At 30.9% G+C, this 66,873-nt stretch overlaps 3 protein-coding genes and 1 long non-coding RNA gene across 6 annotated transcripts; 3 read left to right on the top strand and 1 right to left on the bottom strand.

The window, feature by feature from the left end:
• The first annotated feature begins 18,590 nt into the window (after positions 1-18,590).
• Positions 18,591-22,125, top strand: LOC112293963 (membrane-anchored ubiquitin-fold protein 3). Of its 3 annotated transcripts, none has more exons than XM_024543995.3 (4): positions 18,591-18,708; positions 20,408-20,644; positions 20,749-20,919; positions 21,294-22,125. In XM_024543995.3, exons 2-4 carry the CDS (start codon positions 20,506-20,508, stop codon positions 21,344-21,346), a joined length of 363 nt encoding a protein of 120 aa, XP_024399763.1. In that variant the 5' UTR covers positions 18,591-18,708; positions 20,408-20,505; the 3' UTR covers positions 21,347-22,125. The 3 variants fall into 3 exon arrangements, with proteins under 3 accessions (XP_024399763.1, XP_024399760.1, XP_073395884.1); XM_024543992.3 differs by lacking the exon at positions 18,591-18,708 and adding an exon at positions 19,068-19,240; XM_073539783.2 differs by lacking the exon at positions 18,591-18,708 and adding an exon at positions 19,192-19,451.
• Positions 22,126-39,985: 17,860 nt separating this feature from the next.
• LOC112293096 (F-box protein At1g47056) lies at positions 39,986-42,028 on the top strand. The gene has a single exon (XM_024542174.2). It carries the CDS (start codon positions 40,170-40,172, stop codon positions 41,940-41,942), a length of 1,773 nt encoding a protein of 590 aa, XP_024397942.1. The 5' UTR covers positions 39,986-40,169; the 3' UTR covers positions 41,943-42,028.
• Positions 42,029-44,600: 2,572 nt separating this feature from the next.
• On the top strand, positions 44,601-46,077 carry LOC112293234 (uncharacterized). Its single transcript, XM_024542433.3, has 2 exons — positions 44,601-44,805; positions 44,951-46,077. Exon 2 carries the CDS (start codon positions 44,992-44,994, stop codon positions 45,322-45,324), a length of 333 nt encoding a protein of 110 aa, XP_024398201.1. The 5' UTR covers positions 44,601-44,805; positions 44,951-44,991; the 3' UTR covers positions 45,325-46,077.
• A 16,599-nt stretch (positions 46,078-62,676) lies between these two features.
• On the bottom strand, positions 62,677-64,438 carry LOC149987614 (uncharacterized). Its single transcript, XR_016506965.1, has 2 exons — positions 63,677-64,438; positions 62,677-63,553 (listed from the first exon to the last, which is right to left on the bottom strand). It is a non-coding gene; the product is annotated as an uncharacterized LOC149987614 (long non-coding RNA).
• Positions 64,439-66,873: the final 2,435 nt, after the last annotated feature.

Genomic DNA, 66,873 nt, shown 5'->3' with positions numbered 1-66,873 from the left:
CGTATTATTAGATTTATGAGTCTCAACATATTTTATAAACAAAGTCTTTGTCAAAAAAACAAGAAATACTTTTAGTCAAGAAAACTAAATCCATACATGTAGAGGTCATAGATGATTGTTTTTTATCTTCTAGAGATGTTATTCATGAGATTATTCCTTTAAATGTAGTAATTAAAGATTACAATAGCATAGTAATATTTAATATCATAAGATTTTTTTCTAATCTAATTATTTTAGGATCATCATGATTAAAAAAATATAACCTTCAAATAAATTTGATTTCTTGTAATCTTAATTTTTTTAGTAGTTTAATCAAAAATTCCATTAGTCAAGTAAAAATACATAAATCTAGTATATCTAAATCCTTACTAGTAGGTACAAGAGCTTTCATGCATGTCAGAAAAGAAAGGTCATCTTTTGTTATATATGTCATACCTATTTTTGATGGTGAAAAGACATCAAGTAATATTCCTAAACAATATTAAGATTTCTAAGATATTTTTGAAAAAAAAATAAAAATATTTTTTTAGAGCATTGTCCTTATGATTATTCTATTGACCTTCAAGAAGGAGCTCAACCACCATTTGGACCAATTTATAGCCTATCACAAAAAAAATTGATTATATTCAAGAAATAAATTGATGAAAATTTGATTAAAAATTTTATACACTATTTTAAATCTCCAATTAGAGCTCCTATCTTATTTCTGAAGAAAAAAGATGGATCTCTAAGCATGTATGTGAACTATTGAAGACTCAATAAGATCACCATCAAGAATATGTATTTTCTATCTTTGATTTCAAGTATTTTTTATCAATTCAATTAAATAAAGATCTATATAAAAATAGATCTATGAAGAGCATATAATTTGATACGCATTAAAAAAAATGAATAAAAAAATTATATTTTAAACCAAGTTTGAAAATTTTGAATATAATATCATGCCTTTTGGACTCACAAATGCACTAGCTGCTTTTTAATATTTAATAAATGATGTCTTTTGTGAATTTTTTGAAAATTTTATCATTTATTATTTGGACAACATCTTAATTTACTCCAAGAATACAAAAGAGCATGAAGTTCATGTTTGTTGTATGTTAGAAAAACTTAGAGATACAAGATTACATGCCAAGTTAAAAAAAAAAGTGTGTATTCCATACTATTCAAGCTAACTTCTTAAAATATATCATTTCTAAGAAAGATCTAATAATAGATCCAATAAAGGTCTAAAATATCATAGATTGGAAAATTTCAAAAACAGTAAGAGATGTACAATACTTTTTGGGCTTTGCCAATTACTACCAAATCTTCATCAAGAATTTTTCTTAAGTTTCAGCTTTATTTACATGTTTGATTTGTAAAGGCAAACTTAAGTGGAGTAAAGAAATTAAAGCATCATTTCATGCTTTAAAAAAAGAATTTACTTCTCTACCAATTTTATATCATGTTGACTTCTCTAAGATATTTTTTATAGAAATAAATGCATCAGATTTTGCCTTTAGTGCGATATTTTCACAAATGGGAGCATTTAATAAACTGCATCCAATAGATTTCTATTTAAAAAAAAATTTAGAAGTTGAAATTAATTATGAAATCTACAACAATGAACTCTTTGCAATCATGGATTCATTTCAAGAATGGCATCATTATCTAGAAGGCACTTTGAGTCGAGTCATCATGTATATAGATCACAATAACCTCAAGTATTTTATGTCAATATATATTTTGAATTGTTGCTAAATCCATTAGAATATGTCTTTATTAAGATTTGATTTCAAGATCACTTATTGAATCAAAAAAAAATAAGGTTTGTCAAATGCTCTTTTTTAATATTTTAATCTTAGACCAAAAAAAATATATCTTTTAATGAACAAAAAATAATTCTCTTGAAGTTAGAGCATTTTCATCTTCAAGCAATAAAATCAACATTAATTGTTGATTTAACCCTTATCAAGTAAATTCAATCAATTATATCTTTTAATTCTCTTCTTTATGATATCAAGAATAATTCATTTAAATCTTATTATACTTCCAAGTTCAAGTTCAAGAACAACCTATTTTATTTCAAAGAATAATTATATATTTTAGAATATGGGACATAATTATGTGTTCTTCAAGATCATCATGACTTTTAAGCAATTGGATATTTTAAATACAAGAAGACTTTAGAGCTAATATTGAGGGATTTTTAGTAGCTTCAAATATGGAAGGCAATCATAGACTTTGTACAATCATGTAATATTTATTTAAGATCCAAAACTCCTTGCCATTGACCTTATAGACTTCATGAGCCATTGTCACGGACATACATATAATTACCTATATGAATAGATAAAAGTATGTAAAAGTAGGTTAATTGTGTAATATCTTCTAGAGAAGCTTCTTAGAAGCTTCATAGACGCTGCTTTGACTTTATAGGAGTCTATAGTTGACTTTTAGGTTAGAAACTTGGTCAACAAGTTAGCCATGTGCCACGCATGTTGGAAGCTTAAAGAACAAGCTAACTACGTGGTCCATCCATAGAAAACTTGCCTTGCAAGCAAAGGCATGTGGCCTAGAAAGTCAACATATATTGGAGGTCTTATAGAACATCGCCACGTGGCTTCTAGTTAGATAGTATATATAGAGGCAAGAGTGAAGCCCTCTTCACTCTTGTCAACTCCTTTCTTGCTTCTAGTCCAGGTTCAAGAGTCTTTAGTTTCTTGTCTTGTGGCAATAGCCATTCCAGTTTCCTTTTAATATACCTACTTGTTTATATTTTGACTTATTATATCGAGATAGCCTTTTGGTGTATATTTTTCCTCATCGAGTCTTTGTCCTTGACAGATTGACAAGAGTACACTTACAATATCAGAGCTTTGTTTTTTCTTGAGTAAGAGTGGATTACCCCTTTCTCTTGACAAGACATAAGCGTATTAGAAGTTTGCGGATTACCCACTTCTAAACTGATATTGTTCTTAGTATCTTCTTTGTTATCAAGTCTTTCTTTTCTTTTGTCTTGAGCAATATCAAACAAATTTTTCTTCTTAGTGTCATTATGGCAGAACTTGTTGAAATGAAGAGTGCAATGGCACAAATACAAGAGCAAATGAGGGAGTTAATGCTTGCGATGCATCAACTCAATTCACCAACACATGAAAGAACAAGAATAGCAGAAAGTGGAGATATAGAGATGATCGGAGCTGCTTCAACATCTACAACAAATCACTTTTCTTCTCCAATTGTACAACACCCTATAAGCACTAGAGAACCAAGAATTGCCTTACCTAAGAAATTTGATGGTATGAGATCAAAGTTTCGAGGGTTCATCAATCAAGTACAATTGGCAATTGAACTTCAACCGCAAAGCTATCCAACTCCAGGATCACAAGTCAGGTTTATTGGCACTCTACTTTCTGGTTCTGCATTATCGTGGTTTTCGTCTTTTCTTGAACAACGAAATCCAATATTGGACAATTTGGAAGCTTTTTTGGCAGAGTTTCGATCTATGTATGGTGAACACGATGCAACTCGTGTTGCAACAAATAAGATCCGAATTCTACGACAAAGAAATCGCTCAGTAACAGTATATGCTTCACAATTTCGACAACTTGCAATTGACATCAAGTGGGATGATGCTGCACTCATCAGTCAATTTCTTTATGGATTGCAATACGAAGTAAAGAAATTGATGCTCAACTTACCTGATCCTCAAACTTTGAGTCAAGCAATCGATTTTGCGGTAAAATGTGATAATCGACTTTTTGAATTTCGATCTGAGAATCATTCACGGGAACCTCAACGTTATTACTCAATGGCAACATCAACATCTTTGCCAAACGTACATTCGGAAGTAGAAGACATGCAAATTGACGCGGTACGTTTTAAACCCCTAACTGAGCAAGAAAAGATTCGTCGTCGTCAAGAAGGATTATGTTTATATTGCGGAGAACCTAAGCACACTGCTCAACATTGTCCAAAGAAACGACGCAACTATAAAATGAGGGATACGACGGTCAAAGAAGACAACATGTCGGAAAACGGATTCGTCCAGCTACAATAGGGACCGTGCAGCTGGAACCTTGTACAATTCCTAATGAAGGTCCTATCCTCTCCTCAGAACCCTCTCCTTGTTTTATAATAGACTTATATTTAGGACCTAAGAATTACAAAGCCTCTGCTTTATTAGATTCGGGAGCCTCAGCATGTTTTTTAGATGAACAATTTGTTAAAAGTCGTAAAATACCCTTTGTACAAAAACCTAAACCAGTACATGTAGAAGTCATAGATGGTCGTCCCTTGTCTTCTGGAGATGTCACTCATGAAACTCATCCTATAAAAGTAACAATAGACGGTCATGATAGCTACATAGCTTTTAACATAATTAAATCCCCGTCTAATCCAGTTATTTTAGGTTTATCCTGGCTAAAAAAATATAACCCTCGAATAGATTGGAATTCGCGTAAACTTGACTTTTCCAAAAGTGTTATTAATAGTTCTACGAACCAAGTAAAAAATTATAAGTCTAGTACAGTAAAACCCGTACCGATAGGTGCAAAAGCATTTATACACGCAGCAAAAGAAGGATCAACTTTTGCTATTTATGCTGCACCTATTTCTGAAAACGTAAAGACTTCAAGTGGCATTCCAAGTCAATATCAGGAGTATCAAGACGTTTTTGAGAAAAAGAATGCAGATATTCTTCCTGAGCATCGCCCATATGATTGTTCAATCGACCTCAAGGAAGGAACTCAGCCACCATTTGGACCAATTTACAGTTTATCGCAAGATGAGATGGCTGAACTCAAGACATATATTGACGAGAATTTAACGAAGAATTTCATACGCCATTCAAAATCTCCAGCAGGAGCTCCAATTCTATTCGTAAAGAAAAAAGATGGATCTTTACGAATGTGTGTTGACTATCGAGGACTCAACAAGATCACAATCAAGAACAGGTATCCATTACCTTTGATATCAGGACTCCTTGACCAGTTGAATCAAGCTAAGATCTATACAAAAATAGATCTAAGAGGAGCATATAATCTAGTACGGATCAAAGAAGGAGATGAATGGAAGACTGCGTTTTGAACCAGGTATGGACATTTCGAATATAATGTCATGCCCTTTGGACTCACGAATGCACCAGCTGCTTTTCAACATCTCATGAATGATATATTTCGTGAATTCTTAGACAATTTTGTCGTCTGTTATCTAGACGATATCCTGATCTATTCCAAGAACGTCGAAGAACATGAAATACATGTTCGTCAAGTATTACAAAAACTTAGAGATGCAGGATTGTACGCCAAGATGGAAAAGTGTGTATTTCTTACTACTCAAGTTGACTTTTTAGGATACATCATTTCAAATGATGGTCTTATGATGGATTCTAAGAAAGTCCAAACAATCATGGATTGGAAGATTCCAAAGACTGTGAGAGATGTCCAATGTTTCTTGGGATTTGCCAATTACTATCGGATCTTCATCAAAGACTTCTCACGAGTTGCAGCTCCACTTACACGCTTGACTAGTAAAGATAAATTCCAATGGAATCAAGAAGCGGAAGTAGCATTTGAAGCCTTGAAGACATCGTTTGTCTCTGCACCAGTCTTATATCGTGTTGACTTTTCCAAGGCATTTTTTATGGAAACAGACGCATCGGATTTTGCCTTGGGTGCAGTTTTATCACAAATGGGAACAGATGACAAACTTCATCCGATAACTTTTCATTCAAGAAAATTCTCAGCAGCCGAGATCAATTATGAGATCCACGATAAAGAACTTCTTGCAATCGTGGATTCCTTTCAAGAATGGCGTCATTATCTAGAAGGTGCTTTTAGTCCAGTCACTGTGTATACAGATCACAAGAACCTCGAGTATTTCATGTCAGCACGCGTGTTGAATCGTCGTCAAGCTCGTTGGAGTATGTCTTTGTCAAGATTCGACTTCATTATCACTTATCGGCCAGGAAAACAACAAGGTTTGTCCGATGCCTTGTCTAGACGTTCTTATTTTGCACCAAAAGAAGGAGATGCAGCTTTTGAGCAACAAAGAACGGTCCTCTTGAAACCGGAGCAATTTCATCTCCGAGCAGTGAAATCAACATTGACTGTTGATTCAACTTTTCTCAAGCAAATCCAGTCCAGTATGTCCTCAGACCCTCTTGTTCATGATATCGAGAATAATTCTTCCAAGTCTCATGATTCTTCTAAGTTCGAGTTCAAGAATAATCTATTATATTTTGAAGGACGCCTATATGTTCCAGAAGGAAAAGCACGTTTGCGTGTTCTTCAAGCACGTCATGACTTTCCAGCAGCAGGGCACTTTGGATATAATAAGACTCTGGAACTCATATCAAGAGATTTTTGGTGGCCACAAATGTGGAAGTCAGTCAAAAACTTTGTACAATCATGTGATATTTGTTCAAGATCAAAAATTCCTCGACATCGACCTTACGGACTTCTTCAGCCATTACCTATACCAGAACAACCATGGTCTTCTGTTTCTATGGATTTCATCACAGATCTTCCAAACTCAAGATCTTATGATTCTATATTTGTGATAGTAGATCGTTTCACCAAGATGGCACATTTTATGCCATGTACAAAATCTATCACAGGTGAAGAAACAGCTAAGCTTTTCATTGATAATATCTATCGCTATCATGGATTACCTAAAGATATCATATCGGATAGGGGAACTCAATTTGTGTCGAGATTCTGGAGGACTCTTTTCAAGATTTTAAAAGTGGACATAAAGCTATCTTCAGCTTTCCATCCTCAAACTGATGGACAAACAGAGCGCGTAAACCAAGTCTTGGAACAGTATTTAAGGTGTACTATCAACTACCAACAAGATGATTGGACAAACCTTCTGCCATTGGCAGAGTTTGCTTATAATAATACGGTACATTCCTCCACGCAACAAACACCTTTCTTTGCCAATTATGGCTATCATCCACGACTTGATACTTTTGATTTTTCAAAAGTTGATAATCCTGCAGCAGAAGATATGGCAAATCGGTTGTCAGAGTTACATGCAATAATGAAGGCGCAGTTGAAGAAAGCTCAAGAACGACAAAAGATAAATGCAGATGTATATCGTAAAGAGCAACCACAACTCAACGTGGGTGATAAGGTATGGCTACTTCGTCGCAATATCAAGACCACTCGACCTTGTGACAAATTGGACTATCGTAGGCTTGGCCTCTTTTCTGTTTCTGAACAGATCAACCCAGTTGCATATCGGTTACATCTACCGGACTCAATGAAGATCCATCCTGTATTCCACGTGTCTCTTCTTGAACCATATAAGACAGTGGATATACAAGGAAGAAGACAAATGCCACCGCCTCCTATAGAAGTAGATAATAATGAAGAATTTGAGGTGGAAGAGATATTAGACTCAAGGCGGCGCCGAAATAAGCTGAAATATCTTGTTCATTGGTGCGGATATGATATTAGTGAGCGCACATGGGAGCCATCCAAGAATCTAGCAAATGCATCAGCTAAAGTCAAAGTTTTTCATCAACGACATCCATCAAAACCAAGATGAAAACCTCTCTTATAAAAGAGACAAGATTGAGGCAAGATAACATTCAATTTCCTATCCTTGTTTGTAACTTCTTTGCATTTTGTGACGCTAATTAGATGGAGAGCCAACAACCAGCGGATTCAACTCAAGAACCTTCGTTTGCTGACTTACCGGATGAGACATTGCGATTGTCACAACCTTCAAGACGACGCAACCGAGATGAAGACCCTCAAGAACGACATGTTCTTCCTCGAATAGATGGTGAGATACAACGCGTTTGGTATCACGACCTTGGAAGAGATTCTCGATGTTTGGTGATATTATTGGAGATAGGAACGACTCCTGATGGTCTTTCAAATGTATTATTTGAAGGAAGTTATGAAGGCCTCAACAGTGATCAAATAACAGGGTGGTCTTCTCGCCCTGGAATGGGACACTATCGATGGCTAAGAGGACCCATCAATTATCTTCGAAGAGAACAAAGATCAGAGTATGTAGCAAATACAATTCGCCGCATATTAGATTTTCTCAATATATAATCACCGCTCCTCGTGGAACTCGTCCCTAGAAGGGGGGGTAATGTCACGGACATACATATAATTACCTATATGAATAGATAAAAGTATGTAAAAGTAGGTTAATTGTGTAATATCTTCTAGAAAAGCTTCTTAGAAGCTTCATAGACGCTGCTTTGACTTTATAGGAGTCTATAGTTGACTTTTAGGTTAGAAACTTGGTCAACAAGTTAGCCATGTGCCACGCATGTTGGAAGCTTAAAGAACAAGCTAACTACGTGGTCCATCCATAGAAAACTTGCCTTGCAAGCAAAGGCATGTGGCCTAGAAAGTCAACATATATTGGAGGTCTTATAGAACATCGCCACGTGGCTTCTAGTTAGATAGTATATATAGAGGCAAGAGTGAAGCCCTCTTCACTCTTGTCAACTCCTTTCTTGCTTCTAGTCCAGGTTCAAGAGTCTTTAGTTTCTTGTCTTGTGGCAATAGCCATTCCAGTTTCCTTTTAATATACCTACTTGTTTATATTTTGACTTATTATATCGAGATAGCCTTTTGGTGTATATTTTTCCTCATCGAGTCTTTGTCCTTGACAGCCATTACCTATTTTAGAACAATTATGGTCTTCCGTTTCTATGAATTTTATTATAGATCTTGTAGTCTTAGTTTTGTATGATTCTATATTTGTAGTAATAGATCATTTTACCAAGGTGGCTCATTTTCTACCATGTACAAAATCTATCACATGTAAAGAAATAACTAAGTTTTTTCCTTAACAATATCTATCGCTATGACGGATTGTCCAAAGATATTATATTAAATAGATAAACACAATTTGTATCAAGATTTTAGAAAAATCTTTTTAAGATTTTAAAGGTGGATATAAATCTCTCTTTGGCTTTTCATCCTCAAATTGATAGACAATTGGAATGGATGATTGAAGTTTAGGAGCAATATTTGAGGTGTACCATCAACTATTGTTTAGATAATTGGATAATTCTTTTACCATAGATATAATTTATATACAATAATTTGGTACATTCTTCTACTCACTATATGCATTTCTTTTTTAATTATGATTGTTATCCATGACTTGATACTTTTGACTTTTCGAAAGTTGATAATTTTGTGGCAGAAGATTCATTAAATCATTTATCAGAGCTACATGCAACAATGAAGGCACAATTAAAAGAAGCTCAAGAACGACAAAAAATTAATATAGATGCCTATTATAAGAAACAACTACAATTCAATGTGGATGATAAGATATTGTTGCTTTGACATAATATCAAGACTACTTGTCTTTGTGACAAGTTGGACTACTGTAGGTTGGATCTTTTTCTATTAATAAATAAGTCAATTATGTTGCTTATTGACTATATTTATTAAAATCTATGAAGATCTATCACATATTCCATGTATTTCTTCTTAAATCATATAACATAGAGAATATCTCAAGAAGAAGACAAATACCACTTCTTCTTACAGAAGTGGATAATAATCAAAAATTTGAGGTGGAAGAAGATTTAGATTTAAGGCGGTGCCAAAATAGGTTGGAATATCTTATTCATAGGCATGGATATGATATTAATGAACATATATAGGAGCCAAAAAAGAATCTTGAAAATGCAAAAAAGAAGGTTGAGACTTTTTATTGACAATATCTATCAAAACCAACAAAATGAATAGCAAGATCCATGAAAGATGATGACTGCTTGTCTTGAAACTTATCCCTAGAAGGAGAGATAATGTCACAAATATATAAAATTACTCCAATAATTATCCATATGATTAGATAGAAGTAAACAAATATAAATTCATTTCATAATGTTTTTTTAGAGAAGCTTCCTAAAAGCTTCATAGATACATTTTTGACTTTATATGTCTTTATAATTGATTGACAAACTCCATATATATCTATATTATTCATCTTTCTTGAATATAATACAGAGTTACATATTTTTATTTTTGAAAATCCAATACATTTCATATTATTATATTGTTTAATGATATCTTTGTACATTGTGACTCTTCGTGTTTTGTAGTTCAATATTTAGCTAAAAAATTGATTTTTTTTCCATATTTTTATTTATATATTTATTTATTTTTTAAAATATAGTAAGATTTATTTTTTTATTATTTATAATTATAAATAAATAATATTACAAATTCTTGTTTAGGATTTTAGAAAAAAAATAGAAGGAATTAAAAATAAAAAATTTAATAAATAAGATGTAATTCTATCTTATACTATGTTTTTATTTTTATAATATCTAATTTTTTTTCTTTGATTTATATTTTTGAAAAATTTTCAAATTATTGCTATCATTTCAAGTAATATTTTTTAATTTATTTATTTTTTACTTTATACTAATATTCCAAATTTTTAATTAATATTATATCATAATTTAAACTAAAATTATTTATTATATTTTTCCTTCTAAATTATCAAAATAAAATAAAATAAAATACTAAAAATCAAAGGTCAAAAGATTTTTATATCACTAATATATATAATGTCTTCACTAAAAATAACTTCTTATAAGATAATGACGAGTAAAGGGCCTTGTAGAAATCAACAAAAGAAAAATTGATATAGAAGACTATTGCCTTATTTTTAAATTCTTTGGATATCTAAATTGAATGCAAAATTGTTATTGATATCAAGTTTTTTTAAAATAAATTTATAATAATAATAATTATGCTAAATAAGCAAAATCTTAATTTATTTTTTTAAATGTAGTTTTATTATAAAGAGATTTTTTCTTTTAAAAAAAACTAAATTAAATAATCTTTCAATCATTTGGTGATTTCAATAAGATTTTATAAAGAATTTTTCTAATTTATTTCTTACTATTTTTTCCATTTCATTCTTTAAAATTGCATAGATCTTACAAAAAATAAATCTTTAGAAGCATCTTTTACATTTTAGATTTGCCCAACGTATATAAAAATGGATAATATGGTAGTTTAAAGGTTGTTTGCAACTAAAGACAATATGCAAACTGAAGAGATAATTATTTAATACATTGTAGAAGTTACTAAGATTCTTTAAATGTGAATCTTTTATAAGCATGCATATATCTTTTTCTACTATGAAAATTCTTTAGAATCTCTTATTTGTAATTTTAAGCATCTTTATAGTTAGGATACATTATAATCTTGTCATAATTTTAAAATTAAAATTAAGTTAAAATAAACTACAATGTATCAATAAAGTAAAACAATTTTATCTCTTAAGTAATTCTAAATATATTTAGACTATTTTAGAGGAATGAATTCAAAAAAACTAAAATGTTTCAAATAATTAGTACCTAAATAATATTTAGTCCTTGATTTTATTTAAATTATAATTAATTAAGATTATAGACATTAAATATGTTTTATTTTTTGTATGTTATCTTTATCAAGAAAAAAAATCTTATATAAATAAAAGAGCTAACTTATTTAAATTCAAAATTAAATGAATGAGGATAGTTGAGCACTAAGAATTAGTTACATAGAGATTTATACCTCAACTCTTTTGTAACAATTTAAAAAGATTTAGAAAACATTCTTTATATTTTTTAGCTTCTAATAAAAATAGAAGTAGATTTTTTCATTTAGTATATATTTATGTTTTACTTTCTTTGTATTTTAACCAATTGGATTTAATTTACTCTAAATTTTAGTATAATAACTAAATTAGATTAGTTCAGCATAATTACTTTTAGCATTAATTAAATTGATAATGTAATGAATATTATTTGTAGATCTAAATAATTAAAACCACTTCAATATATATATATATATATGTATATATATATATATTGATTAGCAATGTATAAGATACTTTTATTTATATGATGAGTTTTCTTCTAGCTTTTAGAAAATTATTTGGATGGTGACATATGGTTTATATTGGTTATAAAAAATTATTCTAAAGCATAAAAAAATAGATAATAAATTTTAAAAAGTGTATTTAACAATAATAAAATTTCTTATCATTTCAGAAAATTACAAAAATATTATACTTTCTAAATATTTCAAAAATATAAATATTTATAATAAATATTTTAAAATTATACTCATTTAGAATATTTAGAATATTTAGAATATTTAGAGTAGTAAATTAAATTAGCTTTATGCTACATAATATAAAAATCTATTACTAAAAAGAAATTGGACAATTTTTTTTCTAATTTTGATAATTATTTCATTTCCTTTAAAAAATAATAGTCCATCATTTAAATATGATTATTAAAAAAATTATATATTTATTCATAAAAAATTTAAAATAAATAGTTTATTTCTTTAAACTAAATATTCAAAATTAAATTTTAAATTTTATCCCTTACAAATAAGAAGTAGAGATGAATTAGACATTCATATCTTTCTTTAGATTAACGATTTAGTAGATAGAATATTATTAATAGTAATTATAGCTTCGGTTCTTATAATATTATTAGAAATATTATTATAGGCCTTTATTAATTCTAATTTTAAAATGAACAAGTCTTATTTAGAGAATTTCTTATAACTTTTGTTAAAGCATTTAATTCTTTATTAAAAAAAACTATTATATTTTAGAATTTTTTTAAATATTTAACTTATCTAATAAGGTATTAACATAAGAGTCAAGTACATAAAGATTTTTTATTCAATTAATAGTTAAGGCGGTTTTCATTTTTTTTACATTTTTTCCTCCAAAATCTTGTCTTTTTCGTATCATAATTATCTTTTTAATTTCAGGTTGTAAAAATCAATATAAATTTAATGTAGATATTTTTGAATAATCTTATTCATTAGATAATATTTTGACAAGAAAAGTATAGATTTTGTACTTTACTGTTGGATAATTTGTAATCTTACAGATGATATTTCAAAGTATTTTTTTCTAATAGATATAAATACTTTTTTTTTGTAAAAACCTTTTTTTTCTTAATTTAATTGAACTTTAATTAAATATTCTAATTTATTTTTTTAGTATTGATTGTAATTTAAAATTATAGATTAGAAGTGTCAAATTTTTTGTCTTTTCCAAAAAAAAAACAAATAGTTGTTATAGTTATTAAGTAGTTACTTATCAATGCTTTTAATTTTATCAGGTAATTTTTTAATGTTAACCAAATAAATATTCTATCTTAGATTTATTTTCCTTATGGAACTAAATTAATCAAACTTTGAATTCTATTCCTAAAAGTTATAAACACTACATATAAATTTAAATAGATTAATGATGTGTAAGTATCTTGCAATATTAATATTTTGTAGCTTATTTTAAAAAAACAAAACAAAAAAAACAAAACAAAACAAAATAAATTGCTCTACTTATCTACTAAGAATAAGCCAGTAGCTGATCTTCTATCGTAATTTTCTAAACTGATTTTCAACAATCAAAGTAAAGAATCAAATTCCAAAAAACATTGTAATAACAATTATGCTAGAATATTTTTCTTCTTTAGTTAAAAATGTGAAAATTAACTTCAATTAAATAACTTAAGTTTTAAAGTAATAAATCTTTAATTTACCAATCTATTTTAAGAAGAAAAGATTTACCGTATAATTTTTTGTGTAAATCAATACTACAAAGTTATTTTTTGCTCTTATTCAAGCATGTAATTGTTTCAATTTTGATTTCTTAATTGGTTCTAATTATTTTGATTCCTTTATTTGGTTTCTTAAGTGACCAATTAATTATATATGCAAAACCTTCAAAAATTTATGTTTTTTGCAAGGCTATACACAAACAAGGCCCAAATATCCTTCTTACCAAGTTGACATGTATATAAAGCTCTATTAGAAGTATAAAGTTATTTTTGTTTATGTTTTACTATCATTTCTTTTGAAGTAAAACCATTTTAATCTCAATTTAAAAAATAAAAAAATTCATGTGATAATGTCTAAATATTAAGAATTTATAATGCCAAGATTAGAAATGAAGGATGGAAATTAAACAAAGAAGCATATAGAAGATGTGTCAAATCTTAAAGACTATAGATAGTATAACATTGCTTTCTTCTACTTTTATGTCAAAACTTTTTTCATTCTTTCTTTTAAACCATCAATGCTAGATTTCCAGTCAAATTTAAGTAAAAAATTATTAAATTTTTAATCTTCTTAAATCAAATTTTTTAACATATTTATTTTTGGTTTCTATGTACTTATAATAGTAAGATTGCTAAATTCTACTTACGAAGTTGATGCATTTGTATTTCCTTCTTTTAATTGTACAAATTTTTGATGCAAAGTTCATACTTTATTGATAACTTCTTTTACATTCAAAGTAAAAATACTTTCACAGACAAGATTGCTAATATGTCAAATTTTTATTCAAGTATCATTTAAAAGATCTTAAAGTTTTGTAATAGTTACAATTTTAAAACTTTATGATATAGTAATATCTTACAAGAAGTGGAATAATTTATTTATTTCTTTAAAATATTTTTAAATTTTATTTTATTAAATTAAAAAAGATACTAATTTAGGAAAAATCTTAAAAATACAACATATCCATCTATTGCTAAAATAAAAAATATATAATAATAATAATAATAGAAAAAGTACTACATTAGCTATTTTTAATACAAAGAATCAAAAGAATTTTGAACCAAGACTAGAATACAAGAAAGATATTGATGAGAGTAACAATGGTCTCATTCTTACTTCTATACATACTAATTGTTAAAAAGGCCATGTAAAAATTTCCTAAAACCACAAGGCTTGCAGTCTACTCATTGAGTTGTAAATTGCATCCAATGTTTTTCAAACGTAAAAATATATTAGACAAGTTTCAATAGCCACATGGTATATTTATAAGAATCTAAAGATCTAATCTTTATCCAAAAAACTTCTTCAAAACATAGAAAAATATCATCTATTTAAAATATATCAATTTACTTTTACTTGCTTTAATTTATTTTAGTAATATAAGCATCCATTAAAATATAGGTACTTGCATTAAATTGCAAATTTTAATTCTTTTTATTTTTAGTTCTTTCTTTCTTTCTTTCTTTTCTTGGAAACTTAACAAAATCTTTAAATACTTTCTAATTTTTTATTTTTTATTTATCTTCCTTTTTACTTTTAAAAACAATTCTTATTTATTTAATAATTTTTTTTATTAAGTTTCCAATAAAAAAAACTTAATTTTTTAAATTTCTCATGTTAAACTAATTATTTTTAATAATTTTTTATTGTCTCTTTAATTCTTTCTGTAATTTTGTATCTTATAAGATCTTTTAAAAATCACTCAACTTATTCTAAAAATATACTTTGTTAAAAAAAATTAAAATTTTAATATGTATTTTTGACACATACAAAAAGTAACTCCTATAGACTTCTAAATTTTTATATAATTGGTTGTACATGCCTTTTTTATCTTTGATATCATAGCTAATTCAAATAATTAAATCATCTCTTTTTTAGATACACAATTCAATTCTATCATACTCACATAAAATCTCAAATACTTTAATTCACATTTTCTATTAAATTGATCAATGCTAACCATTAAAATTTCTAAAGAAAATTGTAATAATTTTTTTTTTTTAAAACTACAAACCAGAAGTTCATCTGGTTTTAACAACATCTAAAAATAAAATAAAAAAATAAAAATCACAAATCACAAACAAATTGGTTGATTTTATGATTATATCTTTTACTATAATAAAATCATTGATTTGATGAAAGACATGAATAAATTTATTAATATTTTAAATTAACTATGACTTTTCAAAAACAATATTTTATTTTTTAAACATCAATAATGAATCTAATTTTTATTTAATAAGATAGATTGAATAAGATATTGAATATGAAACACATAATAAATAATTCAGAAATTTCAAAAATTTCTTAATTACCAAGACTCAATACTCAAAATATAATCTAAAATCACAATAATATGAAATTTGAAAATTTCAAAAGGCCTTTTTTTCTAAATCAAAAATTATGGTTCTTGCATATTAAGATTATTACTTTAAACCTTGATATGATACATGCTTGCATAACTTTTTACATTGAACATTTTTAGAAAATTAATTGTAAATATCCTTTTAATAAGTAAACATAATAACATTTTGTGATTAATATTAATAATTAAGATTCGGTATTTTACACAGAACAAAAAAATTGTTTCGACAACATAGTTTACTTTGTTTTAATCATAACTAGTGTTCCAGTTGTCAGTCATTCATATTTTCTTGAGCAACATAAATAATGTGGTTTTTTTAATGTAATTATTGAAATTAATACTCAAACCTAAATCATAACTATTTTATTTTCATATAATTAAAAATATGATGATAGGATTGTAGCAACAAACAAAATTTTACACATTGTGACTCCCTCACCAATGATATCATAAAATGGTTATTTTATCATTGTTGCTTTTCCTCCTAGTAACAGAAACATACTAATATACACCATAAATATATAAACTACTGTCCAAATTATTTATTGCATTTAATAAACATAAATTACAACTTGTCTTTACATTTGAGAAATAATAAACAACATGTAACCATCTTCACATTGCATGATACTGTGTGCATACAATGCCTTGATGCATGACAATTACAATCCTATTTGGTTGTTTTCAAAGATAATATATATTTAACACACATTATAAAAACATTTCAACAAATATGAAGTAAAAGACGAACTTGTAATTTTTTAAAGTCATGTTTGGATATTATGCATGCTGTCCATTGTAATTTTACTCCCCCCCCCCCCCAGATCTAAGAAATGCCTTGAAATTATGAATAATTACTACTACAATTGTTAATATGCAAAAGGGAACTAACTTGGAGGAATATGGGAGCGCACAAGTCATCTTCACCCACCAAAGTAGTGCCCTCAACCTCCCCCTTGGCATGGTTGTACTAAGAAGGTGCTCATAGAACCCTCTTAAAGGGGTCAGTGGGAGTCCTTCTGTAACTAATTTGCCAAGGACACCTATATCAAAGGTTGACTACACCCTTCCCCAAGTCAATCAATGCCAATGTCTAGGCCAGGGAAAAATAAATAAATAAATAAATAATCAAAATCAAAAAAGAAAAGAAAGGGAAAAATAACTCTCCAACTTCAATCCATGTATTTCTAATAGTGCATTCCAATTGAAAAAGAAAAAAGAAAAAAGAAAAAGAAGAACTAAAAACTAAAAACTAAAAAGAATCTAAGTAACTTGTTCCTGAGGGGTTTATATTTGCAAGATGTCAGGGTCACACAAAAAATTATCAAAAGTTCCCATTGCTGAAGGGAACTCTGAGGTTTGAATATTCCTGTGTTTGGAATGGTGATTACAGAGTGCACCAGAATTGACCGTGGCTTTTTGGGATGCAGTTGCCATGTGAATGATATGGAACAGTTTTATTTATATTAAATATTACATTAAATTGATCCACAAGTGGGTGCTCTTGTGGGAACATAGTTGGAAGGGGGTGTGGGCATAATGCACCTCTTTTTGCATAGTGGGTTTTCACGTTTCCGCATGTGTCAGAAAAGTAGGACCTACAAATAGTGATGTCACAAAATATTATTACCACTGCTATTAAATTTTTCAAAATATGTGTGAAGTCTTGATCATCCTGATTTTGAAGCAAAGTTCTATAACTATTGGATGCACAGTCAACACTGAGCTTGCTCTGTTTCTCACAGGGCAATCAAAAGAGTAACTCCCAATGAATTTAAAAAGTAAAAACCAAAAATCAAAGTCAGAAATCAAATCAAATAAATCATGTCCAACTACAACATATTCAACTTTCTCATGCTATTCATCCACTTGCCTAATCAACTTGGGGAAGGAGAATTTCATGTTGTCTGATTCTCTCAATCACATGAACCAATGTATTAAAACAAAACAAAGCAAAACAATGATAAAATATACCCTACAAATAATGAACAAACAGACAAACAGTATGCATCACATTTTGTCATCCAAGAAGGAACCAAACAACATTTTGAACCCTATGCTCCCACACAATGCTTTTTTGTAGAATAATCAAGAGTAGTTAAACATATGTAGATAGATAGATCGATAGATAGAAAGAAGGAAGTGTGTGAGTGGGTAGGGCTAGCAAAGGAAGGGCAAGACTGTGGCCACACCTGGTGAAGTCCCCCCACCCCGCTAATATTGTCATACCAAGCGATCCTCGTTGTTCCCACGCACTTCTGCTCCCGCTTTAACCTCCATAGGGAACGGCTCTCAGCCATGCGAACGCACAGGGAGCGTAGGAAAGGGCGGGCGAGGAGGACGAATACCCGGTCAAAAAGAGACGACCAATGGACGGCGTACACGTGAAGGTGAGCGAGGGCGTGGAATAGCTAGGGGAGCGGATCTGTTGTGTTGGGTTCAGTGAAATGCTATCATCGCCAGGGCAAAGAAAAGAAAAAGAAAAGAAAAGAAAAGATAAAGATAAATAAATATTAAAGTAAATAAATGAAGAGAGAAAGAAATGCGAAATCTTCCTCTTCTCTCTCTACCACTTGCTTTATTCTTTCCTTCCTTCCTTTCCTTTTCCTTCCATGCGTGTTGCTCTTTCTTTCTTACTGCTGCTGCTGGCTGCTGCTGGCTGCTGCTGTGAATCCTCCTCCTTCTCACATGTTTTATTGCTCTCGCTTGTAATCCCTCGTATTTCGGACCAAGGAAGAAGAGTCTTACCATCCTCTGACTCTGTTATTGCTGTTGCGGCTCCTGGTGCTTTTTCTGCCATCGTCTTCGTCTTCTTCGTGTTCGTGTTCGTGCTCTGCTTTGCTCTGCTGTGCCTCTACAGCTCTTTGACCGTCAGGCGAAGGGGCTCAATCATCAATGGAGTCACCTTCATCATCCCTCTGACACCGTCATCCCCCACTCCTTGGGTTATTGTTGTTGTTGTTGCTGTTGTTGTTGCCTTCCTCCCTCCCTCTTCCTCCCACTAGGGTTTTTGTTGTTGCTGCTTCCCCTGCACCCTTCTCCTCCTCCTCCTCCTCCTGCTGCTGCTGCTGCTGCTGTTTTTTTTTTTTTTTTTTTTTTTTTTTTTTTTCTTTTCTTTTTTTCAGATGAGTGTGAGTGTTTCAATGGGCCGTGGGAGGAGATTGTAGGAGGAGTGAGTGGAGGGGGGAGAGAGACGGGGAGTGGACGACAAGGGATGTGAAGGTAACGGATGAGCTCATGGCGGGGCGGTGGGGGAGGATCTGTTGGTGATGTGTGCGGAGCCGGGGACGTGGAGGAGCTTGCAATTAGGGTCCAGGTGAGAAAATGGTGATGGTGATGTAGTGGTGTGGTGTGTGGAGATGGTGTGTTTGAGATGAGGGTGGTGAGAGTTGGGTGATGGTGGGGATCCACGATTGTGGTGGATGGGGGCGAGGGTGTAGAGGCGGGCGTTAGAGAGCGTCGGAGATTTATGGAGTTTTCAAGCGCCTCTGAATCTCTCTGGTTCTGAGTTCCTGGGCATGCACATGGTGCGGTTTTCACTCGCGTTGGTTTACAAATGGGTATTGTGTGTAATTTGGCTGTTTATGTCCAGTGTTTGAATATGTGTCATGTTGCGTCTGCTTGAGGCTGATTCACGATGTTGGGTTTGTAGATTCAATTTTGAATCAAGTCGGTTGACCTTGGATTTCGATAGGTTGTATTCCTCGGATAGCGTACCTTTTTTCTCTGAAGTTGCTTTCGCAACGCGTCTAAGATCTACTGTAGTTTGGGTCAACGTTTGAGATTCTTGGGAGTGGTGATACGCTATTGCTCTTTTTTGACATTTCTATTCCTTTCTGTTTACCTTGGCTTCCGTTCGGTGGGTATACACGAGAGTTGGTGTTACTGGAATTGGACGCGTAATTATGCTTGCCCTCGTTGACTTAGCCAACTTCACGTCTCCTTTGGTTTTATGGATTTGATCCGAGTAAATTACTCCCCCAACATCGAATTGGGCCTGCTTTACAGTGTTTGATGTAGTTCTTTGAATTTGTGGGATGTAGCGCTTTCATCTGCAACGCACCAGTTCAGAACCGTGCTCGTGATTAGGGTTTCATCCCCTTTCTTTTTCCTCTTCGGTCGATTCTCTTGCATTTGAGAACGGTTGAGTGCATAAGAACTCTAATGTAAATCTGAAACTCTGTAATCCCCTCACTAGTACTGGACACGTCTTTTCTTTGTTTCCTTCTTTTCTTGTTTTGTGTGTGGTTATCTCACCTTGATGAGTATGTGAAATGTACAAGAGAAATTGAATGATTGTGTTCAATTTTCGGATGTTAACTAACTTTTATTTGGTCTATTTCTGGTCCCTACACTACTGAAAGAGACGATACACTTCTTGTATTCTTTGTAGTCCCAAATTGCCTCTTGAGTTTTAGTCCTATCCCAGGCGCAGCTGTGGCTAGAATCTGATTTATCTTTCATGCTGGTTGGTGGAACTCAGGGCGATTTGTACTGATTGGAACGAGGTAGCAGCAGTTTTGAGCGTGCTATCACAACAATTTTGTAATTAGTGGAAATCCGACTAGGTGGTGTGAAGATATGTCTGTGATGGCTTTGGAGGAGCCGGTGGAGCTTAAGTTCCGTTTATATGACGGCACAGATATAGGTCCCAACAAGTATCCGCCAGCAACTACAGTGGCCAACATCAAAGAGAGTATTCTCAACCATTGGCCGAAAGGTGCGTAAGCGAGAATTTCAATGCTAGGTTCCAAAAGCTCAAGGTTACTTGAGTGCTCTTTCTCCTCGACCCGGGGACTGACAGGCGAAATTGTGGGTTTGCAGAAAAACAAAATGGTCCGAAGAGTATACACGATCTGAAATTGATAAATGCTGGTAAAATTTTGGAGAATACCAAAACCCTTGCGGATTCTAGAGTGCTGTTGGGGGAAATTCCAGGATGTGTTATCACCATGCATGTTGTCTTACGGCCACCTACAAACGACAAAGCTAGTGGTACCTACTTCTATCTACTCCCTTGAAAGCGTAGGTCGTGGTTGTGATTTCTGCCTTTCTCTGATATATGCATTAGCGTACATGATTATAAGCACCAAGTTATTGCCGTTGATACTATGGTGTTGGAGGTGTGACGTCAAGTTTGTTCCTAGCTGATTTGTTTCCAGCAGGTTCTGAGTTCTAGGCTTGATGGATTTTCGTAATTGTCCACTTGAGGTGCTAAAGTAATGTTAGAACGGACTGCCCACCTCATTCGGTTCCTTTGACTTAGATTTGACTTAATTCTGTGTTTTTCGGTGTTCTCCGTACCTGCCATTGATCGCTCTAAATATAGCTAATTTTGTTTTTCTGTGTTGTGACGTGTGCTGAAACAGAGAAGCAAGCTGAAGCTCCTAAGCCCAAAACTTGCTGCTGTACAATACTCTAGCTTTCTGTCTGGAAGCGCTCTGCATGTGCAGGTAGGGGAATGTAAAGGAAGGGTCAGGTTGTAGGTGAGAGTTCAAGACGCCTGGGTGACGAGGCAGTGATATTTGCTGCCACTTTGGTGATGCTCCTACCATGCACACAGCGTCATAAAGATCCAGCAGAAGATGGTCGTGTACTGGTCATACATAGGTCGATGCGAGTGCAGCAATAATTTGTTGCGACCATGCATTCCTCGGATTGCAATATTTTTTTTGTGAGCGTTCCTTGAGCGTAGCGAAGGAACCATATGGGGAGAGGCAAAGAGCTACGGCAAGTGTGGATCATGATGTCTCTTCATATCCTGGACCACTTTAAAAGTGCACATTTAAGTGTCATGCGGGGACTGTGCAGCTGTATCAAATAATGCGATGCACATCAAGTTCATGGCCTCCCACACGTGCCTCATGGATTTCAGCACGTTGTTGCCTGGTGGAGAAGCCTTACCCAGGGTTAGTCTCCAGGAATTATGCATTTTCAAGCCCCCGCATTTGAATCGTGTTGTTTACAATTCGGAGAGGAGGCAGGCACATTATCCTGCTTTTGCATCTACTTGTACCTTATACTCCTGCATGTCAGAGTTAGTTTACCAATATGACAAGTTTCTGAAGGGCTTAAACCATCTCACAATAGAGACATATCTCATTGGCTGACCTTTTGTATTAGTCCCTTGTTCATCATCGCAAATACTTCGCAGTAAGTGCTTTGGTTTATTTGAAATGGAAGCAGAAGGTTTTTCTATTATTTTTGGTGGCCATTCAGATGCTTTTCGTATGTTTAGAGCCTCATTGTTATCAATTTTGCAGTCCATTTACAATGCTTCATTTTCTACTTCGTCTTGGAGCCATGTTTGCATATTGAGGATAATCCCTCAATTTGAATTACCTGGGCTCTTTAGGATTCTGTCGCTGTCCAACCTAGACTTGTGCTCCAAAGACCACTTGGTGTAAAAGCAGATACTTATTCTAGTGCTATTGTACAAATAATTAGATTTCAAAAAATATGTGGGCTGTGGTAGTGCATGATTGGGGAACTATAACCGACAGAAAGTTGAAAAACAAAACTCTCAACCCTACAACTTTTGATCAACAGTAGATCCATACGTAATGATAATGTTGCAATCAAAATTTGCAACTATATACAGAGTGAAATAGTAAAAGTATATTAAAACATAGAACACTATTCTTTGTTTGTCTTTTGAGTATCATGAGTGAGTGTACAAAACTTTATGAACAGTATGTGTCTAAACTGTAAAGAGGAATCTCATATGTTGAAAAATATCTTTAAGACAATGCATGAAAATAATCTCATGATGGGATGTATAATGAACTTGTTGATAGTTGATAATACTTTTTTAAATACTGCTCCAACATTTAGTTAACTTTTTAGTCATCATTGTCACATTAGTTTTGTGGATGAGGTAGGAAAGCTAGTTCTATGTCTACCTTCAAGCTTAATGTCTTTTAGAAAAAGACAAAACTAACTGATGCACATCATTTATCATTCCTTTTCAAAATTTCTTCATCAATTATCATCTTACGAAAATGATATCAAAAATAATTTCTTAATTAATGACTTTTTCTAGTAAAGATGCATATATTGTTATTTGAACATAGACCACTATTATTTTGATATTAGAATATATTATTAATGTTCACAAGGAAGATGATGAATGTTTGAATTTGCATATGTATTGTGCAATATCATAAATTCTTTAATATTTTTTTTAAACATTATTTTATTTTATTTTTTATAAACTAGTTTCAATATATCTTATTGAAGTCAAACTGTTTACTAATAAAATAAAAAAACTTATTGAAAATTTGTAGTTGGTGGGAAGTAGTGGTGCTTAATGTTAAAATAAGAATAAGATACAATTACTTTAAGTAAGTTGCTAATGGTCAAAGGATAGTAAAAGAATGAAGATAACTTATTAATGTAGCAGCTAACATTTGATGTGGCATCTAGGTTAAGAAGAATCTAAGATTGAGTTAGATGGATGAAGATGATTATAGATGAAGTTTAACTACAATAGATGTAAACTTCTCTTGTAAGTAAAGGGTGTTGGAAGAGAAAGGCATCTCATTCCACACTTCTCTTGTGTGCAACCATTCTGATTTTTATTTACTTATATTTTACTTATTGTATTTCATTAATAGTTTATGGGTCCACATACACTTTGTTGTACTATTCAAGTAAGTTGATATCATTCTCTAGTAGTTGTACTTGTATAGAATAGATCTTATGGTGTTTGCTAATGTTAAGTTTTGTAAGATCTAAACTTAAGTTTTGGCATGAAAAGGTGCTGATTTTGACCTTATATATTTCTAACATTATTTGGTGGGTTTTTAATACCTAGGATTGAGAGTTTAAGACTTTATAGAAAGAACTTGATAATGTCTTTTTGAGTTGTAGTAATTTCACTTACTTTGTGTATATTGTGAAATATTTGGTTTAAAAGAGTGGAACATCTTTATAGTAAGATTCTTCAGAGTGCACATACTTGTTAGAAGCTTGAAAACTTGATTTGAGAGTATTTTGAGTGAAAAAACAATCTACTATTCATAAGAGGATATTTTGAGATTCTTCTAATATCAAATTGATATAGTAATTTTGAACACATAGAGACTTCTTTTCTTGATATTTTTTGATAGAGCTCTTCTTAGACATGGCTTTTAATAAGAGTAAAGGTTTAAGAGTAATTGAGAAATTTAGAAGAGATAATTTCTATCATTGGAAGATCAAAATGGAGCTTTTGTTGGTGTCTTTGGATCTTTGGGACATTGTAGATAAAAGTGAAGAGCCTCCAAGCATATATGCAAATGCTAAAAAGAAGAAGGACCTCAAAAGATGTGAAGAGAAGGCTTTTGGTATAATTGTCACTAATTTGGATGAAACCAACTTTTTTCATATTATCTCTTGTAAAGGACTAATGGAAGCATCGAAGACTCTTTACAACATATATGAAAGGAAGAACTTGTCTAACATCATCTTCACAAGTAGGAAATTTTGTACTTATAAGATGGAAGAAGGTAAAGACCTTCTTTTGATGAATAAAATAGTTTTATATGAGAGACAAAAGAGAGCAAAAATAAATAAAAATAAATAAAAGAATAGAAAATCCAAACCAAATTTTATTAAGAGGAAAGAATCAAAGTCATATTTGACCAAATATTTCAAATGGCTCCAATCAATCCTATTTATACTTTGTCCAACTATATTGAAACTTTTTAAAATATTTCTAATAATAGATCCTATCAAAATAACTATCATTTTAGAAGATTCTAGATAGAGTCTATTTAGATAATTTCCCTTAATTCTTTTAGGATATTCTATAGTAGATCCCATATGAATCACTAATCTGGCCCAAATTCTAAAAACTTCTAGAAACTTTCTAAAAACAGTTCCAATTACCTATCTCTATGCATCAATAATACAATTATCCTATCCATGCTCATTTATAATTAATTCCCCTCCATCAATATAGAATGTCCTTGTTTTACTCCCGATGGTATGTCTAGATTGTTTCTTAATAATAGATGAGATTTTGTACAATTTTTTTTATTGCATCATAGATGTGATAGACTTTTCAAAGGGCTTTGTATTGAAGTTGTGGACATCCATTGCAATGACAAAGGTAGCAATGCTCCAAAATATTGTCTATTTCATAGTCTTGTTGGTCATCAATCACAACTAGTAGTGGTCGTGGTTAGTGTTGGTCTGAGAAGTGCTTTGATTTAGTATGAAATTCCTTGAGTTGCAAAACATAGAAGATTGGATGGATCCGAATATGTGGCAAAAATTGAAGGTAATATGCAACATCAAAAATCATTGCAAAAATGTAGAAATGTCTAAGACACTAAGATATTAGCTTACAGACTTGGATTGATGTAGGAAGTGAAAAGTTGGTGTTGGAAACTAAATATAATAAGGCATAGATAGGATATTTATATTATTTATACATAGATATATGTAAGTAGAGTTGTTTTTGGAAAATTTCTAGAATTGAGGTTAGGATGGTGGTTTATGTGAGACCTACCACAAAATCTTTTAGAAAGGCTTAGGGTGGTTATCATGGTGGATTCTAATTCTAGGGACATTCTAGAAAGTTCCAAAATAGTTCAAAAATGTATAAATATGACTGACTAAGGCCATTTGGGCATTTGGTTAGGTATGGCTTCAAACTCTTTTTCTTAGTAAAGTTTAGTTTTCTTGTTCTATTCTATTTGGTTGTATTTGGTTTTATTTGGTTCTATTCTCTTTTAAATAGTCCTACCTTTCAGATTCTATTTCATTTAGTTACTTTCAATTTTATTTTGGTGTCCTTGATCTTAGGTTGTATCGAGATCTTTGTTGTTATGGATTTAATAAGATTTTAGACCTTAGAGAATTAGGTATTATTTCATTGATATCAAATCAAATGTTAATTTGTTCTTTAGTAGTATATTGATAGCCATCATTTAGTTGGAAGTCAATTGTTGTGATCACATTGGGTATTATTTTTGGCCTATAAGAAGATATTTTAAGAAGTTAGATAGAAAAAAATAAGGTATTATAATAACAAAATTCAGCAAGGAAACTGCAACATGGGAGGTATAGCAGAGCAATTCTAGATGGAGACTCAGATACAATACTTCTTACACCAGATAGCTACTCTACAAGGGCAAATAAAAGCTTCTATGATAAGAGAGTTGACATCTACTAGGTTAAAATTGAGCAAGTTTGACACATACTCAGGGATCTCAAGACAAGAAGATGTATGCCAATGGCTCTTTAACATATAATACTACTTCGAATTATCTGAGATAAACACTAGCATAGGAATTATATATGCTTCTAATTATTTGAGAGGTGCAATAACCACTTGGTGGCAATATTGAGCTCAAAGCTACAGAGCTCAAGGTGGATTTGGTAACTAAGAGGAGTTTGAGACTGAGCTTAGGAATCAATTTTCACCATCAATGTATAGAAGTTAGTATGCAATTAGTTGGCCAACCTTATAAAATCTAGGTCAGTACAAGATTATATCTTTTGATTTAAGCTCCTATGTCTCCAAATTGGCAACGTGTCAAAGGCAAAAATGATGGATTGATTTGTACAAGGATTAAAATCTTTGATCCAGGAAGAAGTAGAATTAAGAGATCCACAAATATTTAAAGAGGTAGTTAGGATTGTAGAGGGAATCAATGCTATAGATTTTAGAAATCATGGATTATGACCTATAACATGGAGTCTTATGCCATTAATTAATACCGTGGCATAATAACTAATGCCGATGGAGATTGATGCTTTGCAAAGACCATTGATACTATAGAGATGATAAATATTGGTACAAAAAGGATTGTAATTTTATTTTCAAGAGTCAGATCATCAGATTAGAGATTGTTCAAAATCTCAAAGTTTAAGCATCAAAAAATCACGACGGATTTGTAATCTTAAGGACTACCAAATTGATGAAGAAATAAAGTAAGAAAATAAGGTTCTCTAATAAAGGCATCAAAGGCTAGTATTAGAGATAGTTACTGTTTCTGACAAACAAATGGCATAGCCTCAGACAAGTATAAAAAGGATTGACTAATATATTTAATGGATCAACTAAGTGGACAACCATATCAAATGCTTATGGATTGTGGTTTTAGAAAAAAATTACATCTTGACCGCAATTGCCAACCAACTTGGGATTGAAACCAAGGTGATTAAAAGAAGAAGTATATACCTAGTAGATGACCAAGAGAACATATTGAGTGAGACAAGTGAAGAAAAAATCCTAAGACTAAGTGACACCTATGCCTTGAGGAAGAAATTTAAAATAATAAAGCTTAGATATGATTGTATTTTTGATATGCCATGGCTAGAGGTAGAAAATAAACAAATTAATTGGCTAGCAAGAACAATCTCTTTCAAGGATGGAGAATGCACAGTGATTCTTTGTGCCCATGTATTAAGTAGGATAAAAAAATGAACTGCCATTAAGAGCTTACTCATAGGAATGACCTTTATGAAGAAAAAAATACAACATAAGCAATTAATATATATGGTAGTTCCAAATCTTGCCTTAGTAGTGGAAAAGATAACCAAAGGAGCAGAATAAATAGAACAACTCATACATGAATATTAGAATATCTTTCAAACTAACTTATTTGATGGCATGCTATTTGATCAAGGTGCCTCTTTCCAAATAGAACTAATACCGAGGGCCAAACTAGGAAGTTGACCAATTTATCATCTAGTACCAAATGAACTTGAAGAATTGTAAAAGATATTAGAAGAATTCTTGAATAATGATCTTATTCAAAAAAATATGTTACTATAAAAAGTACATATATTCTTTGCATCCAAAAAAGATGGTGGACTTTGACTTTACATTGATTATCAAGACCTCAATAAGCAAATTATTAAGAATGTATATCAACTTTCATGTATGGATGATCTTCTTGACCAACTTTAATGTATAACTATCTTTAGTAAATTTGACCTTTGTAGTGGCTATTGGTAGATATCTATTGTAAACGAGGATACAAAAAAGTTGGCATTTTATACGTGCTATGGATATTTTGATGGCTTGTTTTATCTTTTGGCCACACCAATGCTCCAACCTCTTTCATGGATCATATAAACAAACTATTTTGAGACCTTTTGGATAAGTATGTAGTTGTTTTCATTAATGATATCCTAATCTATAGTAAAATTCCTAAAAATCATGAACAACACCTATGAGAAGTATTGTGTCAGCTACAAGATAATCACTTCTATAGTAAGTAATCAAAGTTTTAATTTTAGAAGTCAAAGATCAATTTTTTAAAGCATATAGAGTCTTTCGAGGGCATGCACATGGAACAAAATAAGGTGAAAGCAGTGGAAGATTAGTCAATCCTTAAAGATGCTTTTGAATTTTGTTCATTTTTTAGGCCTTATTAGATATTATCGTTGTTTTGTTTAGTGATTTGTATACATTGCTATCTTATTGGAAAACTTATTAAAGAAAGGTGTTCTATTTGAGTAAAAACTAGAACAAAAAAGGCCTTCAAGGAGTTGAAGGAGGCGATGATTACTGCTCTAATATTCCAATTGTATGATTTCAACCTTCCTTGTATACTTCACATTGATGCTTTTGACTTTGCTATTGAAGTGGTCCTTCAAGAAGACTTTGGTAGGAACCTTCAACTTATAGCATATGAATTATGCAAGCTTAGAGGGGCAAAGTATAATTATTCTATACGTGATCAAGAGCAATTAGCAATTATACATACTACAAAAATATGACAACATTATTTATTGAAAAAGCTAGTGATTGTTTGGACTGACTTTTGACCCTTGCTTCATGATTTGCAGCTGAAAAATATGAAATCATAACATCATCGTTGAGAAGAATAGTTGCAACTTTTTAATATTAAACTTGAATACAAGCAAGGGCCTCAATATACTATATCAGACAATTTATTGCAAAGATCAAACTTGAAGGTCAAATGGAGAGATAAGACAAAAGTTGCTATCATTAATAGTGTCATTTCAAATCTAATCAAAGAGGCAAAATGGAAAGAAGCTACATAATGTAATCCTTATTTCAAGATGATTAGGAATCGACTGAAGGTTGACAATGTATAGGATCAAGTTTACAGTCTTAGTAATGACTTACTCTATTTTAAGAAGTAAATTTAGGTACTTGATAATATTATACTCTAGATATGCATACTTCAAGAGAGACACGACATTCCAATATCTGGGCACCTAGGGTGTAAAAAGACTTTAGAACAAATCTCAATGATATGATTTTAGGTAAGTTTGGACTATGATGTTTGAACTTTTGTATATTCTTGTGAATCATGTCAATGCAATAAAGTATCCAATGCAACACCTCTTAGATTATTGTAGCCAATTCTACTATCTATGGCATGTTGGAAGCAAGTGACTATAGACCTTAGTACGTGTTTGTTGCAACTGCCTCATAATTATACTATGGTTGCTATCTTTGTGGATCGACTCTCAAAGTAATTTTACTTGGTTGCAATGCAATCTAATATTGATGCCCTACTTGTATATGTCTTCTTTGAAAGTATCTTTTGTCACTATGTATTACCTCATGTCATTATTTTAGATTGAGATTTGTGCTCTATGATGAGTTTTTGATAGGCCTTATTCAAACTATTAGGCATACAACTTATTATATCTATGGCCTTTCATCTTCAAACAAATAGACAAATAAAATGTATAAATTGAACCTTGGAAAATATGCTACAAGTATTTGTAGTAGTTCATCATAATGACTAGGATGAATATTTAACACCCTTAAAGTTTGCTTATAATGATAATATTCAATCAAGTACTAGTCATTTATCATTCTTTCTTAACATTAGTAAATATCTCATTATGCCAAAAATTTTCTATTATTTCATCGATATCAACAATCCAATAATAAAAGAGTTTATATAATGATTTACAACTACCTTGTAAGAAGCATGGTACCGCCTCTTTATTGCATAGAATCTACAAAAGTAATATGTGAATAACCACCAACAATATAAGATCTTTCAAGAGCGTGACCATGTATTATTGAAATAGGATCAAATTCTGTAAGGTCTAAAATCTTACCAAATCCATAACAACAAAGATTTTGATACAATGTAAATCCAAGCATACTAGGATAAAACTAAAAGTAACTAAAAGAAATGGAATTTGAAAGGCAAGACTGAATAAAAGAGAATAAAATCAAAAGAAGTAAATAAAATAAAATAAAAAAACTAAAAATTACTAAAAAAAGAGTTTGAATCCATATCTAATCAAATATCCAAATGACTCCAATCAATTCTATTCATATTTTTTTAGCTATCCTAGAACTTTCTAAAATATTTTTAATAGTGGATCCTATCAAGATAATTATTCTTTTAGAAGATTTTAGAAATGGGCTCCACCATGATAATTATCCTAAATCTTTCTAGAAGATTCTATGGTGGATCTCATATGAACCACCATCTTAACTTCAATTCTAGAAATTTTTTAAAAATGACTCCACCTCCATATTTCTATGTGCCGATAATACAAATATCCTATCTATGCCTAGTTATAGCTAATCCTCCTCCACTAATATAGAATGTCCTTGTTTTACTCTCGATGGTATTTCCAAATATTTTCTGATAATAAATTATATTTTATGCAAGCTTTTGTATTGCATCATGGATAATCTTTTTAGAGAATTTTGTACTGAAGTTGCGGATGTCGATTGCCATAGTAAAGGTACCAATACTCTAAAATATTGTCCACTTCATATTCCTATTGGTCATCAATCACAATAGATGGTGGTGGTAGTCATTAGTATCGGTCTAAAAAGTGCCTTGATTGAATGTGAAATTTCTTCAGTTGTAAAATACATAAGACCAAATAGATCCAAATATGTGATGAAAGATTGAGGCAATATGCAACATTAGAAATTACTACAAAAATGTAGAAAGGTCTAAGCCATCAAGGTACTAGCTTACAAATTTGGATTAATATAGCAAGTAAAAGGTTGGCATTGGAGAATAATACTTGGTCACCGTTTGAGAAGGTCTTGTATTGCCAGTGGTTATCTGCATATTACTTTTGCCAATTTTGTGCAATAAAGAGATAGTATCATGCATCTTGCAAGGTTGTTATAAGCTATTGTAAAAACTCCTTTTTTGTTAAATTGTTGGTATTAATGGGACAATAAAGACTTATTGGCGTAATCAAATACTAACTAATATTAAAGAAGAATATTAAATGATTCATACTTGCTTAAATACTATCATTATAAACAAAGTTTAAGAGTGTCAAATATTCATTCTAGTCATTATAGTAAACCACTACAAATGCCCATAACATATCCTCTAGGATCCGATTTGCATGCTTTGTTTGTCCATTTGTTTGGAGATGGAAGGCCATAGACATGACAAGTTGTCTGCTTAATAGCTTGAATAAGACCTGCCAGAAATTCTTTATGAAGCATGAGTCTCGATATAAAATGATGACACGAAATAATCTATAGTAATAAAAAATAATGTTGAAGAAGATTCATATAAGTATTGAGGCATCAATATCAAAACATACTATAGCAAAATAAAGTTGCTTTGATAGTCAATCTACAAAGACAACAATCATAGTGTGATTGTGAGGCATCTATGACAAACATGTAATGAGATCCATAATCACCTACTCCTAATATGCCATAGGTAGTGAAATTGGTTGTAATAGCTCGAGATAATGCATTGTATGCTTTGTTATGTTGGCAAGATTCATAAGAATGCACAAAAACTCAAACATCATAATCCAAACTTAAGTAAAATCATGTCCTTGAGATCCGTTCTAAAGTCTTCTCATGCCTAAATATCTAAATATGATACCTAGGTAACAAGAAGGAGACAATATCTTCCTCTTGAAATATGCATGTCCAGAGTATAACATTGTTAGGAACATAAATTTACTTTTTAAAATAGAACAAGCCATTATTGAGATAATAATCTCAATAGTACATATTTTCCACCTTCAGTCTATCAGTAACCATCTTTAAATAAGCATTACAATGCATAACTTCTTTCTATTTTTCTCCTCCCATTAAGTCAAAAATGATACTACTAATGATAGCAACTTCTACCTTATTATTTGATTTGGATTTTAAATTAGATTTGTACAATAAGATATTTAATATTGTGTGTTGTCATCTTTGTTTATATTCAAATTGAATATCAAAGAGCTACATCTCTTGTTCTCAAAGATGATGTCATGATTTCATATTTTTCAGATGCAAATTGTGAAAGAAGGATCGAAAGTCAGTCCAAACAATCACTAGCTTTTCCAACAAATAGTATTGTCATATCTTTGTGGTATGTATAATTACTAATTGCTCTTGATCACGTGTTGAATAATTATATTTTGCCCCTCTAAGCTTGCATGATTCATATGCTACAAGTTGAAGGTTCCTACCAAAATCTTGTTGAAGGACCACTCCAATAGCAAAGTCAAAAGCATCAATGTGAAGTATACAAGGAAGGTTGGGATCATACAGTTGCAATACTGAAGTAGTAATCATCGCCTCCTTCAACTCCTTGAAGGCCCTTTTTTATTCTAGTTTCTACTCAAATGGAACACCTTTCTTTAATAAGTTTTTCAATAAGTTAGCAATGTATACAAATCACCAAACAAAACAACGATAATATCTAATAAGGCCTAAAAATGAACAAAATTCAAAAGCATCCTTAAAGGTTGGCCAATCTTCTACTACTTTCATCTTATTTTGTTCCATGTATATGCCCTTGGAGGACTCTATATGCCTTAAGAAAGTGACCTTTGATTTCTAAAATTAAAACTTTGATTACTTGTAATAGAAGTGATTATCTTGTAGTTGACACAATACTTCTCATAGGTGTTATTTATGATTTTTAGGAATTTTACTATAGATTAGGATATCATTAATGAAAACAACTACATACTTGTCCAAAAGGTCTCAAAATAGTTTGTTTATATGATCTATGAAAGAGGTTGGAGCATTGATAAGGCCAAAAGATAAAACAAGCGATCAAAATGTCCATAGCATGTATAAAATGCTAACTTTTTTGTATCCTCGTTTACAATAGATATCTGCCAATAGCCACTATAAAGGTCAAATTTTCTAAAGATAATTACATATTAAAGTTGGTCAAGAAGATCATCTATACATGGAAGTTGATATACATTCTTAATAATTTGCTTATTGAGGCCTTGATAATCAATATAAAGTCAAAGTCCACCATCTTTTTTGGATGCAAAGAATACATGTACTTTTTATAGTGACATACTTTTTTTAATAAGATCATTCTTTAAGAATTCTTCGAATATCTTTTATAATTCTTTAAGTTCATTTAGTACTAGATGATAAATTAGTTAACTTGCCGGTTTAGCCCTGGGTATTAGTTCTATTTAGAAGGAGGCACTTTGATCAGATAGCATGCCATTAAATAAGTTGGTTTGAAAGACATTCTAATATTCATGTATAAATTGTTCTATTTATTTTGCTCCTTTGGCTGTCTTTTCTACCACTAACGCAATATTTGGAACTATCATATATACAATAGCTTATGTTGTATTTGCTTCTTTATAAAGATCATTCATACAAATAAATTTTTAGCCCTTGATTCTTTTGTTACTTCACTTGATGTAGAGGGGTGAAGAATTATCTTACGTCTATTATCTTTGAAGGAAATTATCTTTATTAGTCAATTAACTTATTTATTTTCCACCTCTAACTATGGCATTTCAAGGATAACTTCTTATTTGATCTTTGTTATTTAGAACTTCTCTCTCAAGGCATAGATGTCATTTAACTTTAAAGTCTCTTCTTCACATGTCTCACTTAATACATTTTCTTAATCAATAGTTAGATATATACTTCCTCCTTTCATCACCTTGGTTTTAATCCAAAGTCTGTTGGTAATCTTAGTGAAAATGTAATTTTTTGTAGAACTTTAATCTATAAGCATTTGACATGTTTGTCCTCTTAGTCAAATTACTACATAAACTAGTTAATCCCTCTAATAGTTGTCTAAAGACATGCCATTTGTCTCTTAGAGACAACAACTATCTCCAGTACTGGCCCTCAATGCTTTTACTAAGGAGCCTTCATTTTTGTGATCATCTTTTTTATCGTCTTAGTGAGCCTTGAGATTATGAATCTACCTTGATTTCTTCATACTTGAATTTTGATACTTCAAATAATCTCTAATCTGATGGCTTGACTCTTGATAGTAATAACACAATTCTTTTTGTGCCAATATTTGTTGTTTTTGTGGTGTCAATGATACTTACAAGGCATAAATTTCTATTGGCATTGGTTGTTATGCCATAGTATTAGATAGTGGCATGGGATTTTGTCCTATAGGTTGTATTCCATTGTTTCTAAAATCTATAGCATTGACTTCCCAAGCAATCTTTATTGCCTCTTCAAATGTTTGTAGATTCTTTAATTTCACTTTTTGTTGAACTATATGTTTCAATCTTCATACAAATTAATCTATCATCTATGCTTCTAAAATATTGTGGATTTAGAGAATAACGACTTGAATTAGGTGATACAATCTTACATTGACCTGGATTATATAAGGTTAGCAAATTGATTGCATGTTAACTTCTCCGCATTGATGGACCAAAATTGATTCCTAAGTTTGGTTTCAAATTCCTCTAAGTTATAAAATCCACCTTGAGCTTCATAGTTTTTAACTTGATGCCACCGCCAAATAGTTGTTGTACTTCAAAATAGCTAGCTGCATACATAATTCCTTGAGTGGTATTTGCTCAAGATAATTAGAAGTATTATAACATGTTGAAGAGCTATTGGCATACAACTTCTTACTTTGAAGTTCTAAAATATGTTTTGGACTTGCTTAATATTAACCCAACAAATATCAATTTCCTTACCTTAGAAGCTTCTATTTGTTCTTTTAGAGTAGCTATCTAGTCTAAGAGATGTTGCACCTAAGTCTCTATTCGAGATGGCTTTGCTATATCTCCCATGTTACAATTTCCTTGCCAAACTTTACTACTATAATGCCTTCTACTTTTCTAATTGACTTCTTAAAAGTAAGACATGGTAGTTCTAAAATAGTAATTGGTGTGACCATTATAACTAATCTTTAATTAGATAGTAGCTATTAATACATTACCAAAGAACAGACTAAATTATCTTAAAGATCTAAAATTCTTTCAATCTATAGAAATATAAATTTCATCACAAAGTAGGACAAAATGGATCAAAACAAAACTAAACAAAACTAAATAGAATAGAACATGAAAGACAAAACAGAGCAAAAAAAAAATAAAACAAAACAAAATAAAAAATACAAATAAACTTTACAAAGCTACACATAAGTTTTTGGTATTGATTTCAATGAGACATTTGCTTCCATCACCAAATTTACTATCATTAGAACTATTGTGATAATTGAGACAGCAATAGACTTTGAAATGCATCAAATAGATGTGAAAATGGCATTCTTGAATGAAAAGTTGGAAGAAGACATCTAGATGGATCAACCTCAAGGATTTGTTGAAGAAAGCAAATAAAATCTTGTTTGTAAGTTGAAGAAATCCTTTTATGGACTAAAATAATCACCAAAGACATAATATCAATGTATTGATGTATTTTTTGTGAATAAGGGATTTGTAAGGAGTGAGGCTAATCATTTTTTATATGTGATGCAATCAAATGAATTCATATTGATTGTCATGCTTTATATTGATGATTTAATCATATTGAATAATACCATAAAGAAGATGAATTAATTGAAGGCAAAATTAGAAAAAGAGTATGAAATGAGTGATTTGGAAGAGCTCTATTATTATTTAGGAGTGGAATTTGTAAGAAATTTTGGTAACAAGATGATTACAATAAGCCAAAGCAAGTACATTGAAGAGGTGTTGAAACAATTCAATGTGAAATAGTGTAAGTCCATTGAAACACCTTTGGAGGCCAATTTGAAGTTGATGAAGCTCACAAATACGGAATTTGCTGAAATTGAAGATGAAATGAAAGATGTTCCATACAAAGTAGTAGTAGGCTCATTTATATATGCAAAGATTGGTACAAAGATGGATCTTGCATATATGGTGAGTGTTGTGAGTCAATACATGTCAAAGGCTAGACCAATCTATTGAAAAACCATTAAGAGTATTATGAAGTACTTAAATTATACTTTAAACTTCAAATTATATCTTTAAAGAGATAATGTTACATTGCATGGTTATTTTGATATAGATTGAGATAAAGATGCAAATGATAGAAGGTCAATAATAAAATATGTGTTCTTTGTTGGAATAAAAGCAATCTCATGGAATTGTAAGATCCATAATAGAGGTGAAATACATGGCAACAAATCAAGGTGTAATGGAGGCAATTTGGCTAAGACAAATTTTAGAAGACATTGATCTTGTGCAATTGGAAGCAATTCCAATAAAGTGTAATAATCAAAGATTTCTTGATTTTGTAAAGAATCCAAAGCATCACTCAAGAGCAAGCACATTGACATTCAACATCACTTCACAAGAGAGAAGATTGAAATGAGAGTATTTGACATGAAGTATTGTACAATAGAAGATATGCTTGCTGATTTATTAATAAAAGCACTAATAAAAGATAGGCATCAAAAGTTGACAAAGGCACTAGGTTTAAAAGCCTTTGATTAATAACAAAGTGAAAGTGTTAAAATAAAAATAAGCTACAATTACTTTAAGCGAGTTGCTAATGGTCAAATGATAGTAAAAGAATGAAGGTAACTTACTAGTATAGTAGCTAGGGTTTGATGTGGCATCTAAGTTAAGAGGAATCTAGTGTTAAGTTGCATAGATGAAGATGATTATAAATGAAGTTCAACTATAATAGATATAAATTCCTCCTATCATAAATTTTGCCGTGTCACTTTAACATGCAATTACTATTTGATAACTCACCAAAATAAAGGGTGTTAGAAGAGAGAGGCATATCATTCCACACTTCTCTTATGTGCAACCATTTTGATTTCTACTTATTTGTGTCTTGCTTATTGTATTTCTTCAATACTTTATGCATGACAATTATAAATTTGTCCAAAATAAAAAACTATCAATTAATAGAAAATATATTATTTTGAATTAAATAAAAATATATAAAAATATATAAATATATAAAAAAAATTACATTTGTATTATGACAAAAGTAATATTATATTATTATTTTATTTTTTTATCTAAGTGAGATTTTTTCAACATTATATTTATAATTAATATCAATTTTATAGGTTAATCATATGATATTTATATTTTAAAAATAAAATAAATTTATTATGGATGTATTAAAATTTAAAAAAGTATAAAATAATTTATATAATATATCCTTAGGATTATTTATTCTATAAAAATCTAAGATAAAACTTAATCTATTAATATAGTTTTAATAAGTTATGATATCTTTGATTGTAGATAAGTTAAATATTTGTTTTGAAATAAATTTCAATATAAATTTTGAGATTTATTTTTTATTTTTTTATTCATTATTATTATTAGTTTAAAAATAAAATAAAAATAATAAATAAAAATTTATAAATTTATTTATTTATTTATTTTAAAATATATTTATAAAATAAAATACTTTTTTATTATCAAAAAATATTAAAAATAAAAAACTATTATTAAAAAAATATTACTTAAAAAATACTATTATTTTAGAAATACAATTAAGATAAATTAATATTATATACAGTGACCTTCAAAACTATTTCAATGTTTCCAATTTGAAATTTTGGTAAATTATCAAATAATAATTGCATGTTAAAGTGACATGGCAAAATTTTAATTACTTTCTATTATCAATAAGATAATTGAGGTATAAGTCTTGATACTTGTCTCTACATACATATGCATAGAAGAAAACTCTAAATATTTCCACTTCATTGGAACAATTTTAAAGGTTCATATCAATGCATCTTATGAGCATCGCAATTAAAGAGTAGATGTATTTTAAAATTCTTAGTTTTTGTTTTGTTGCATGTACATATTTACATATCAATTATTCTTGTGTTTTACTTCATAGGAAAAAATGGTAAGACTATTGTTACAAGAGAAGCAATATAATGTATTGTCTGTGCTTCAAAAAGACTATAGTGAGAGAGAGGTGGCAAATTCTTTTCATGTTGGTAAGTCAAGTATATAGAGGCTCTATAAGAAGCATTTTTTAGATGCAAATCTTTTAGTTAGATGTAGACCATTTAAGTTGAGAAGTCAAATAGAGCAATCTTGTATAAGTAATATAACTAGAAGAAAGGTGTCTACTGCAAAAAAAGCTATTAAATAGATGAAAGAACTTTTAAGAGTATAAGTCAATGAAGTTACCTTGTGTCATGAACTTCGTAAAGCAGGTTTGCAACTACATGTGAAAGAGAAGAAATCACATTTTTTAAGTAAAAATATTAGGTCTTGCTTATAATTTGTGAGAAAGTATGAAGATTGGACTATTGATGATTGGATTTACGTGATATTTTTAGATAAGACTAAGATTAATAGATTTTCTTCACATAGAAGAGTTTAGTGTTAGATTTATAATCCATAAGAACTATCAAAGTAGACTATTATTTTGACTATTAAGAATGGTAGTGGTTTTGTAATGATATAGGAATATATGTGTATTCTTGGACTTGGCATGATGCACAAAATTGAAGGTTGCCTCAATCAGTATGGTTATCAAAAAAAATTGGAAGAACATCTACATAATATAATTAAAAAAAATATGATTTAGATACATCAAAAGTTATATTCCAACAAGATAATGCACATATACATAGCAATAATAGCAAGAAATATTTGTTTTTTAGGCAACATTTTAATGTCTTATCTTGGCCTCTTCAATTATTTGATTTGAATCCTATAAAAAATCTTGGGCTATTTTGAAAAAGAAATTAAATTGATATGATATATCTTTAAAATGAATACTTGAATTATGGACTTGTGTAGAAGGAATCTTTTCTTCTATCTTTGTTGATGATTGCAAGAGACTTGTAGAAAGAATGTCAAGATAAATTGCAATTATATTAGAAGCCAAAAGAAAATGGACAAAGTGGTGAAGAATTTCCATGTTTGACCTTCAATATTGTCCTAATAAATAAAGTAGCTATAGGACTTTTTTTCTTTTCATTGAGTATTTAGATTTTATTGAAATTTTTATAAGAAACTAGTACATTGTATGTACTATTTCAATAAATTTACTATATTCAATTCCATGAATTTTTCTTACCAACATTATTTTTTGAATGTAACAAGTATAAATATTGGGATAATTTTGGAAGTCACTATATATTTGTTATTGAATATTCATTTGCTTTTGCTATTGCCACCAAAAATGTATGAATAGATTCTTTTTTTAACATACTATTTAGGCTAAAATTATAGATATAGAAAATTATTCTAAATTAGATAAAATATAAAATTATTATTATTATTTATTTTTATGTATTTGAAATTCCAATACTTAAGTTACATAGAACAACAAAATCTCTTAAATATTAAATTTTAATATATATATATATTCTTTCTTAAAATTTTTATAATTTTTTATAACATACTTATAATTTTTTAAAAAAATGTGATATTTTGCAAAGGAATATTCAAAAGAAAACTTCAAGTAGCTTAAGTATCAATAATTCCAACATCAAATATTACTTGAATTATTAATTATCAGATTTAACTTAAGTTACTTCAGTTATATTTGATATTTTCCAATAAAAATACATTTCCTTAGTCTTGATTGTATCAATAACTATTCTTCCAACCAAAATCAAATTTTTTGGTTCTTTATTTTTTACTTATCTAAAAAAATAAGAAAATGCATTTATTAAAGTTTTTATGAATATTGGGGTTTTTTAAGTAAATTAAATTTGAGATGCTTTGTGCTGCTGGTGGTTTAAACTTTAATATATGATTTCTAATTGCATATGAAGCTGCATAGCCTTAGATATGTTTACAGACCAAGTTCCCATTTTCATTAGATTAGATTAGATTTATTAATTTATTTTTCTTTTTCCATTTGGTTTTCGAAGTTCCCCCCGTTTGCATTTGGCGAACCTCGAGAACGGGGAACAATGCAAGGCCGTGACGCAACGCCGTGAGAGCTAACGCCCGTCGTTGCGAGACTCATCTCGTGACGCACCATCGCCACTTCCTCGCGTTCGACGCCCATGCGCACTTCAATTCTCTTCCCGTTTTAGATCGAGCCTGGCCATCGCGGCCTTGCATGAGAGCACTTGAAGCATTGAGGCATTGCACCGCAGGCGTCGACGAGGATGGCGGGTCATGGCAAGTCTGGATTGGTGCGAATTGGCCATCGCGAGGGCGAGGGCGAGGGTGAGAGCGCGAAGGAGAAGTCGATGGAGGAAGTGGTGCGAGACGGGGCATTGGTGGCGCAGATTGTGCAGCACTTGATGAGCGATGTGGACCGGCAGTCTGCGGCGTCGGTGTGCAAGGTGTGGAACGAAGCCGTGGCGTGGAGCGCATACAAGCTCGTGGTGAGGTGCCGGACCTCGCTGGCGGAGCTGTCCCCGAGGTTTTGGCACATCACGGACCTGGATCTGTCGAAATGCACGAATCAGCTGGAGGATCAGGACCTTAGGGTCGCCGCTGCGGCGTTCTTGCGGTTAAAGAGGTTGCGAATTGGTCACGTGGATCACTGGCAGTGTAAGGTGACGGAAGCAGGCGTGACGGCCTTTGCTGAGAGCTGTGTGGATTTGGAGCAGGTGCAATTGTCGTCGTTGCCGTTGTTTCGTGATGCCGGGCTGAGCGTGCTTGTGCATAGGTGTGTGAAGTTGCGTGTGTTGCATCTTGAGAACTGTAGGAGCCTAGGACAGGAGGCCGTGGAGGCAATTGCGGGATGTAATGAATTGCAAGAACTCAGCTTGAAAGGAGAATTTAGGTTTACATGGTCGGGGTTAGCAATTGATGGCATGAAATGCGTAGGATTGTTGAAATTGGTGCTGGAGCTCGGGGCCGTGAATATCGACCAGGCTTTGAAGTCTGTCGCTCATGGTTGCCACATGCTTCGAGACTTATCACTAAAATATACGACAGCAAATTTGTGGGAGCTTTCACGATGCACGTCTCTTCGTTCGCTGGCATTTGAAAGCGATGAGGAGTACCAGTTGGATGAAGCAGTGGTTGCCATCGCAACCGCCAACAAGAACCTAACTGAGTTTGTATCTCCCAATCGGCTGAGCGACTCCGCTGTAATTGCACTGCTTCTGAAATGCCCACAGCTACAAAAACTACATCTGGACGCAACGAATCTCACGGAGGGCGTTTTGTCATGTATCCAGCAGTGTAAATTTCTTTCAGATCTGTCTCTCGACAATTTCCAGAGCACTGGGCAAGGGCTTGGGGGAATCGGGCTGTGTGGATTAGATTTCAACAAATTTTCTCTTCTACATGCGCGAGTCCGAGATATGGAATTGCAATTGCTGATGGACGGAAACAGGCAGTTAGGGCATTTGGTGCTTCGAGGCTGTACCGGCCCTACTGCAATTGGATACTCTTCGATTGCTTTATGCTCCAATTTGCAGTTTCTTGATTTAAGTTACACTACCGTCGACGACTTGAGTCTCATCAGCATAGCCAGTGGGGCTAAAAATCTCAAACAGCTTATTATTGTGAAATGTGATTCCATTACTAACATGAGTGCTGTTGCCCGATTCACTTCGTTAGAATCTCTTACACTTGACGACTGCGCCTTCGTTACTGACGAGGGGCTTGATGTACTGTCTCGGAAATGCACCCGGCTCATGCACCTCAGCTTGGCTTTTACCAGGGTCACAGACATTGGTTTGAAGAACATGAGCAAATGTGAACTGCTACGAAGCTTAAGAGTATCATTTTGCAACGGTGTGCAGGAGTCAGGAGTAGTCACCATAGCCAAGGCTTGTGGATGGTTTCATCATGTCGTAATGAGCCATCGCTTACGAGGGTCCTCTACTGCAAATACTCTTAGACAACTTCGTTGCACTATGCGCTTTGAAACAGATGAGACGGCCCTAGTTCCGTTTGATGCAAGCCTTAATTTCTTTTGAGGGTTGGAACTCTGCAACCAGATTTGCAACTATATTGTAATATGCAAATTAGACTCGCTAAATATGAAACTTTCATTTTCAGGGAAGAGTCTGTTTTTTTGGAGTGACTTGTGTCGCAGCGTCTGATGACTTTTATGTTTCAAGTTTTGATTTAGCCCATCTTTACCCTTCGACATGTCTTACTCTTATTGGTCGAGAATGTCTCCCACCCTTTTCAATATCCTTGCACCCACTTCACCTGAAAGTGCACAAGGGAGAATTGAAGATATATGTGAGGCTCTGTATTTTGTACTCTGGCAGTGGAACTTCCAGATGCATGGTTTTCTTTTCACTGAACAGAAACGTTGCGACAGCTGCAAAACTTTGCTTGGGCAAGCGCACATAGTTTAGCAAGCGAAATGCATGCTTGAACCCTGGTCTAGCATTGCTTGTACAAGTTTTCTGGGTCGCCATTGTCATCATCTATGTCGGGGCAATATCTCGTCACACGTTATGACATTGAAAATAGCACACAAGGCAGTAGCAAAGCATCCCAACTTTTTGAGTTCTGAACCACCTGAAATGTATACACGTGAAATGCAAATTTGTCCTGCTGAACTTCCACCGTCGCAGTATAAATCATTGAATACCCGGGACAGAATGCCGACTTGGGTATCAATGTCTTCTACAGCAAGGTCGTCAGGACCGCATTACAGTGACAACAAGCTTATTTATTCCACATCTCACCAGTGTCACTAGAATCTATTGGTTAGCTCTGAACTGAAGTTCCAGGATCACAAGGATGCACCACCTCAGCTGCAATAGGTCAGGGAAGATCATGTTTCCGCTGGTGAGTTTTCCCAGCCACAAAGTATTCTAGACTCCACTTTCTTCGAGGCTGTACGGTCTCGATCTGGTGTGTGCTAGTTGTGAATCTAGATTGTTATAATAGACAAAGCAAAACTAAAAAAAAAAAAAACAAAAAACAAAAACAAAACAAAAGCGGTGATACAGTGAAGCTTGTGGATACAACATGGACAAGCCTGGCTAGCCATTTGGACTAGTCAAAATGGGGGATGGGGCGGCAATCCCTTGGGCTTTTCCAATGCATGGAATGGGTTTACCTCGGAAGCTCCCATGTTGTTGACAATGGCCTCCCTTGAAGTGACTTAAACAATTCTGCAAAACGGTGTGTGGCTTTTTGGAACCAGTAGTGATCAATTCCTGCCTCAGTGCTTGTTCAGGCTCAAGTGCCATCTCTTTTGAGGGCTTTCCTCACATCACTTGCCATGGGGGAGATCACTACATGACGTGACTAGGTCAGTTGGGTTTGTTAATCTTTTACTCGTATATCCATCAACTTGACTATTGCCTGTGTCTTTATATTTGTGTGACAATAAATAAATATATATACATATATATATATATATATATATATATCTGAATGCAAAATTGAGCCAGTAGATTTTCAATTGTTGAGTAAAGTGCAAGCTTGCACTCACTGCTGCAGTAAACCTTGTTGCATGGCACAAAAGTAAAAGCAAAAGAATCTTGGCCATGTAGGAATAGGTACTTAACTGGTTTATAGTATTGGATGACCATAAAACCCAAATGGCTTCACACATCCAAAACATTTCAATAGTTTTTTAAAATTATTTTTCCAAAATTTATTTTTTTATTTTTGACACCTTAAATCCCTATTGTCAATACTTTGAGGGCAGCTTAAAAATTGGTTGTTTGTTTTGAAGCTGCCCACAAAATTTCAGGTAGCTACCCAACATCCATCGCTATTGACATGCATGGATGACAGGTGGATGAAGTAATAACAAAAAGAAGTCACAGTGCAAGTTGAATACTTGTTCTGCAAAATCCAAAATCATGCTTTATAGCTTGCTTGTTTGGGTGAAAAAGTAAATCATGGCACAAAGTGAGGATTCAAGAGAAAGTTCTTTTTGCCATGAACAATTTTAAGTTGTCATTTCAAGAACACTCTCACAATACCCATGACAATTGTATGAATATGGTTGTTATGTAGGATTTCTCAGACATTTATATGTCCCTGTTTGGTTTCCTTATTTTGTGGCTTGTTATCAACAATGAAGAGCTTTCAAAGACTGGGCTTCAACCAAACATATTACAAGATGTTAAATAATATAGATACATATATATAGGGGAATGTTAAATAGACCCAGGTTTTTACTAAATCTACCCACCCATCCTAATCATCATGAGAAGAAAGAATAAAAATAAATCTAGATTTGTTTCTTTATTATTGGATCTGCAACCAATAAAAAACCACTCACATTCATAATGATTACCATATTAATAAAAGCATGAACCTATTTAACATTCCCTTATATAAATAAATGTATTTATATAAATATATATATAAATTCCATTGTAAGAAAAAATGTCAATGTTTTTACCCAACTTTCCATGTAACCACACTTATGTTGAATAGTGTTTAGCACAGCCACACCGACTTTAGCTTTTTGAAAAAGTTTGACACGACAGCTCACCACCCCAGAATGAGACCCAGCTCATCGAAAAATCTACATCTACATCCGCATTCAATCCTCGATCAACACATCCAGTCCAACGAATATCATTCGTTTGACCCACCCAAGCTGCCGTCCTCTTTAACCTCCATGGTTTCCTCAGCCCAACGCTCTGCTCATTGTCCAAATGTTGCCCTCCTCGCCGAACTCCATGCACGCTTTGCCAATTCTCAACCAGGTCCAAACTGCAATAGTCCGCTTACGAGGAGGATTCAATAGTCTTCTATGGCGCAATTCGCCAAATATCCTCCACCGGATGCTTAGGATTGACCGGAAGCTCCCGAGAGAGTTCAGAATTGCATCAATGTTGGCTGATTGCACAAGAGGTAGGACGGAATCAGTACCTCGGCGATGGACTTGCACGTCCTGTGTTGTTTTCCAATGAGCTGGAATTGCGAGGATACGCCAGGCGGTCGGCTGATTCGGATGGCTAACGGAGATACTGACGGTCTGAACCTGAAATCTGTGCAGAGCGGAAACTTTGCTGAGAAAGGTTGGCGATCCGATTGAGCATGGCGGGGGGATGGCACGAGGATTACTACACATCGCCGCAGGAGCAGCGAGGTGCTCGGACGCAGAGTAACGGCTCGAGTCTGGCGAGGGACGTAGGCAGCTTCGTAGAGGGGATGGACGTGGAGCATCTGGTCATGTGCCTGGTGTCGGCGGTGGTCATGTACGGCGCGGGATACATCCTCGCGCGGCTCTTCTTCAGCGGCATCATGTTCTTCCTGTCCGTGGGGCTCATCGTCTTCTTGGTCATGCAGGTCGTGGATGGCGTCGGTTCCAGCGTGGATTCGCATGCGAAACGCTACCGAGAGTCCTATTACCGGGGACCGCAATATTGAGCAAGCCTCGTTGAATCACCAGACTCTAAGTGTTCGATCACGTCCATGAATGTTCGTTTCTTTGGTGTGGTGATTGCTCGGTATGTATCTAATCCGTTCAATCTATCGCTTCCATCTCCGACCGTGTAGATAGGAAGAGAGTGAAGTCACTGAAAGAGTAAGAACGTAATGGGTGAGAGAGCTCGTCAATTCCTACGAAAATATTTAAACTAATGCCTACAGTATCAGAAATGTTTGATACCTCGTTTTGTTTTAGTATATGCGGTGCATGGTCCTTGAACACACACACCACTTGAAGTGCTTTCCGAAGCTTCGCGAACTTTGTGCATGAGTTTGTTAAATAAAATCGCTGTACAAATCATGTCGAGTCTATGCTAATCACAAAAGCACGACACACTTCGAAGGGACGAAATACAAACGATGGAGAAAGAAAAGAAAGAGAAGAATAGAAAAATGCTGTAATGTGAGCGGACTGTCTTCTACCTCAAAAAACAGTTGTAGCTTGAGGAGACCGCGTAAATTTGTGAAACAGAGTTGCAGAGTTAAGTGATGGTTTAGGGAAGTAGGATGGAAACCCAGACATATCAGCGCAGCACTGCTCACATGCTGCATCAATTTCTGTGTATAAGCGTGTTCTTCGGTTGAGTCGAATCTGAAGATGCGCTACATAACCATGGCTTTTTTAGCATATAGGACTCTTATGTTTAGGATGCTTTAATACTTGCATAACTTGAATTTGATATAGTTTCTGTAGTTGTCCCTTTGTTAGTCATTTTAGGTGATAAGGTTGTGTTTTTTGTGCAGTTATGTGCATGAGTTTCTTTTTCTGGCCTCAATCACTTCATTATTGTCAATTGTGTGTGAAGTTGAAAATTTGTTCACAAGCACATCAATCTTCTTATTGGGATTTATTCTCAAGTTCTTGTTAATACTAATTTCTTGTAAGAGATTAATGTTACAATTTTGGATTACCTTCTTGCTTTTTATTTAGATTTATTTGTATTTTTTAGTATTTTTTAAATAACTAAAAACACTCATCCAACATTTGCATTAAGTTTTGTTCTTAAAATAATTATCATTTTTCACATACAATGTATTTTAAAACCAATTATATATAATGAATATTTTTGAAAAGAAATATATTATATTTACTTATGTTTTTAGATTTTATCACTTTCACTTAATACATTGATATATTTTCATAGATTCAAAGATAATAAATTAAGGATTTTCAAAGTATAAGATAAATATAGGATTGCATTACAAACAAATACAAATATAAAACTACGTTCAAGCCAATCTTTAGATTGCTTCAAAAGTAGTATTAATAAAATTAAGATACTCATGATTTTGTCTCCTTGTTTATACTAAAGCATTGAAGTCTAATAGAATTCTTTTAAATAAGGTCTTGAGAATTACAAACTATTTTAGAAGTCTAAAGAATCTTTTATATATAGTCTTTAAAAAAATCACAAATAATTATTAAAGGTTCTTTAAAATAAATATATAATACATTAGACAAATTTAAATACTTATTGAAGATTCTAAAAGATCTTAGATGTTTATAAATATTTCTAAAAATAGATAAAAATATATGAGAGGTCTTAGAAATTTTTATAATACGTTTAAATCATAATTTTTTTAGTATTTATGGTATCCAATTTAAAAAATTATTTAAATTTTTTTTATATATTAATTATTTAAAAAAGTTTTTACATATTAATTTTTAAATTTATTAATCTTATTTATTATAAAAATATATTATTTTTTAAAAATCCCTATTTAATTTATAACTATGACTTTAATTTATTTTATTTTTCTTAATTTATTAAAATTATTTAATATAAAATTTGGTTTTAAAATAGTCCTTAAAATTTAATCCATGAGTTGTTAGATTTAATACTACTAATTTTTTGAAGTACAACTTAAATTCCAAAATATCATTAAATATTTTTATGTATAAGTTTTTATAAAAAAGCTGTATAGAACTTTCACAAGATGTTGTTTTATCTTTATGTTACACAAATAAACATATTTACTCCAATAATTATCTAGATAATATGAATAGTTAGAAATAGATAAAAATAGGTTAATTTAGTAATATCTTGTAGAAAAAATTCATAGAAGCTTCATAGACATAATTTCACCTTTATTCATGTCTATAGGTGATTGGTAGTTTAGAAACTTGGCCAACAAGTTAGCCACGTATTGCTTGTATTGGTAACTTGTGGTGCACATATGAAAATTTTATCTTGTAAGTTAAGATATATGTCTTGCAAATTAGACATATGTTAAAGGTCTTGTAGAACAACGCCATTTAGCTCTTATGAAGATAATATATATAGAGGCAAGAATAAAGCCTTCTTTATTCTTGTCAATTTCTTTTCTGATTCTAGTTTAATTTCAAGGATCTCTAGTTTTTTTGTCTTTTGGCAATAACCATTCTAGTTTCTTTTGAATATACATACTTACTTATTTCCATTTTGTGATCTTTCTTTGAAAAAATGTTACTTATTTATTTGCCTTCATTGAGTTTTTGTACTTAATAGATTGACAAGAATATACTCATAATATCAAAACTTTGTCTTTTCTTGATTAAGAGTAGATTAGTCCTTTCTCTTAATGAGACATAAGCATATTAGAAGTTGTAGATTATTCACTTTTAAATTGATATTATTTTAAATTGATATTTCTTTTGTTTCTTTTTTTTTACTTCTACTTATCATGAAAGATATTAAATAACATCTTTTTTATTGCGTAATCATGGTAGAGCTTATTGAAATGAAGAGTGTAATGGCAAAAATACAAGAGCAATTGAAGGAGTTAATTCTTGATGTGCATCAACTCAATTTACTACCACAATGAGTAATAAGATTGGTAGAGAATAAAGATATAAAGATGATTGGAGTTGCTTTAATATTTAAACCAAATCATATTACTCTTCTTATGGTGGAATACCATTTAAATATTAGAGAATCTAGAATTGCTTTGCTTGAAAAGTTTGATGGTATGTAATCAAAATTTTAAGGATTCATCAATCAAGTATAATTGATAATTGAACTTCAATCTTAAAGATATTCAACTCCAAGATCATAAGTCAAATTTATTCACTACTTCAAAATATTATCAACTTATGACTAATATCACGTGAAATGATGTTGTACTTATTAATAATTTTTTTTATAGATTATAATATGAAATAAAAAATTGTTGCTCAATTTACTTGATCCTCAAATATTGAGATAAGCAATTAACTTTATTGTGAAGTATAATAATTGGTTTTTTGAATTTCAATCTGAAAAGTGCACAAATATATCTCAACATCACTACAATTCAATAATACGACCAATATCTTCACAACAAATATATTTGATAGTAAAAAATATGCAATTAATGTGGTATATTTTAAAATTCTTTCAAAGCAAGAAAAACCTTATTGTTGTTAAGAAGTATTGTGCTTATATTATGAAGAACCTAAGCATACTATTGCTCAGTATTATTCAAAGAAGCAATGCAACCACTAAATGATGAGAATTTTTGTCAAAGAAGATAATGTGTCAAAAAACGAGTTTTTCTAGCTACAATAGAGATTATACAATTAGAATTTTATACAATACCTAATAAAGATCTTATTTTTTCTTCAAAATCATCTCCTTGTTTTATAATAGATATTAATTTATGATCTAAAAATTACAAAGCTTATACCTTAATAGATTCAAGAGCCTCATTTTTTTTTTCTTATACAAAGAATTTGTTAAAAGACATAATAAAACTTTAGTGAAGAAAATTAAACATGTTCATATACAAGTCATAGGTGATTATCTATTGTCTTTTGGAGATATTACTCAAGAAACCCTTCTTATAGAAGTATCAAGTAATGATTATAGTAATTTTATGATATTTAATATTATTAGATCTCTTTCTAATCTAATTATTTTAGGTAGCATTTTAAGCCAATATTAAAATTATTAAGATGTCTTTAAAAAGAAGAATGAGGATATTCTTTCAAAACATCATTCCTATGATTGTTCAATTGACCTTTGAAAAAGAGCTCAACTGCCACTTTGATAAATCTATAATTTATCACAAAATAAATTAATTGAACTCAAAGAATATATTAAAGAAAATCTAACTAAGAATTTCATATGCCATTCCAAATCCCCCCAAAAAGCTCCTATCTTGTATATATATATAAAAAAAAATTCATGATTATAAATAAGTGTGGATTATTATCAAGGAAATAAATTTTGAATATAAAAATCTTCAATATGCTCTTATGATACTGAAAAGAGCTAGAAAGTCACTCAAAGATGATATATAATTTAAGTAGAATGGCTATTGCTACAAACAACAAGACTAGAAAGTCAAAAAACAAGTGTAAAAACAAGAAAGGTATTGACAAGAGTGAAGAAGGCTTCATTCCTGCCTCCATATATACTCTTAACTAGAAGATACATAGCGTTGTCCTATAGGACCTCCAAAACGTCTTGACTTTACAAAATACATATTTTAACTTGTAAAGTAAGTTTTTTTATATGTGATGTGAGTGTAAATTTCACCCCTCCACCCAAATTACAAAATGGCCTCAATTAAGAGTTGCTTGTAATGGATAGTATGAAGTGGAAGATGCAATTAACAAGAACAAAAGAAGAAACGACACAAACAAGTGAAAGGAATGTATACAAGCAAAACACACTCCAAAACTCGGTCACAATCTGTTCACGGAGTTTTTTTCCAATAAAAAGTAAAAATGTTTTACTTCAAGGGTAACTTACCTATAGGTCAAGGGTTCGAGCCTCACCAAGGCTCACATGTATTGTATATTGGGTGTCTGAAGAGGCCTTGAGGCCTTAGTCTTATCTTCCTACCTATACCCAAGGTGCTACAACCCATATGGGACTTGTACACCTTCCTTCCTACAAAGACTAGATTAACTGCTGGTCTTCCTATTTTCTACTAGTAAAACTCATTTTTTAAATATTTTTGACTTCACCATGGTGTTTAAAAACACCTTATCCACTCAGAATTTTAATGTGGCCTTCAAATCTTACTCCCTTTCTTCATAATAACTTACAAAGTTGTAAAACTCATTTTTACTAAGATCTTAAAGATTGCTCTAAAAATTCCTAAAAAATTATAAATAAATTCTAAATAAATTATGAAAAATATTATAATATTTATATAATGCTAATATCTATATAAGGCTATATTTTCTTATATTTTTTTATTTTTGATAATAATAAACATCAATTTAAATCCACTATAAATTCTATTTTTTATATCAATAACTAAAATGACATGAGGTTCTTTCTCATGCTTCTTCTAACTACTAACATTTATAGTTTTATAAATAGTACATATGGATAAAATACCAATATAAATATTGGTCTTAATAAATAATATTTAATACTCAATAATGAATAAAAATACTAAATCAACGAAGATAATTGCTTCTAAGACTTACTAAGACTCCATCTCTACCACCAACATTCTAATTTTCTATTTTTCAAAGGATTTCTACACTACTCACTATATTTTGAAATTTAAAGCATTCTAAATGTATATTTTTATACTAAAATAATAAGTGAGTCAATTTGATGACTCACATGTGTGCCACATATTTAGCTAGTTTTGCAAGCTATCAATACGTGGTTAACTTGTTGACCAAGTTTTTAGCCTATCAATCATTTATAAACACATATTAAATCAAAGCAGCATCTATGACGCTTCTATAAAGTATGTCTAGAAGATATTATGAAATTAAATTATTTTTATCTACCTCTACATAATCATATAAGTATTTACTAGAGTACATATGTATATCTATGACATTAGCACCCTTTCTAGGAACGAGTTCCACAAAGAATAGTCTTCATATATTAAAAAAATCTAAGATGTGACAAATTATATTTGCCACATACTCTAATCTTTGTTCTCTTTGAAGATGATTGACAAGTCCTCTTAATCATGGATAGTGTTCCATATTAGGACAAAAAGACCATCCTATTATTTAATTATTATTGAGGCCTTTCTAAATTCTTTTAAATAAAATATTTGGAATAGCATGAAGAATTATTTCTACCTCTAATAAAATCACCAAACATCGGGACTCTCTTTTAAAGTCATTATATCATATACGTTGTATCTCATCATCTATTTGAAAAAAGATATGTTGTTTATGAGAATCGTCATCTCTATTACGTCATTTTAAAGGTTGTAATAATTGTAATGTCTCATTTGATAAGTTAGCAAATGAAAGTTCTTGAGTTGAAATTGTTGGTTGTTGTTTCTCCATCTCCTTAACACCATAAATACAAAAAGCTACAAAAAAATAAAAGATAGAGTGTTATCTTCTTTAAATTTTGTTTCTTTTATAGTAAAGAATTGTTATTCTTCATCTTGTTTTAGATAGATATCGTCCATGAAAAGTTTCAATTCTCTTTGTATTATTTATAAAATTCTAAGTTGACTCCTATGTATATTCACTAATATCATATCTACACCAATGAATGATATTCCAACCTATTTTGGTGTCACCTTGAATCTAAGACTTCTTCTACTTTGAATTCTTGATTATTATGCACTTCTATAGGAGGAGGTGGTATTTGTCTTCTTTCTAAGATATTCACTATCTTATATGGATCAAGAAAAGACATGTGAAATACAAGGTAGATCTTCATAGACTCTAATAGATATAATCAATAAGCAACATGATTGACTTATTTACTAATAGAAAAAGGTCCAAGCCTATGGTAATTCAACTTAACACAAGGATGGGTAGTCTTGATATTATAACAAAGTAACCATACCTTGTCATCTATGTTAAATTGTGGTTGTTCCTTGCAATAGGCATATGTATTAATCTTTTGTCATTCTTGAGTTCTTTTTAATTTCACCTTCATTGTTATATGCATTTTTGATAAACAATTTGTAAAATCTTTTGCTATAGAACTATTAACTTTTAAAAAGTTAAAAATATAAAATCATGGATGATAACCATAGTTGACAAAGAAAGGTATTTGTTGACTAGAAGAATGTAGTAAATTATCATGCACAAACTATGCCAATGATAAAAGAATTTTTCAATCAACTTGATGATAGTTGATAGTACACCTCAAATACTGCTCCAAAATTTAATTTATCCATTCCATTTGTCCATCAATTTGAAGATGAAAAGCCAAAGAGAGTTTTATATCAACCTTTAAAATCTTGAAATGGGTTCTCTAATGCTACTCTTTTGAGAATATGAAGAATTATACAGTAGCTTTTGAAGATTGAAAGATGCGACTATAATGGCGATTTTAAGACCTACATCTTTTATGAAAGAATTGTTACTTTTGGAGTTCATATAAAGGAATTATAGGAAGTTGAAGGTAGCACTTCCAAATCAAAGGCAATAAGTGAGCGATTTTATTTATAATAATAGCTGGAACCATAAATTAAGTTTTTGGATGAATTTTGACTCAAACTTTTTAGAGAATATAATTTTTTTGTTAAAAAGATATATATATATATATATATATATATATATATATATATAAATTTCATGGCATTTGAGCTTATATTTTGTGAGATATGAAGAAAATTGCATACGGGTGTATAAAATCAAGGGTTTAAAGTAACTATTAGGATTTTTAAGATACATTAAGATTTGCAACGAATTTGTAGTTGAAATGTATTACGGGAGTTGATAAGAATAAATTAGTACCTCATGTAAAATTTGAGTTTTTTTAAACAATCAGATTAGGAGATATGATGTGTTGAAGTTTGGAAAAATTTCCACGTAAAGATATACAAGGTTATAGAAGATTTCATCATATTTTGGATATTGTTAGTTACTTGAGGTTTATATATTTGGTGTAATTTCTCAAAAAAAAAAAAATTATATATAAACTTGGTTTTTATCTCAAGACCTGATTGAATAATTGGTGACAGTCAGAAGCCAAGCATTTTCTTGAGGCAAATTCTCTCTATCGTGATACTAAAAGATCCATGATAAAATCCATAGAAACGAAAGTCCATGGTTGTTCTAAAATAGGTAATGGCTGAAAAAGTCCATAAGGTCAATAGTAAGAAGTTTTGAATCTTAAAAAAATATCACATGATTATACAAAGTCTTTGATTGCCTTCTACATTTGAGGCCACCAAAAATTTCTTGATATTAGTTTCAAAGTCTTGTTGTATCCAAAATGTCCGGCTGCTAGAAAGTCATGACAAATTTGAAGAACACATAATTCTGCCCCACCTTCTGGAATGTATAATCATCACTTAAAATAAAGTAGGTTGTTCTTGAATTCAAACTTGTAAGTATTATGAGACTTAAAAGAATTATTCTTGATATCATAGATAAGAAGATCAAAGGACATATTTGATTGAATTTTCTCAATAAAGATTATGTCAATAAAGAATATTAATTTTATTACTCAAATGTAAAAAAGCTCTTTCTAGTAGATTTCATAATTAATCTCAGCTATTGAAAATTTTCTAGAATGAAAAGCTATTGCATGGAATTTATCATGTTCTCCCATTTGTAATAATACTGTATCCAAAACAAAGTCTGATGCATCTATTTCCATGAAAAATACCTTAAAAAAGTCAATATAATACAAGATTGATGCAGAAGTAAATTCTTATTTTAAAGCATAAAATAATGCTTCAGCTTCTTTATTCTACTCAAGTTTGTCTTTACAAATCAAATATAAAAATAGAGCTACAATTTGAAAAAAAATCTTAATGAAGATCTGATAGTAATTGATAAAGCTTAAAAAGCATTGCACATCTCTTACTTTTCTTAGAATCTTCCAATCTATGATAGTGTTGTCATGTTGTAAATACATTCGTGTATAGAAACCTTCCTTGACTTATTTTTCTTTGAACTTTTATTAAGTTTTTTTTTCTTCTTACCAATCTAATTTTCTACAGTTTTAAGAAAATTTTCTCACTTTTTTTTTTTTTCTTTTTTGAAATTTTGGCTAAATTTTATTTAATCTTTAATCTTAACTCTATCTTTGGTTTAGCCTTAAAAACTTCTTTTATTCCTTTTACTTTTTTTCTAATCTTTGATTTTAGTAGACTCAGAGTTATATTTATAGATATAAAAAGAATTTTGATTTTAAGGATATATTTAGGTTTTTATTAAAGATAAATAGAAGTTTGGATAATATTAGTTGGATTCTATTAATAGCATTGACTTGGAGGATTACATTTGGTGTTTGTTTAACTTTAAACTATTAGTTTTGACTTAGACTTTAAAGACCTTGGTTGTGACTTCTTTGGCCAGTTCAAAAATAAGAAAGAGGAATTTTTTTGCAAATTGAGAAGGAGTATTCAAAGAAAAGAACTTCTTGGTATGAGTTTAGGTGAAAAAAACATATGAATTAGAACATAGATAAGAGAGATATGCTTGTTTTAAACTTAGGCTACTAATTTAATATCTACTATCACTTTTTCATGTATATTAGGAGTTTTAAGATATTAATAAGAAATCAAAGAACAGAATTAGAAACTAGACTTCAAGTTGAACATTTTATATCCAAAGATTGATAAAATTGAATCTAGAATGAGTAAGATGTAGCTGATTAAAACCAACAAACTAAAACTAGGATTTTGAAGAAATTAGAGAAGTAAAAGGTTTCAGTTTTAAACTAAAACTTGAGTTTCAATATAAATTTGAAGTTTTTTTTGTGTATATGTCACTTATGATGTAAAGAGCCTATGTCTAAAATCTCATATCAATTGAGACTTTGACTTAGGAGAAATTGCAAAAATTATTCTCAAATATCTAGGATTTTGACTTTCAAAAGTATATGTTAAGGATTTCATGATATCAGATGATTGGCAATGAATTTGTAGCTGAAATTTTTTGTAATGATGATCAAAGGTGTAAGTTTTGTATTCCCAAATTTTAAGCTTATTTAAATGACTAGAACTTAAAATATGAATTTTCAAGTTTTCCATTTGGTTTTGAATTTTGAAAGCATCTATTAAAGATTTGATGATAACAGACGATTGGTAACAAATTTGCAATTGAAATTTTTTTTGATAATGATCAAAGATGTAAGATCCGTATTTCAAAATTTTAAGCTTATTTGAATTGCTAGATCTTGAAATATGAATTTTTAAACTTCAAGTTTGTTGATTTATTATAAACATAGTTTTGTAAATACTCAAAGAGAAATTTAAGAAGGTTTTGTACATATTGGACCAAACTTGAATACAAAGAGGAATCCTACATCTATTAAAAGCAGATTTTTTCTACAATAGTGTGGACTTTCTTTAGATCCATCATTAATCCTTCATTAGAAATGATGTATCCTAGGAAGTTAACTTGAATAGTGTGGAATATACACTTTTCTAATTTGGCATATAATCTTACATCTCAAAGTTTTTGTAACACATGATATACATGAGTTTCATGTTCTTTTCTATTCTTAGAATAGATTAAAATATTGTTTAAATAATAGACAATAAAATCATCAAGAAACTCATAAGAGACATCATTCATTAAATATTGAAAAGCAATTGGTGCATTTGTGAATCCAAAAGGCATGATATTATATTCAAAATGCCCATACTTGGTTCAAAATATAATTTTCCATTCATCTCTTCCTTTAATGCATACGAGATTATGTGCTCCACATAGATCTATTTTTGTATAGATCTTTACTTGATTAAATTGATTAAAGAATCTTGAAATCAAAGATAAAAGATACTTATTTTTAATGGTGATCTTGTTGAGTCTTCCATGGTCTATACACATTTGCAGAGATTTATCTTTTTTTCTTCACAAATAAGATAGAGATTTAGAATGATTGAAGATTTAGAATGACTTATAAAAATTTTAGCCAAATTTTTATTAATATACTCTTTGAGTATAACTAATTCGTTTTGTGATAGGTTGTAGATTGGTCCAAATGGTGGTTAAGCTTTTTCGTGAAGATCAATAGAATAATCATAAAGACAATACTCGAGAAGAATATCTGCATTATTTTTTTTTCAAAAACATCCTAGAAATCTTGATATTAGACAAGAATATTACTTGACGTCTTTTCACTATTAGAAATAAACATGGCATATAAAGCAAAAGATAATTTTTTTTTTTGCGGCATGCATAAAAGCTCTTGACCTACTAGTAAGGGTTTGGATGTACTAGACTTATATATTTTTACTTGACTAATAGAATTTTGGATTATACTACTAAAAAAATTAAGATTACAAGAAATCTAATTCATTTGAGAATTATAGTTTTCTAACTAAGACAATACTAAAATAACCAAATTAAATAGAGATCTTATTATATTAAATATTATTATGCTATTATAATCTTTAATTATTAAATTTAAAGAAATAGTCTCATATATAATATCTCTAAAAGATAGCAAATGACCATCTATGACTTCTATATTTATAGCTTTAATTTTTATAATTAACAATATCGCTTATTTTTTAACAAAATCTTTGTTTATAAAATAAGCTATGGCTCTTGAATCTAACAAAGTTAAGACTTTGTGATTTTTTGGTCCTAAATAAACTTCTATTATAAAATAAAATCAAGGATCTGAGGAGTGAATTAGACTTTTACTAGGAATTATATAAGATTCCAACCGCATAGTCCTTATTGTAGGTGAAGAAACTTATTTTTTGACAAATTGTTTTTTTGGCAACTATGCTTTTCATTTTGTGGTTGCATTTTTTTTTAAAAAATATTGAATAGTGTATTTAGCTTCTTCACAATATAAACATAAGTCTTCTTGACGTCATCAAATCTTTCTCTACTTTATAAGAGGTTTAAATCAAATTGTATCAATTTGCATTGGTTTTGGCTTTGATGAATGTATTTCTAAAAACTTAGGAACTGTCGTCATTATTTGATTTATTCTTCTCTAGATAAGTCTTTGTTCTTGATGTCTTTCAAAGAATCAATTGTCGCATGCAATGGCTTGAGCAATAAATTGTTCTAAAGACTCTACCTTTAGCATTGTCAGTAACAAATCTTTAACATTATCTTTCAATCCATATTGAAATTTATTGATAAGGGCTTTATCATTCTAGTCTATGTCGCAATTGAGGTTTTGGAATTCAACAGCATATATAGAAGCTGACCATGATGCTTACTACAAAAATTAGAATTTGATCTTTATTCCTCTTTTTCGATCATTTTCTCAAAATATGGCCCTAAATACTTCTAGAAATGAATTCAAATTGTAAAGAAGTCGCAAATCCTTTTCCATTAAAGGTACAAATCAAAAGAGTAGATTTATTATAGATTTACAAGATGTTAAATTGACAAGGATATGAATCTTGAAGAAAGAAATTCTTAATACATTCTTATGATACTAAAAAGAACTAAAAAGTCACTCAAAGATGATATATTATTGAACTATAATGGCTATTGCCAAAAACAAGAAGATTAAAAAGTCTAGAAACAAGACTAAGGACTAAAAAGGCATTGAAAAGAATGAAGAAGTCTTCAATCTTGCCTCCATATATATTCTTAAGTAAGAACTACATAGCAATGTCCTATAAGACTTCCAAAACGTGTTGATTTTACAAAACACATATCTTAACTTATAAGATAAGTTTTTTTATATGTGTGACACATAGTTAGGTTGTTCCATAAGCTATTAACACATGATTAATTTTTTGACCAATTTTTTAGCCTACTAATCAATTAGAAATACAAGTTAAATCAAAGCAATGTCTATAAAGCTTCTACAAAGCTCATCTAGAATTTATTATGAAATTAATCTATTTTTATCTACTTCTATTAAATTATATAGGTATTTATTAAACTACGTATGTATATTCATGATAACTATTGACAACTTTAGAAGATTACTATGAATAATAGTTACCTTCTATCTTTGATATTCAAATTTCTTGATCAATTGAATCAAGCCAAAATCTATACAAAAATAGATCTATAAAAAATAAATAATTTAATATACATAAAAAAAAAAAAAAAGATAAATAAAGGACTACGTTTCAAATCAAGTATAGACATTTTAAATAAAATGTCATGTCTTTTGGATTAATAAACGTACTTATATTTTTTTAACATCTAATCAATGATATTTTTTGAGAGTTTTTAGATAATTTTTTGATTTATTATCTAAACAATATCATAATCTATTTTAAAATTATAAAAGAACATAAACTTTATATTTGTTATGTGTTACAAAAATTTAGAGATGTATGACTCTATGCCAAGATAGAAAAGTGTATATTTCACAATACTCAAGTCAATTTTTTAGAATAAATTATTTCAAATAATAGATTCATCATAGATCTTAAAAATGTTCAAACTATTATAGATTGAAAGACTCCAAAATCAATAAGATATGTTCATTGTTTATTAAGATTTGTCAATTATTATTGGATCTCCATCAAAAAAAAATTTAAGTTGCAATTCTACTTATATGTTTGACTTGTAAAGACAAACTTGAGTAGAATCAAGAAGCAAAAGCAATATTTGAAGCTATCAAGTATGAAGTCCAATCAAATATGTCTTCTAATCTTCTTGTTTGTGATATTAAAGAAAATTCTTCAAAATCTCATGATACTTCTAAGTTAGAATTCAAAAATAATATATTCTATTTTGAAGGGTACTTATATATTTCAAAAGATAAAATATAATTATGTATTCTTTAAATTTATCATGACTTTCTAAAAATAAAATATTTTGGATATAAAAAGACTTTAGAATTAATATCTCAAGATTTTTTGGTGTCATCAAATGTGGAAGGTAGTTAAAGACTTTGTACAATTATATAACATTTATTCAAGATCAAAAATTCTTTATCATCAATCTTATAAACTTCTTCAACCATTATATTTTTTAAAAAAAATATAATTTTCTATTTTTATGGATTTTATCAAGAATATTTTAATCTCAGACTCTTATGATTCTATATTTATGATATTAGATCATTTCACTAAGATGACACATTTTATACTATATATAAAATATATCACAAATGAAGAAATATCTAACCTTTTTTTTCATAATATCTATCACTATCATTGATTATTCAAAGCTATTATATCAAATAAAAGGACTCAATGTATATCAAGATTTTAAAGATTGATATAAAACTATCTTCAGCTTTCCATCTTCAAATTAATGGATAAATGAAGTACATAAATCAAGTTTTGAAACAGTATTTGAGGTATACCATCAACTACCAATAAGAAGATTAGACAACTCTATTGCCATTAGTAGAATTTGTTTATGATAATATAGTATATTTTTTTACTCAATAAATACCTTTCTTTATTAATTATAGTTATCATCCATGATTTAATAATTTTGACTTCTTAAAAGTTGATAATTGTGTGACAAAATTTTTATTTGAGCTACATATAAAAATGAAGGCACATCTATAAGAAGCTCAAGATTGACAAAAGATGAATATAGATGCCTACTACAAAAAATAAACTCAATTCTACATTCACAATCACATATACTTACTTTGTTATAATGCCAACATTATTTGTCCTTGTAATAAGTTGGATTATCATAGACTTTGACCATTTCTTACATATAAACATGTCAATTTAGTTGCTTATTGATTACATCTATTGGAATTTATGAAGATCCATCCCATATTTTATATGTCTCTTCTTAAGTCTTATAAGATAGTAAATATTTTGGAAAGAAGACAAATTCCAATGCCTCCTATAAAAGTGGATAATAATCAAGAATTTAACATGATAAATGTCTTAGACTTAAAGCGATACCAACTTAGGCTGGACTATCTTTTTTATTGGAATGGATATAATATTAGTGAATGCTTATAAGAGCCAATAAAAAATCTTGCAAATGCAAATGCAAATGCAAAAAAAAATCAAAGCTTTTCATCAAAAAAAAACATCCATTGAAACTAAAATAAAAAGTTAAGTAAATCTTTGTTATAAAAGAAAAGATGTTTAATGAAGATTGCATTATTTTATTTTAATATCTTTATATTAGTGATACCAATAAGATAAAAAACTAATAGCCAATAGATTCAACTCAAGAATTATTGTTTATTATTTATTTTTTTAAAAAAAATTCATTGTCACAACCTTCAAGTCAAAATTATAGAGACAAAGATCTTTAAGAAATATATGTTTTTTATCAAATGGATGGCAAGATGCAATATATTTAGTATCATGAATTTGGAAGAGACTCCTAATATTTGGTGATTTCATTGGAAATAGAAACAACTCTTGATGCTGTTACAAATATTTTATTTGAAGGAAGTTATAAAAACCTCAATAATGATTAAATAACAAGGTGGTCTTTCCACTTTGAAATAAAATATTATTAATGATTGAGAGAACCTATCAATTACCTTCAAAAAGAATAAAGATTAGAATATGTGGTAAATACAATTTGCTACATCTTGGACTTCTTCAATATGTAATCATCATTCTTTACAATATTTGTTTCTAAAAAAGGGAGTAATATTATGGATATACATATTTATTCCATTAATTATTTAGATAACATAAATAGATAAAAGTAAATAAAATTATATTAATTTGATAATATCTTCTAGAATAGCTTCATAGAAGCTTCATAGATGTAGTTTCATCATTATACATGTCTATAGGTATTTGATAGTTTAAAACTTGGCTAACAAGTTAGCTATGTATCGCACATATTGATAACTTTTGGTATACATATAAAAAACTTGCAAGTTAAGACATGTATCTTGCAAATTGGACATACATTGGAAGTCCTATAGAATATCACTACATAGTTTTTATGTAGATAATATATATATATATATATATATATATATATATATATATATAGATATAAAAATAAAGTTTTCTTTACTTTTGTTAATTCCTTTTTTGATTCTAGTCTAGTTTTAAGGGTCTCTAGTTTTCTTATCTTTTGGAAATATTCATTTTAGTTTCTTTTTAATATAAATACTTTCTTATTTCTATTTTGTCAATTTTTTTTGAAAAAAATGTCACTTGTTTATTTGCCTTCATTGAGTTCTTGTCCTTGATACTATAATATCTTTATAATATCAAAATTTGTAATGAATGCTATAATTGATCCAACAATTGCAAAAAGAATAATTTAAAATCAAATTTGGAATTATTACAATCCATGTGGATCTTTTAGCTTAACATATAAAAGTTTTAAATATAAAACTAAAAGATCTTAACTTATAACAAGAATAAAAAGCTGTTGGTATATTTTGACTTATATGCACTTATCTTTTTAAGCACATTTCAATAGAAAAATATTTTTTAAATCTACTTTATTGATATCATGTATGTAGTACAATAATTCAATTATTTATTGACATGTTAATATTGATTCTTAAAAGAGTTTTTGATGAAAATTTTAAAACATATTTAATATAATAGTTGGATTGAATAATATCAAATTATATATTTTTTATTAATTATAATTAAAATTAGTCGTAGAAATCTTCTATTTAAAATATAAACTTTTCATAGATTTTAAAGATAAATAAATTAATAAAATAATTTATATAATAAATAATATTAAAAATTAAAAACTTCTAATATTAACTTCATGGATGTAATAATTGGAATTCATCTTAAATAATCTAATTTGAAAAAGCATATTGCAACGAAAGATACTATTCAAAACTTAAAAGCATTATTTATAAAATTATTTGGATGCTTATGACATTTTTTCCACAAACTATTTATTCTTCAATTTTTTTAATTTTTTTATATTGTTAATTCATCAAAAGCCAACTTTGAAATTATATTCAAATTTATTCTGTTGGATTTAAGGTAATTTGTTTTCAAAAGAAATCAAAACCACCTCTCTTTTCTTATAAACCAAATATGATAGATTAGAGAAAATACCATCTAATTTTTTGGAAAATTTAAAAACAATATCTAATTACAAAGTTATGTTGAGATTATGTCATATTCCTCTTGACTCATCAATTTAAAATTTGAGTACTCATAAGATACTTAACATTGTTTTTATCCACACATATTGTCATTTCATGTGTAAATCCCTTCAAATAAATGAAAAAAAATATTAAATACATCAATTATATCTAAAAAAATACTTTATTAGTGTGCATATCTTTGTATATATATATACATACACACACACACACACAATCTCTCACAACAATGTGTACACATCTATACAACAACATTCAAGAACACCCAAAAATCCCATATAAAAAATACTCACCACAGTTTCCCACGTCTAAAGCAATCCAAGTCTAAAGCACGTCTAAAAATACCCACTATCAATTGCATCATTGCACCCATATTGACACTGTAACGAAAAGAAAAAGAAAAAGAAAATCACAAAGCAAAGTGCCATCCAACATCACACACACACACATACACAAATCACTGTACACATGCCATCACCCAAGAGCATTGAAGCCTCAGCACCAGAAAGTGTCAGAAAGCGCTGCCATAATTGGCAGCAACAGAAGAAGCTCATGAACTGCTACAAACCCAGTAGAAGACATGAGCAACCGTAACTTATATATTGTTCCTTGGGGAGGGGGGAATGAGAATCTCACAGAGAATGAAAAAAATACGAAATTTAGGGTTTATGCCTATATGAGCTCAGACCGTAGTAGTAAGTTAGATTCTGTAATCCAGCATCGAAGGATCCATTGTTGTTGCGGATTATTCAGAGCCTTGAATGAATGAGCTGCATTCTGCTGCATGGCTCATTGAATGGGGGGAGAGGGGGACTTGAAACCTGGTGTGTTATATTATATCCCTTGCAGATCTTGTTTAACCCTAATGCGGGGATTCGGTAGTTGGGTGCTTCGAACGGAAACTGGGCAATGTTTTTCTTCTTCTTCTTCTTCTTCTGCTTCTTCAACTACTTTTTTCTTTTTTCTTTTGGTGCTCCTTCTGCTTCTAATTCTTCCCAGTTTTAACTTCCTTCCACGATCATGCTTGGAATGGAGAAAGTGTTATTTTACCCTATTTGTGTAGAAGACAGCCGCTGTATATTTTGAGGAATCTGGGGGTAGCGGGAGTGGCAAAAATAAAGGAAGAGAGTGCGGGTTGAACCGCCAGAGGAAACAGGCAGCCGCAAAAGGACGACAAGAACAAGCCATTTTGTCATGGCCCAGGAGCCCTCCGTTCCAAGTGGACGGAAGATTCTCTTAACTGGCGTCGATGATCCTCCGAAACCACGCCCTAATATTTCCCAAGAGTCGTGCTAATTTCCAATTGTTGGGTTTCCAGCTCCCATGTACGGTTGCTGTTGCCATCCCCGCCAATTTTTTCTCTGTGAGTTTAAGGGACGACCACGAATGCCAGTCTCAGAAATAACAAATTAAGATTTACATAGGAGGACAGGCCTGTGCGAAAGAAAAATCCATACCAGTCGTGAAACCGCCTGATATGGGCAGCCGGGGGGGGGGGGGGGGGGGGGGGGTTAGCCGAGGGGAGCACGAATCACAGACAGAATGTGTTGATCGAGCCGTGTCTGAATGTCTTCGCGATGACCGCTTCAGTCTAGTATGTGGGCAGCAGCCTTTTGCAAAGATTGTTAGTGTGCCTTTTTTTTTAGCTGTCGTGCACGCCGGGATTTTTCAGTTGGGCTCTCCCAGCGTGCGTGGTTTTGGCGATGACCCAGATGGTTTTAGTAGGGGTCATTGTCATGTGGTGCCGATACAGCAACGCAACTCTGGCTTGACTCTCTGTGCGGTGGCAGCCAATGGTTTTCCCGTCCCCCTTTGGATGCCGGAAGGAGTCATTGCCCTTCCCTAACGCTGATTTCGTTAATCTGATTGTTGCTGCAAGGGCTCCTCTCCCTCCCTCTCTCTCTCTCTCTCTCATCCTTTGCAACTAAAGTCGCCGAACCGAACCAAAACCTAAGAGACAAAACTCCCACATCCTCCAACTCCGCCTTTCTCATCATCCTCTGCTTGCACTGCGGCTCTGTTGCAATTTTGTTGTTGCGAGACAGTATGTTGCGATCTGTGCAGTGCATGGAATGAATTCCCCACGGATCAGCATTTCGTCTTCACATTTCACCTCGTTTGTCGTGTGAGACATTTGCAGTTTCGGGTCTTAGGGCTTAGTGATAATAGTGCCATGACAATTTTCAAAGTGGGATTTTTGTATTTGTTTTGTTTCATTTTTTGAGAGTCTGACTCATGAAAAATGATCTACACGTTGTTTGGATAGACATTTGACGAGCTTGATGAAAACTAATGAAAGGAAGAAAAGTGAGGCTTGTGCCCCTATTCATGGAATGAAACCTGACTTGGGAACAAGTTTATCAATTCATTTAAATGACTGCAAACGAACTTGCATGTCCACGACAAAAACAAATACACGTAAAATCTCGATAAACTGTTTTATAATATAGATCCTGTAGTGACCCTTTAGATATTTAATTGAGTTGAATTATGCATGATTTTTTTCACTTCCTTTTTTCCTTTTATTTCCTTTATTTATTTTTCTAAATACAAACATTCTCAAAGATTAGAACCCACATATGCTCGTAGGAGTGGGGGGGCTATAGGGGCTATTTATTGGTCTTGGCTTTGGGCTCGACTTTTCTTTGCCTTGAAGCCTTTGCCTGGCTTTGGTTTTGGTTTTGGAATGGCTTTACTTAACATGGTAACAACACTTGAAATGGGAGGAGGAAAAAAAAAAAAAAAAAAAAAAAAAAAAACCTATAAACCTATAAACCTACAAACAAACAAATGAAGGGTTAATAAAGAAATAAGTTAAACAAGACAAGGAGCAGATCTCGTTTTTTTTCTTTGAAGATAGTTGCATTGGCCCTAGCTTAGTGAATATTGGTTGTATTGCAACCTCATGCCATATGGATGAATGTGATAATACTTGTATCCATTATTCATTCGTCCACTTTCACATGGTGTCAATTGAAAACATTGAACAATTTTATGATTTTGACAACATTGGGTAACATGTTCAATGAATGGTTGGACAACAAGCTTTGTCTACTCACATTTCCTTGTTCCAATGCATAAATCTAATGGTTGTTTTACTTGAACCCACAAAAACAATCCAGAACACTGAATAAAACAATGAATATACTAAGTGTTTGATATTTTGCATCAAAATTTAAAAGTCTTAAAATAGAACTTAAAACAAAAGATACATATAGTAAATAAATTATGGAAAACTCATGAGACATATGTCTCCAATAGTTCAGCATTAAGTCCATATTTGTTTTCTTGACATCATTATCATTTCTACTTCATTCATTCATTCCCTTATTCACTTTGATATGTAACTCATTCTATGCTTCAAAAAGGTAGTTTATTAGCTTTGAAATCTGAATGATCAAATACAATGTAACATCTTAGTTAATCTCGGTTCACAATAAACTTGCATGAAAATCATGACTTTATAAAAGTACTTAGATTTAGCTAAATGAGTTTCTATTGCATCATAAAAATTTAAAACCACAAACTTGGGTAACTGTCAAATATACTTCATGTCGTCTTGGTTCATGGTTTAACAAAATTAAGATTAAAAACATAACATCATTTGATGCAAATTGGAAGTTGGTATGGCTACTTACAAAGTCACGTTATTTCATAAAAATAAAAGTAAAAATAAACATAAAAACCATTAAAAGTGAATATTTGACTACCACAACATCATTGTTATGAATATATATATATATATATATATATATATAGTCCATCACGTTGACTGTATTTTGGCATGTGGATAGTGCATTTTTGTAGGGAATAATTTTAAAAGCCACCACATGATGATAAAACTTGAACAAATACAAAATTACTATCAAACAGGCTGCAACTAGAATATGATCCCATTTTTCTATCCATGCCTCGGGTCAGATACTCGATAAGAAACAGACTACCATTATTCTGTTTATTTTTTTCCCAAAATTTTCCAGACAAGAGGAACATTTTGGCCTTTTTGGTTTGTTTTGTCCTCCAAGAATTAACTCCCTCTCAACTATATTCTCAATGTTTTCTTTTTTGTCGAAAAAACCCCTAAGAGACAAAAAAAAAAAAAAAAAAAAAAAAACAGAGCAAGGTGGCCTTGTATGGAGCATGTGCTACACCCTCTTAAATTGGCAACCTTTTCGATATGAAAATATAATAACCCCTTCATGCCCATTAATAAATAGAAACCAATTATAAACAACCAACAAATAAATACACCATTTGAACTGTTCACATAAGTTTTATGCTCTGCATCACAAGAGGCGTGGAAACACTATGAGTCCAAATTCAAAAAATCCCATCTCATTCCTTCCATAAATTACAATTCAGTAATGAAAAAGATAATCACAGCATATTCGAGATATGTAAGAAATCTGATCTCTGAAATATTAATCCATCAGTTCAAACCACTCTTACACAACCACTAACAAGAAATTGGAATTTTTTTCTCATACGCTCAAAGTGAAGGATTCAGTGACAAACCTAAACATCGACTCATCTAGTTGTTTGTTTGTTTGCATGTGAATGAAACACTGTTATACAGAACAAGGCAATTGATATGAACCCAGCGTAGCAAACTGATAATTGGGGCAGCAATTCGGTGTGATGCGGTGCTGGGAAG

The sequence above is a fragment of the Physcomitrium patens genome, chromosome 16 (genome assembly GCF_059467195.1).
Source record: "Physcomitrium patens ecotype Gransden chromosome 16, ASM5946719v1, whole genome shotgun sequence".
NCBI classification, from domain to species: Eukaryota; Viridiplantae; Streptophyta; class Bryopsida; order Funariales; family Funariaceae; genus Physcomitrium; species Physcomitrium patens.
This window is presented reverse-complemented; position numbering and strand designations above follow the sequence as displayed.

Bases quoted from the DNA above. Each gene is read 5' to 3' on its own strand.
- LOC112293234 (XM_024542433.3), top strand. From the start codon at position 44,992: ATGGCGGGGGGATGGCACGAGGATTACTACACATCGCCGCAGGAGCAG.
- LOC112293963 (XM_024543995.3), top strand. From the start codon at position 20,506: ATGTCTGTGATGGCTTTGGAGGAGCCGGTGGAGCTTAAGTTCCGTTTA. The intron at 20,645-20,748 runs GTGCGTAAGCGA...GTGGGTTTGCAG, and splicing joins TCTCAACCATTGGCCGAAAG to AAAAACAAAATGGTCCGAAG. The intron at 20,920-21,293 runs GTACCTACTTCT...GTGCTGAAACAG, and splicing joins TACAAACGACAAAGCTAGTG to AGAAGCAAGCTGAAGCTCCT.
- LOC112293096 (XM_024542174.2), top strand. From the start codon at position 40,170: ATGGCGGGTCATGGCAAGTCTGGATTGGTGCGAATTGGCCATCGCGAG.